We start from the raw sequence: 72,089 nt of genomic DNA on the forward strand, positions 1-72,089 counted from the left end.
ATTCTTAACTAAATCTCTGTTGTTTAATTTTTTTCTCATTCCTTACTCTCCTTGTAAAATAAGTAGGAATGACACGATTTCTAACGTTGCGCACCACTAGAAGGACTTATACACAAAAAAATTAACAACATATACATAAAAACTATTCAAAAATTACTTAATTATTATTCATACATTGTTATTTGCTCATGGCTTCCACAACCCTTGTTGTGAATTTAGCTACTCATGCTTGAGGATTCACAATTCATAGTTAGGTTAAAAGAAATCACGACCTTACAATTAGAATAGATGAAAACCAAAATCTTGAATTGAAATCAAAGTGAAGTTACATAAAACCAACTTTCGAAAATTAATTGCTAAGAGTTTACAAAACAATTCCAAAAGACCAAAACAAAAGTCTTGAATAGTGTCTAACTCCCAAAAAAGGAAATAACAACTATATTTATAGTGTTCAAATCCTAAACCAACTAGGACATGAAAATAAAGAAACTTGGGTCAAATGCGGCTTTGACTGAAATATTGACCTAGACCATGGGTCGACCTACGATTCGCGGATCCTCTTTGTGGTTCAGGTACTAGAACTCAATCGTTTTGATCATCTCGACGGATGTGCAGGACTGTTCGTCATTGGCTTCCGTGGTTCCACACATGGTCATACTTCCCTGAATTTCACCTACACTACATCACCTATGGACCATCGTTGGACCTACAGTCTGCGTTGGCTTCGTCAGGTGCTGCTACTCTTTTCAATCTATTTTTCTGTCAACCCCCTACCGAACCAATTTCCTACAAATGATTACATAAAAACATTATATCTATTAACAAAATAGCCCAAGCCACATACAAACAAACTTTAAGTGAAATGTATCAAAAAATACCGCATACTTTACGTTCCGTCGTTGTCTTCTTCAGTTGCTGCTTCTATTTTCAATTCATTTTTCTGTCAATCGCTACCGAACCACTTTTTTACAAAAGATTACATAAAAACATTATATATAAAAACAAAATATCCCAGGACACACATAAACTCTAAGGGGTTGTTTAGTTATATGTAGGTTGAAAAAGAGTACCGAACAAGGTACTAGTAATACACAAGGCTAATGCATGCATTATTTTTTAAATACACTATACGAAATGACCCTTAATTAAAATGCATCAAAAATACCGTAGTATATCAAGCACTTCTTTTTAATTGACTCACTAATTTCTTCCAAGATTTTGTGACTTTTGGTAATTTGGATCGCTGCCATCTAATACAATATAATTCATTCAGAAATAATAATCAATTTGATATTTAATTATTGTCACGATCCATGTATAAACCCTAAGTGAGACCACACTTAAAATCACGAATGACCCTAAACAGAATTGCGGTACAACATTCTACTAATTAACTAATCTCACATTTTATGAAATAAGAGAGGAAGATGAAATTTATTTAACTAAAGCATATACTTAATATGAGTTTGAGATGAATATCAAAACATTCATGAGATTGAACAATTTATATCTGAATATAAGTCTCTACAAATTGGAATGAAAAAAAGATTTTGCTGGGATATAGCCCCAAATACCTTAAGATAAATATTATCTCTTATGAAATGTCTAAAAATACTTTATAACGTCCCCGGATGAGGAGGACTCACCAACTGCTGACTGGAATACTACATCCTGTCTAGCCACAGGTTCGAGAGAGAATGTCTGAGTCTACATCATGAAAGGATGCAACGCAGAGAAAAATATGTGATCAACACCACACACTGAATATGTAAGATGGAACCAGACACAATCATAAAGTAATATAGTATTAATGAAACATATCTCAAAACTAATGTATGAATGTCATATCTTAGAAGATCTTAACAATGGTACAAGTGCATAAAACTATTAGTATCTTTATTTGAGAGTTTCTTATAATCGACAAACACCATGAGGGATAATAATGTCCAACTTATGATTTTCGTTTGGTGGGCTGCCGTACACCTTGCTTGGATGTGGAACCTGTCTGTGTGGATCCACTAACTAAGCCTCAAAGAGCTATAAGAGTTGACTGTCTAAGCGACGTGCTCAAATCTTAAGGTGGCATGTAGTTACAAGACTTTGATTTTCTTAACTTGTGTCCTCTGGATCCTAAATAATCCTCCCAAAATAATATACTGATACGATATGCTCATAATTTTAACTATCTGTTTGTCTGATTAAATGTGGAGACATAGCTCAAACTTTCTAAAATATATCTTTCAAAATCATACTTGTAACTTAAAGCATGAGAAAGTCTCCTAAAACTTACATAGCTCATAAATATTCAAAAATAGTTTCTATAATATCATAAGACTCTAAAACCTTATGTTGAAATATAAGCTTAATGAAATCATAACAATATCATGTCAATGACTCATAAGAATGACAATGAAAGAACTTAAAAGTATAAAAAAAAAAGAGTATTATAAACAAGAATCTATAATCATGAATAAAAAATACACGAAATCATACAATTTGGTCATAAATGTGATGAATTTGAAACTGATTTGATAACCCTAACTAAAATTAAGTTCAAGAAGATTGCTAATTTGGACACGAGGATGCAAATATTTCCTCACTAAAGTCTTACATACCTTAGTAGGGAAGATTGATGGAGAATCTTGAAATATGAATCCTAGCCTTGATGTTTTTTGAAGTTCTTGAGTGTAGAATTGTCAGGCTTCAAGCCTACAATGCGAAGAACATTTGATAACCATAGCTGGCCCCGAGAGAATCATTAGGTTAACTCAACTCTTAGAGGACGACTTACTTATTATAGAATAATCTCAAAATATAAAATCAAATAATAAACTCATAATATAATAGAATATTCAACTAGCCAGAATAGGCAACTCAAGTCTAGAAAATTAACATTTGAAAATGAATTGACTCATGAACTACTGTCTATCTATATATGAAGCATATAATACTATGAGGAATGTCGTGATATGACCCTTGATCATTCTAACAAAACTGAAATACTGGAAATAAATAGGGGATCCACTGGAAGCAATGAGGCTCACCAAACAATTCTAGAACTCGACTGGATCAATATAGAGCTGGTTGATGATCCCGGTTACCTATTTTTTACATCATAAAATGATGCAGGATAAATAGTATCAGTACATGATGTATGCGAATGTAAGGGGAATACTAAACATAACCATAACGTTTGAACTGATAAGAAGGAAACATACTCACCTCGACTCTACTAAACTCAACCTCAACTCATGGATACTCAACTCAATGCAATATAAGTCGACAATAAAAATACAATATTAACTCAATTTATATGTAAATATACAAAATAACACTGTTTGAGAGATTCTCTAAACGACAACCATCACTATGAGGTATGTGATGATACTTCTCACCCACGCTGCCGAAACTGTCCTATACCTTGTCGGGGTATAGAACTTGTCAGCTAAGTATATCCACTAATCTATGCTTAAAAAACAACAAGGAATCTTTTTAAAAGTACAACTCTTTATACCCACGTTGGCTACATGATTTATGGGGCTTGTGAGTTGTTTGAAATCTCCTCCATATCTGTGCTCAATACTACTCCCAAAATATAGATTAGATCATATAACATTTTTTGCACTACACCATTTTCGGCCTACAGCAACACCACGTAAGTGTAGCCTAAACTAGCAAAAAGTGTGGCCTTTGATAAAAGGCTACACTTTTGGACATTTAGCAACACTTTTAGGGGCTGCCCAAAAGAAGCGTAACCTTTGACATTAGGCAACACTTCTTAAATGTTGCCATCTTTGGCTACACTTATAAAGCATAGCCAAATAGGTAAAAAGGCACGCTTTGAGGACGTGCATTAGCAACACCTATTTTTTGTTAGACTACACTTAAAAGCGTTGCCTTTTCAGATTTATTGGTCACACTTAAAAAGTGTTGCCTTTTATTGGTCATCTATTGCAACACTTTCAAAGTGTTACTTTTTATCTACCTAGAGCAACACTTACAAAGTGTAACTTCAACATTTATAAGCCTACATGTAGCACAAATATATATAATATATTTACATACATACAAGTGACCTAAAACACAAAATGAACTAATTAATCATTAAATTGAAGCTATATATTTCAAATAAACTTCGAGAAATATTTCATGTACAACCAAAAGATAGTATGTGTTGTGTACATACCCATACTTATACATCAATATTCTAAATGTGTACACAATAAATCAAATATGTATTTAAACTTTTACAATAGTTCAAAAGCTCTTCATCATCCACTTCAAATTTGATCACCTCCATTTCCCTACACAAATAAGATATTGGCAGTTATATAGAAGAGGTAAGAAGTTCAGATTGCAACAATATAGAGAGGCAAGAAATCCAGCAGTTACAGAAAATTAGATTGCATCTTTTGATTTTCAAACAAGCAAGATGAATAGTGGTCAAGAGAAACAAAACCTTAGCTCAATTCAAACCAAAGCCACTAACAATAAATTACCAATGATGAAATAGCAAAAACAATATATAGGTCAATAAGCAAGATCAAAGATCTGTTATACATACCCTGTGCAAATACGTTTCTGAGTTCTTAGGAAAATCAGAATTGATAACAACGTTAACTGCTTGAATATCAATTCCTCTAGTAAACAAATCTGTTCAATCAAGAAAGAACACAAAATTAAGAAATTTAACAATTAATCAATTTGAAATTTCAGTTGTAACGGAAAGCATGACGGACCGTCGTAGCCATGACGGTCCGTCCTGCATGTTTGTCATGAAGATCAGAGAAGTAGCAGAAGAAACTTGCAAGTGTGGGACGACGGAGTCCACAACGGCCCGTCATGACCACGACGGATGACCACGACGGCCTGTCATGACCACGACGGCCCATCATGACCACGACGGCCTGTCATGACCATGACGGCCCGTCATGACCACGACGGCCTCTCATGACTACGACAGCCCGTCGCGAGGTCCACGGCGACCCGTCGCGAGGTACACTATGGCTTGTCGTGACCACGACGTCTTGTCGCAAGGTCCGTCGCCCCATCCGCATTTTGACAGATTTACAGCAAATAGAGTTACTATCTATACTTATGGCCAAAACGACTGATGAAATTTGTAAATTTGTAAGTCTATGTTTGTACTTACTTGATGAAATCAGTTCTTCAGCTTCCGTCCTTCAGCTCTTCGAATGAGGTCTGCGGATACAACAAATACACAATGTAATCACACAAGTGAAGGATAGAGTTAATATGCACCGGAAACAATGAGGAAAACAACATTACCTTTCTTCAGGTAGTGAACTGGAACGGGACGAGCAGGGAAACGATCTTTACCAAGAAACTTGAACACTAACAACGGATGAGAATTCTGGGCAGAATCACGAACTCGAACAAAGATTGGGAAAACTGATACGCGAAACGAATTAGAAAATGTGATACTCTTATCGCTACTTGACTCTCTCTGCCTTGAATATGTTTCTCTATATATATATTTTAACTATTTTCTTTAGCTGCTCTAAATGTTTTTGCTCAAATAAATCAAACTTTTTTCCATCCCTAACAGTGAAAATAGAGGTTTATATATGGAGGCTAAAATACGAGCTACACTCCCAAAAATCAACTTATGAAGCTAAAATACAAGTCACACTCCCAAAAATCGTATAAAAACACAAGAATATCAAAACAATAAAGCTAAAATTTAGACTTTCAGAATGAAATTTCTTACATGATAAAGCCTACTCCAACAAAATCTGTTTGAAATTGTGTTCTTCAGTGAGAAACTTGAGAGAAAAGTGTGACAGAGAGACTAATTAGCTTCAATTCATCATCTTGCCAACAACCCAAAAATATTCATTCCTTTTGAACACAAAACAAAAAAGCAAACACTTCAGCTAACAAGAAGACTGCTTTAGAACTAACACTTGACGAAATACGTATAGGAAAAGAGAATCGTACTTGCTCTTCAAAAAATTGTTATTTGGAGAAGACGACTTGAGATATGAGTTCTTTGATGACTGCAACTCTTTAACTCAACTCTTCAGCGTGTATCAGAAAGGAGAATCGGTTCTTCAGCTATCTTCACCTCTCTTCAGCTTGGTTCATAATCTCTTTGGTTAATCAAAAATCTGGATGGAAATGTGAAGGAGGAAAGCTGAACGAAGAAAGTGCAGTGAAAGAGTAAAGTGAAGTGAAAAAGTTAATGTTTGGTCATTTATTAATGTTTATTTTTTTTTGCCAATAAAAATGGGAGGGAGTGTTAAAAATATTGGAGGGAATATAATATTTGAGTGAAAAATTTTAAGGCAACACTTATAAAGTGTTGTTTTTTCAATTATAAAAATAGGACATTTTAGAAGTGTGGTCATATATGTAAATAGGTGTTGCAAATTATATCATATTTTAACAACACTTATAAAGTGTATCTTATATTATTAAAAAGTACACTTTTGAAGTGTTGCCAAAATTATTGTAGCTAAAAGTTAAAAATTTTGGCTACGCTTTAAAAGCGTTTCCAAAACTACTTTAGGCAACACTTTACAAGTGTAGTCCAGAATAAGTGTGGTCGCCTAAAATGGTGTAGTGTTGAAAAACATTTCATCATCTTTGAGTTTGATATTATTACTCAAAAGGTTTCTCTTAAAAGAGATAGTACTCAAACTCCTTATGAACTCTTTTGGTAATCGATGCTTCCTCTCATATTAAATGCAAAAATATTTACCGTTGGAAATACTTAGTTCACATATATTTATTTTAATAAAATAAAACTCATTTCTCCCCATCCTCAACTCAAGTACTCAAGTCTTAAAAAAAGTTTTAAAAGATTGTAAAGACTTCTCAAAAAAACTCGAAAGAACTCTCAAGACTTTATTTTTAACTCTACCTTGAATTTGAATCATAAATTTAAGGGTTATGATTCATGTTATGTATGATTTCTCGATGTTTAGATTTAGTTTATAGAGTTGATATGAAGTAGGAAACATGGGTACAATTCTAGGGAACTCACACGGAAAAAAGGTCGGAAGGGTAGGGGACCTGACGACCCTAACACACTGAGTGGCATGGGGCGCCATCCCCTGAATAATGACCGTGGGTTGGGTCGCACTAAGTGACGTAGTACGCCAGACTCTAACCTACAAAACATGAGTTAGGGTGCACTGAGTTGCGCGGCTCCCTACCATGTACCTAAACTTTTGACGAATTTTGTTACTTCATTTTCATGTTTAACTCCTCTAGAATCAAACGAATCCCCTCGAAATCTTATGTATTCATATAATCAATATAATTACAATGAAATCAACTCTAATTTACGAAGAATAATGTCCAAACATAGTATCCTCATTGCAAGAACTCAACAAAACCTTATACTTAAATAATTGATCACAAACTTCAAGAAACTTATCAAGAACTCAAATTTATCAATCTTTATGGATGGATTTGAATATGTAAATTGTGATTTGGCATGTGAGTGAACGAATCAAAAACTATAAAATTTTACATACCTCGATTTAGTGAAAAAAATCCTCGGTTCACAAGAATCTTGTTTGTTCTTCCTTTTTCTCCTCTTTTCCTCTTCTTGAACTCTCTTCTAAAACCTTAAATGTAATTTAGGATTTGTAAAACTGACCTAAATTAGATCTGACCCAAAATATTTCTAATTTCATTTTAATATGATGGGGTAAGAAAAAGACCAAAATACCCCTCACTAATTTAGGTAACTTTGCTTGACTGGACAGACTAACCTCAAACAGGCATATTTCCTTCATATGAGCTTGAAATTTAGCAAACTTGGTGGCGTTAGAAAGAGAGTTTCAAGTCCTTTCATTTGTTATCTTATGGGTCACATAAATCATCATGTACCGAAAGTTATAATCGTTTGAAGTTGACCTAAAACTCCTAACTTAAGCATAACTTGCAAAATTTCAGATTCGGCTATTTCCAATTTAGTTCTTCCTAAATTAAGCTCTTTGTAAGGCGGAATGTTACAAGAATTTTAGGAGTGACTAATAGGATTTAATTATGAAAAAATTGATTTCCTATACATTTTAGGTCATTTAAATAATTTCCCAAATGTTTTTACGACAAAAGTACCCTTAGAAGATAAATGATAAGAGTTCGAAGAACAAAATTCAATTCGAATAGACAGTGAAGTCCGTTTCTCCCCGTACTGCAGAGCCATTACAAATCATTTTATAGGTTAGAACATCTTTAGTAAATCAGTCATAAATTTATACTCAAAACTCGGATGGACACAAACTTGATGACTTTCGAATGAAGATTCTTAGATATTTAATTTGATAGGTTATGGGTCACCTAAATCTTCATATTCAAAGAGATATGATATTTTGAAGTTGAGTCTTATAGGAACTCACGTGAAAACATCACCGATAGAAATGCTTTGAATTTGTCTTGGTTGTTAAGGTACCTTAAGAACCTAAAATACACCCGAGACACTTGGTAAGGGACTTTACATACATTAAAAATATCATTGAGTTTGGACCTATATGTATACAAAGGGTGATTCGATTCTTCACTTAAAAGTTGTGAGGCATTACAATATATCCATCTTGGGATCAATTGTCCAACACATATAAGAAAACATAAGGCACGAATATGAATATATGTACTAAAACAGGCAAACAAAAAGTATAGAGGATGACTTAGAAATAAGACAAGAATTATTACCTCCAGCATTGTTGTTCTAAAGAATGAATAACGTCGGGTATATTGACTTCGTATCCTCTTCAGCCCCCCGCATAACCTCTTCAAGAAATTAATTTCTCCATAGAACCTTCACTCACGCTATGTCTTTGGCTATCAACTTACAAACCTATCGATCTAGTATCTGAATCGAAGCTTCCTCGAAGGATAAGATATCCTTCACTCCAATATTTTCTAATGAAAAATATGAGATGGATCTCCAACACAGTCTTTCAACACGGATAAATGAAATATAGGATGCACAACTGCCAACTACACAAGAAACTTTAGCTCAGAAGCTACTTTCCCAACATATCAGGCACTAAGCTTCTCATTTTAACCAAAACGTTTCACCCCTTTTATGGGAGACGCCTTAAAAATACCCAATCATCTACTGCGAATTCTAAGCCACTTCTTCTTACATCAGAGTAAGATTTATGGCACATTGAGGCCATTTTTAGTCATTCTTTAATCAATGTGACTTTCGCTTTTGCTTCATAGACTTAAGTATGGTCCTACCAAAGTAGCCTCAACTACTTGAAACTAATCAATAGGTGATTTACACCTCCTCCCATACAACACTTTAAATAGAGTCATCTCAATGCTGGAACGATAACTATTATTTTAAGAAAACTCAATAAGAGGTAAGGTATTGATGCTTCAATATATGTATCTTTTATATTTTGTGATCAGTGACACTAATCTAGAGTTTGAGTGTCAACAAGTTGAAGCTAGTAAAGAAACCCAACTAAGGGTTGGGGTCGTGTCTCAAGGGAGTGGTAGTGAAAGTAGTAGCTACTTAGAATTTTGTTCTAAATAGTGATAACTCAAGAAATTTTCGAGTATTAAAATAAAATAAAATAAAATTTGTGATTCAAAGTGTCAAATATCAAGAAAGGGTTTCATTACAAGTTGTAAAATAGCAAAAAAATAATAATAAAGGAGAAAAAAAAGTATGTGAGAGAGTTCTTGGGTGTGACCGCAATATATGTTGACACAAGCTGATGGGTACATGTTTTTGATAAGAAATTTTGCAATACAATGGTGACTAGGATAAGCCTTAGGTGAAAGTAAGTCCCCCTTTGGGGAGCTTACCCCATATCAAATGGGTTCCTCTCGGACCCACTCGTCCAAACTAACCAACCTACGCCTTACCCACACCCTGACCTTTCGATAGAGTGTTTTTGAATATGGGACTAGGTCTCACCCTCTCGAGCTGAACCTCATGTTGACTCGCTCCTTAGGCCATCAGTCTAGTGGTCTTGGTTTCGCGACCTCCCTCTCGGGCAAGCCGAAAACACATGGGTGATTTTATATTTGTAAATACAAACTCATTAAATTAAACCATAACTAGTAGGTGAAATCACCATTAAAATCAATTTAATACTATCAGCAAGTTAGACCTAACTATCAACACTTATTTGCTAAATCACACCCCAAAAATAGGGTTTTTGTGCCACACCTCAAGCAATAATCATATACTTCAAATAATAAAGGAATTAAATGAGTACAACAGATTAAACCTTATGGCAAAGGAAGGTAAATGGAGCAGACCCACTTTCAAGATTGGAAGAAGAATTTCCTTCTTCAAATTCCTCAAAACCCTCTCCAAACTTGAGAGAAAAACTTAAAACTAGAGTTCTAAAAAGTGAAAAATGATAATAATGTTTGGAATTAAAATAATTAAGAGTTTGGTATTTGTAGGCTTCAAATTATAGTTCTGGTGGATCCATTAAGCGTTTTTAGTCGTGAATCGCCGAGTGATTCGACGATATGCCCTTTCTCTAATTTGTCACCATTTGTGTCTTGCCTTTATATCCATTCATGTTGTAACATTGGACGGAATAACTATGCTTCGCGTAACTATTCGATGAAATGTCGATTGCTTTTTCTCTCCTTTTGATCCAGTTCTTTTAGGGTTCACTTACTGTAATAGAAGGCGAAATTCTACTATACGACGCATCGCCAAGGGTGCTTGGCGATGCGCACTTACACATTCAACTCTTTTCTTCCATTTTGATTTCATTTTGTGCTTAAGTGTGCATGCTTCTACAAAATCCTCAAATACATGAAACTTAAGAGTTTTTATCAGATATATCGAGATAAAATACACAATTGAGGACAATATTTGTATTAAAATAAGGTCTTAGATGGGTGCAACTTGAGGACTTATCAAAGACCACACCAGTTACATTTGAAGTCGACCCCGTAAGCCCTTAACATATCTTATAGATCTTGAATAGTATTTGTGAGTAACAATTATTCTTTGTAATATGTATTTATATTGTATTATAAATGAATTAAAAGTGAACAAGTGAAAAAAATAATATTAATACTATAAACGTTAAATATTTTTTTACTATAGTATATTTATGTAAGTTTTTCTATTTTTTATCATAAAAATCTTCATAAATTAGTTGGTCCAAACTTTGTAAACGTATTATCTGGAAAAAAAAAGTTTTAATATAGATTCAAAAATAAAATTTGTACAATTTGTATTTATAAATTATTCTCTCTTACATGTATTAAAATTGTATTATAAACATAATATAGGTGTATTAAAGTGTATTATAAACGTATTTTCTATAAATAAAATTTATCTCTCTAACATGTATTAAAATTGTATTACAAGTGTCCTATGAAAAAGTAAATGTTATTTCTATCAATGATAAATATTTTCTTAATAGAGGATATATATGTAAGTTCCCTTTATAATATGTGGATAATATTTATATTTGAATACAATATTATTTTAAAAGTGAGCTAACAAACAAACTATAAGTTAACTTTTAAAATTCAAAATATAACGTAAAATTAGTTTTTGAATTTTCAAGTAAAATCACTTACTTCCTATGTCTCAATTTATGTGACACATTACGTTCTTCGAGAGTCAAACAATTAAGTTTGATCGAGAATTTACGCATGACATCTTCAATTTTTTAAATAAAATTTATATATTTATAAACTACATAAAAAGTACTATTACAATAATCAGTAAGCGAAAAACTTTTGAAATGTATGAAAAATATAGGGGAAAAGGTATGGAAACATTTATACCATTAACATACATTGTTAAATAGTTAGGAGGGGTAACAAGTCTTTCACAAAGTTTGGTATCATACGTAACAACAATTTCAATCTAAGTTGAGGTATCTTTAAATCTTTTTTCCAAAAATTTATAATCAAAGATAGACTTATTTAAATTTTAAATTTTAAAATAATTATATAAATTCAATCGGAAGAAATAATATTTTTTTTCATTAAAAAAAAGTAATACAGAGAGAAATGAAGAAAGTTTTGGGTGGGACCTATAGTAAGTATTAGTAGGCCCAATAGATAATGAAATCAAAGGTTAATTATGTTAGAGAATTTAAAAAAGTCATAAAAGTTGCAACAAACTGAATATTAAAAACTATGAAATAAAAATAAAGGACCAAAAAGTCCTCAAGCTATTGTAGAAATTCTGTGAAGCACACAAGTTGACGCATGTGTGTTCACACTAAGGCTGGCAGGGGGACCGGGTTGGCCCGCCCCGGCCCGCGTTCCGTCCCGACCAGTCCCGGACCCTGTCCATCCCCCAGGGTTTAATGGGTGGGGAATGAGGGGATCGGTCAGGGGCCGGTTCACCCCTGCGTCCCCGTCGACCCGGCCCGGTTGAACCGACCGGTTCGCGGGATCCCCCCATTTTTTTTATTTTTTTTAAATTTAAAAAACTATCCGTTTATATCCATTGGGGAAACGGCTAATGCCCCCCCAACGGATTTATGCCCCTTTTTGTGTTCCCAACCACCCCTTACCACCCCCTACTTTTAAAACTTTATTTTAAACCCTCAAGTTATTATAATTACACTTTAACCCATTTTTAATACTATAGATACACCTATCCTCTACTATTTCTTACAAAATCATCTATTCTCATTTCTATTATCTATTTTCTATATTCTATGAACTCTCAAGTGTCAATCTTAATTTCTATTCAATTTTAATTCTCATATTATTAGAATCCATATATTTCAATTTTCAATTAAAAAATTTCATATTATATCAATAAATATAATTATATTATCTCATATTTGTTATCAAGTATTGGCTTGGAGTTACAAATTACAAGTTACAACAAATCACAAGCTTCAACAATCAGTTTAATGTCTGCTATTAACGCAGACGTTTGGTACATTCATTTCATAATATTTATATTTTATTATTCGTCTTTACTTTTGTGTTATTATTATTTTTATATTACACTTTATATATATATATACTAGGAAGATATGGCCCGTGCTTGCACGGGCCCAATGGAAAGATTTTTGCGAGCTAAATAGGCACACACACACCGTTTTGGGCTAACACACAACATAAAAAAGCAATTGTTTGTGGCCTCATTGTTTACATTGGATGTTATATCCATACTAAAAAAGCAATTGTTTGTGGCCTCATTGTTTACATTGGATGTTATATCCATACTATTTACCTAACATCCTTGCAAGCTTTGGATTCTTTCCTATCTCTGATCGGGAAAGAGGTTACCGAGCAAGTGAAACTGTACTCGTCTCTTCTCCTTCTTGTCCTCTTGTACTTCCGTTCTTATTCTCGTATCCGAAACCGGAACAAGCTCTTCTTTAACAGCCTCGCTTTGTTAGCTTCTTGTTAGTATTATAACCGGAACAAACTCTTCTTTAACAGCCTCGCTTTGTTAGCTTCTTGTTAGCATTAGTGCTGCATTTTTCCTGCTTTTCAGTAGTAAGCACCTATCAAGAAGCAGAAGAGGGAAAAAGAATTTAGGTACAAAGTGAAATATTTTTAGTCATATATATATATATATATATATATATATACATACACACACACACACACAATTCTGTCAATAGAAAATGACCTACCAAATAATATACGTTTCAGAGTCGAATTCATAATCTAACCTATTTGCTTTCGATGAGCCAGATAACCATCTGGAATTCTTGAAAACTGACGATGAAGCTAGCTTTTACACGCTGACCAGGATAGAAAGGAAAATGTCCATCTTCAAGGCCATTCCTACCAACTGGTTTAAGATGTAAAGGGTCAGCCTTCATAACTTTACATACAGAACCATCATCAAACATCACTGTGACATTATCAAAAACATCATCAATTCTACCCAACCAAGGGCCAAGGACAACATAATCACCAACTGTAAAACCCCGAACACGTTTCAACTCTCTAGATGAGACATTTTTAAAAATAGAGCCATCGTGCTCTAATAAATCTACAGACATATTGATATCAACCACGAGTCCTACTTGACCTGTTGGATCAGAAGCTGCAGCAACATAATCACCATGCAGAAATCATCTATCGACAACTATGACATTATTACTACTCTCTGTAGACTCAGACTCATCCATCCAAAGGACTCTAACATGATCTGCGATAAGCGGATCACTCTTACAATTACTACGGTCTTTGTTCCCATCATCAGCTTCCTTAGCCTTCTCTTTGTTATCCCTATCGTCTTCCGTGTTGATATCACCACCATCAGCAGCAGCAGCAGCACTACCGACACCGTCATCATCATCATCATGGTCTTCTTCTCCATTATCCTCATCCTCATCTTTATCATTCGTTAAGCTGCTATCGGAATTCTGAGTCACCAGCCTTTATGTTTTAAAGTGGTAAGAAGCACACATGTTGAAATAAGCCATTTCTACTATAGTAGCAATAAAGACTAATAAAAGTCACTTGTAATTAAACCAATTTACTCAATCAAATAGTATAAGTTATAAACTTTGTCATAAGTTATTTCACCAACTATAACAACACATGAATGTTGTCATATTTAAGGCTGATAAATGGAGTTATTCTTTTTTAACACTTGTCCTTTTATTTGTTAAAAATAAAACTTAACTTATACAGACAAATATTTCTAATTTGGATTATAACATAGTATATTTGAAAGAAAAAAATTAATATTGCTTATGATGCAAATAAAGGTTGCTTTCAATGTCCCGTGCGATATGCAGAATATCAGCTAATTTGGTGCCTCCAATCAATACATTCATTCACTGACAAATACTCACTCACCCCACATTCTTGCTCTGCACCTTACTGGACTTAATCCTTACCCTTTACCTGACCCCGCTAAAAAATGTTCTACTACTCCATAGAAAACTTCCAGCCAAGAAACAAAGTAGGTGTGGTAGATAACCCAAATCTCACACGGTAATAAGGATTAAGGTCACTCTTCTTGTTTAGAAAGTATAATATTGGGTACTTGTCATATAAAGTTGAGATGTTTATATCCATTATGTGACATTAATAATGCTCTTTCTTTACAAGGATTAGTGTCAGTTTTTATTTATTTTTTATTTGCAATCCTAGCGGAAGTTCAGAAGATAATATTTAGCTAGCTTAATAGCAGCTGATTACAAAAGGAAACAAATTCAAATCTCCTAGATTGGCCTGTTTTCTGATTCCACATTACTCTAGCATCTCTGTAAGAGAAACATCAATGTAGCATCAACTACATTCATCCATTTTTAAAAATATGAATGCAAGGAGAACGTGTATAGTACAAAATAAATACAGAATAGAACGTATAAGAAGCCAGTGAGATGACCCACAAATATGTTAAAATGATCTGCAAATGAGAAGAAACAGTTTTAGTTCTTGAAAAGATAATGTAAAAAATTAAGAGGGTCTAAAATTGAGGTGAGAAAAGATACACACTTGATGTGTCCTCTGTTTAAGCACCGGCATACGCCCAGTTAACCTTTATAATCTGTCCAAATCTGTGGATTTCATTATCTTTTAGGCGGACGAACACTAAATATTAGATAAAATTGTAGGAGACAGAGGTTTAGACTCACATTTGGGGATGGGAGAGGGAATTCCTAACTTATGTAACTTTGATTTATTTAGAGGATGTTAATTCTATATGGTATAACCCTTTAGTTGGCAGTCTATTATATTCTATTTTAGCTTCTTCTCCTAGATATTGTTCTAACAGATTTAGTTACATTTAACTAAAGATCTCTTATTCCTTTTTAATGAAATAGTCTACATGATGAATAAATGAATAGTTTTCAAATCTGTTTAGGCTTTTGCTCACTCTCAGATTCTGCCTCAACTTCCCTAGAAAAATAAAGAGAAGAAAGCATGTCCACATCCTACATCTGTTACAAACACTTCAACATACAAAAATTTCAAAAGCAATATTTCAAAACACATGGCTTGAGGAGTTCATGGTTCAAAGTTTAATAGTATATCAATTGTTTCTTTATACTTTACTTGGAACAATTGATTTACAAATCTTATTAATCACAAATTTACGATTCACTAATAAAGTCAACTGATTTACAAATCAAAGATAGTATTGTCAGTCTCACTAACTTGAATTTTTAGGGGTGTTTCTAAGAGAAGATACGTCTAACCTTTTATTCAGTCTAAGTTTCCTTTAACACATTCATTTTAGAGTAGGAACAAGTTAAACACCTTGTTGAAAACCATTGAAACAAACTCTCTATAGACCAATGTTGTCGAGGCCTCATCATGTGAAGCAAGTATAAAGTTTGTATTAGCATTCTAAATTATTACTAAACAACTAAAATTTAAATGAGGAAACTACTTAACTAATTTTTCTTTTAATAATGAAGAGCAAGAAATTGATATACTACTTCAACATTTCTGCCGCAGCATATTATTATCCATCATTTGTAGACAACATTTCACCCTGGAAATCTATGGAGACACCATATCACACCAACGCAGCAGGGCGACAAATATTGAAAATCACACAACATGGACGTGTTGATATAATTTTAATATCATGTTAATAAAATGAATTTCAACATAACTAACATAAAAAAACTAACTCAAAAATAGAATATATATATATATATATATATACATATATATATATATATATATATATATATATTAGATAACACACTCATGCCGTACCTACGACTGAAATCAAATTACTAAACTTCAGTAATAATTTAAAAAGTAGTATGAGGATCTGAAATAGAAATATTTAATCATACATCATATGACTGCTCAACTCAGCTGTGAAATGAAAGAATACATTTGCACTTCTAAATCCTCAATTTGCAAACCTTGAAATAAAAATCTCAAACTCCTAACAAATATAGAAACTAAAAGGCCATAAGAAGAGCATCAATAAACATAGTCACGGTAGCACAATATCAATACAAAAACATTTTACACTTTCAAAGAGTGAGGAACCATACATATAATAAATTCAAAGTGATAAAACGGAGAGATGACAAACCTCACATAGCAAATAGAGTCAGGGGCACGAACAATATAAACACGCCATTGTTAATCCTTCAGAACAGGACTCTTACAACACATCTCATTGCATTGTCCAAACCTGCACATACCCTCTCATTTTTTGTTCTACCTTAATTAAATAGAGAAACATTAGGATTTCAAGTTCAATAAAAGATGTTTACAAACCATGAATACTTTAACAAATAAATGTCTCAGCGATATATTTTTCCTTCAATATTCTAAAGGGATGAAACTTTATGGATGTGTTGAAAATATGGAACAAAAATTAATTGTTTGTTCACCAACTAATAATATTCCTAAAAACAACTCACAATAATATGAATTCAGTATTTTTGTGCCAAAAAGAGGAGCAACTATTATGCTTTTAATTATTCAAGAGCATGGATAACAACACTGATGCAAGGAACAAAAAAATTTGGGCTAGATTATTTATGCAAGGAACAAATAATGATGTTGCATTCTATAAAGGGGTCTTCATTTTTCTATTTTAGCATATTAATCTCATTCCTATTGCAGAAGCCAACAAAAGCCATGACTTGCTTGGTTCATTTTTGAGTATTTCTAGCCTTTTTATTTCCCACATGATGAACATGTTGTAACTTTCTCCTACTAAGCTAAGCTGATAATATATAAATTTAACAGTATAAAATATAGAATTACCATTCAATTTCTAGAATAGGGACAACTGCTAAGCTTCTTTGAACTATTAGTCCACAAACTAAGCATAGCATAAAAAATGATAGCAATTAACACTTAACAATTAATATCCAAATAGCAAATAAAAAAATAGAAAAAAAAAGTAAAGAGGAAAATAAAGGATGCATTTTTTACAAAACCTGAAAATTAATATGGACAACTACACAAAAAATTATGTTAATTAAATCAAAAGGAAGAGCTAGTAAATAAACTTGTTTAATTATCACTATAAAGTTGGATGATGAGTCAACCTTCTTCACAAAGTAACTACATCAATAATACTATAGCCATAGTTATATGCAGCTGTAATGAATAATAAGTTACAACTACAACAACACCAGAATTTTGGCTCACTGATAGACTTGACAAGTTCAAAAAATGCATTTTTCATGTATCAGCTCTAATCATATACAATTACCTTCTCTTTGATCATACCATTGACACTCCACTTGATTAATAAAAAGAGTAATAAGAGCTATTTCGAGAAGGTCTTCAGTTTTTCAATAAAGAAATTACTAACTCCAACAGCTCTAAGTTATTGACAACATTTTTCACCAGAACAGGCCAATGAATCTTTAAAAAAAAAATAAAATGAGCCAATAGGAAAATACAAATGTAAGACAAGCAGAAGTTCAACAACTCATTGAAAACCCATTTTGTTGAGAATTTATTTTTAAGACACAATAATAGTAAGTAAATTGCCAATTAATAGAGCTTTTGGGAGCACTTATACAGGTGAGATCTAATATTTTTCAGGTATGTATATGAAGTCAAGTATCATAACCAATAGCATATGCAAATCAGTGTACAATATTCACAACATACAGATCACATATAGTCAGGTCGAAACTTCGTTAAATGTCATTTATACATCATTAGAATCATAGTTAGTGCACCTATACAAATTCATACATCATAATACATGAATATCTTTAAGACATCGACAACATAGCAATTGTTTGAATGCATGTCATTCGAATCAACTATGACACATAAGCAAAAGAATAATTCCAAGTTTGATTAGATTAAAGCAACAACCCTTTATTTCAGACCAAATTCATGCTAGAACAGAAAAGTTTCTCCATAATAACCAACACAAACAGTTACTATAAATGAATAAACTTACTTGAGTGGTCAACAAATCTGTAGCAAATGGTGTTGAAACACGTGTGTTGTAGGATACTCAATAATTGCCTCTAATAAGAGCCTTTTCTATCTCTCTGACTCTCATATTAGCAGCACGGACTATTTGGCGATAGGAGTGGCCAGCTTCCCTGGCTAGATGCAGATTGACATCCTCCCCATTACCAAACGAAGCACCCATAATAATCGGTTCGCTAACTCTCTCAGGTCCTTCAGTACACACAACCCAGAGAATGAAGATGCACTTTAGCAAGAAAGCTCATAGACGTATCTAATGTAGAACAAAGAGCAAAATCGGAATAAAGGGCGTAAGAAACCATCAACGAACATACCCGTAGTTCAAATCTGGTATAAGTAGTTCCAGATCCTTGAATTTGCTAAGAAGACACATCGATAGTTCAAATTTTGGCATAAGTAGTTGCAGATCTTTAGATTTTCACACTGTAAATTAAAATAATTTCAAAAAGTTAATGCAATCATGTAAAAAGAACTCGAAGCGAAACCCACAACAGTATACAATTAAAATGAAGAAACCGAAAAAGTTAATTCCAATGGAAAACCAACATATACAAACAGAGGAAGTCCAAAAGAAGTACGATGGAAAAAACAACTGGAATTAAGGAACCCAAAAAGTTAATTTCGACAAAGAACCATCTACGAACAGATAATATTCAAAAGAATTATGATAAAGACAGACTAAATTAATTGTTGCATGTAATAAACAAAGCAAAAATCAGTAATTAAATAGGAAAAACACAACCACATAACAAAAATTGAACATCAACACTAAAACCAATTGAAAAAGAAGAAAAAATCATGAATTTTGAAGAAGGTAATTTTTATCTCAATGATTGCCCTAATTCAAGTTCTAACCAACATAAAAATCAAAATTTCATGAACCCAAAAATTAGAGTTTGCAGATACGTAAGTAGGAAGTCTCATCTACATGCACAAACACAATTCAATGAAAAAGTTGAGAACAAACACAAAAAAAAACAATCGAGGGAAAAAAGTACCTTAATGCTCTAAATAACGACGTCATCTCTGCACACAAACTGTTTGATAAAACTCCTCACCGAACCATTTGCCTCTGGAACTCCTTAATTCGAGGTTATGCTAGAGCCCACAAATTTAGAAATGCATTTTCGCTGTTTAATGATGTGCTTCATTCTGAAATAATGCCTGATAACTTCACTTATGCATGCCTTGTAAAAGCCAGCTCTGAGAATTTTGATTTGCACAGCTTAAGAGTGTTACATGGAGGGGTTGTTCTATCTGGATTGCAGTTGGACTTCATCTGTAGAGATCTCCGTGAAAGCTTATAGGGATAAAGCTCAAGAATGGAAGCCACGTATAAAAACTTGGATGATCACACAGACACGTGGAAACAAAATAGAATTGTATGGAGATGAAACAGACATGTTGATTAAGCTCTTTCTAATATAAGAGAAATATATAATTAAGTATGAGTTCTAGCAAAAAAAATAGCGGTAAAGGAAAAGAGAAAGACAAGATAACGAAGAAAGTGGACTTTTTAAATCATTTAATTTTGGTAAAAAAAAATAGTAAAGAAAAAAAGAATAGTAAAAGTGGTGGTACTTCATCTAAATCAACGAGTAGAGTTAGATTTAACATAAATGATTCTACTTATGTTGATGATACTCCTTATAATATTGATTCAAATGTTCAACTTTATCACGAAAGTTTAGAACGACGTTATGGTAATATTAATCCTAATGTTGATGAAAATTTAGGTGAAGAAGTAGAAGCTGATTTGGGAGAAGAGGAGTTAGATGAAACACCTACTAGTCCGGTGACAGAAGTTCCAAATGAGACTATCAATTTATCGGAGCAAAATTTTGGACATCCACCCCTTATACCTCCCACAAGGGAGAAGGTGAAGTATCAAGGACCTAAAACTTCTATTGTGTGGCAATTTATGACTTTTGATAAAGAAAATAGTGTTGCTATTTGTAATAAGTGTAAGGAACCTTTTAAACATAAACAAGGTGGGGGTCAAGGTGGAACGGGGGGATTAAATAGACATTTGTTATCTTGTGTGCCAATTCAATATAAAGAAGCTAAAGCATTAGCCAATAGAAAAAAGGGAATTTCAATTAATGAATTAGATATTATCGGTAATGCATCGATAGGGGATTCTAACATGGTTCAAGAAACATTAGATCCTTTAAACCCCGCTGGTCCAATAACACAACGTAAATATAATAAGGAATTAGATCGGGAAAATTTAGCTAAAATGATTTATGTTTGTGATTTGCCTTATAGTTTTCCTTCAAATCCCGATTTTGTTGAATATATTCAACAAACTTATAATTCGGATTATAGAGGCTTTTCAAGAAATACCGTTAAAACTGATGTTTTTGAATATCAAGGTAAACATTGTCAATTTTTTCGTTGTCTATTTAGCATATTAGATAGTAGAGTGTCTATAACTTCGGACATGGGTCGTAGTGTTAATGGAAATGATTATTTAACTGTTACTGCACATCGGATTGATCATAATTGGAATTTGCAAAAAAGAATTATAAGTTATAAACTATGTATAGAGAAAAAAACTGGTGTATATTTAGCTTCAAATATTTTAAGTGTTTTAGATTATTACATGATTATAGATAAAATAATGTCTGTCGCATTAGATAATGCATCTAATAATACAAATGTTGCGAACATGTTAAAAGTTAGATTATGTCCAATTGACAATAAAATTTTTCATGTTAGATGTGTTGCACATATATTAAATTTAGTTGTACAAGATGGTATTTCATTATTTGATTGTGGTAGCGTGAAAGTTGAATATGTTGTTACCTGGATTTTTCATACAAACAATGCTGCTAGAATTAGGGAATTTAATGAGCGTTGTTCACTATGTGAATTGTCACCTAGAAAAATTCCAAAACATATTAAAACAAGGTGGAATTCTCTTTACGAATGCTTTCGGTTGCTTATAAATATAGAAGACCCATACAAATGGTTTTTAATGCTCATAATGCTGACCCATTAGATAGAATTTGTGATGAAGATTGGAAAGAAACTAAAGAACTATTACAATTTTACGACTTTTTTATGATGCTACTACCATGTTTTCGGGAATTTATTATCCTACTATTTAATCCGTATTAATAAATATTTGTGATCTTTCAATTCAATTTTGTAAATATAAAAAAATAGATAAAATTAGAGTTGCAATTGAAGGTATGATTGAAAAATTTTAAAAATATTTTTTTCCTATTCCTCAAGTTTTTTTAATGGCTACTTTACTTCATCCTGCTTATAAATTACAAGGTGTGCAAGGCCTTGTCGACACTTTTTATGAAACTTCTCAAATTTGAAATTTAAAACTTTAAAGTTGAAACTTGAAATTTGAAACATGAATCTTAAAATTTGAAAATTGAAACTTTAAATTTGAAAATTTATTTTGATATTTGAAAATCAAAAATTAAATTTAAAATTTATTAGCTAAAGACGTATCATTTCAATAAAAATATATAAATATTTATATAAAAAAGAATCCTCCGTCCCATGCCATTCCGTCCCGTCCCGTCCCCCCAAATCCCATCCCATCCCGTATATAGAGTGGGACGGGATGAGACCTATTTTCATCCCCCTAATCCTGGTCCCCCACATCCCGGTCCCGTGTCAAATCCCCTCTCCCCGCCCCCCGTCCCGTCCCGTTCCCCTTCGTCTCGTCCCCCAGTCCCCTTCCCCGTTCCCTTGCCAACCCTAGTTCACACTGTAAGCTAATTTAGTTTTCGACATTTTTGTCTTTTAATTTAAATATTAAATATATAATTCAATTATGTTTCCAAGACATTAAAAATAATCAGTGAGATTAGTTATTGATAATTTCATAGTTAAACATGAAAAAAATAAAAAAATTGACCAAAATAACATAATTCTCACAACTCTTCGCATTTGAAATCTTTAAGATCTAAAATAAAAAATTAAATTAAATTATAATATATATGTAGTAGTAGTAAATGAAAAATATATCTCTTTTTCGATTTCAATTTTCCTCCTTTTTACTTATTTTTTTTTTCATTTCTTATTTCTTAATGATAATGAAAAAACTTTAAAAGTATAAAAGAGAAGTAAGGTGTAAATTATCTATATTAATTTATAATTTTTAATCGTGAAAAAATAATTAATATGTAAATTTAAATATTAAAAAATTATTTTAAAAAATATATATGAAATTGACCAAATTGGATAAAGAATTACTCTTATTTATTTAAAGGAGTTGTTATTACACACCGATTTTCTAAAAATAAATTAATGAAAAAAATATATTTTATTCAATTATATTCAATGAGTGAACTATGAAGAAAACTAAAATAACCATCATGTTTCCTCTATTATGAGATTATCTTCATATTTTCAATTGCATATGAATCATATATATGCAAAAAAAAAATCATTAAAATTAATTTTTATTTATTATTTTAGTACAGAGACATACGATTTTTTTTTAATGAAAAACGTTGATGGTGCTTCATTGAAATTTTTTAATAACATAAAAAGTATATAGATAATATTTTATGATTTCAAATAAACTTTTACAAAAAAAATTAAAAGAAAAACAACTTTATAGTTCTCCGATTCCAATGACAACACAAATTTAACATGAACTAGATTTAAGTTTCATTACGTATATATTTTTATTTATAAGTATTATTTGTTATTCTATTAAAAATGTTTGCTATTAAATGATATGATAAAATATTAAGTATACATAGTTGTAGTCACAATATTATTTTTTTCTTTCAAATTAATATTTTTTTTGAACTAATTAATAATTTTTAAAATTAAATAATTTTATTGCATTTACTATATAAATAAATTTAAAGTACCTACTTAAATAATTATTTAAATTACATTTTAAATACTTTTTTTATATATAATGTAAAATAATTGAATAAATAACAATCAAAACTCAAAATACTTTATAATTGATAGACAACAACACATTAAAGAAATACTAAAAATCATATGATTTATAAATGTCGATCCTATTAAACAACAACCCAAGATAACTACACATCAATGTTGAAAAATTACATATTTGTTAATTATTATGTTTTGAAAAATCAAATTTCATATTTAAAATTTATGTTTGGTTATTATGCTTTAAAAAATTGAACTACATATTTACAACAACATGTTTAAAAATTACACGACATATTTAAAAAATTTAAATTGCATATTTGATTACTATGTTTTCAGAAAATTAAATTATACATTTTTATAATGTGTCGATGTCTATCGATTCGGAAGTATTTTGAGATTTGATTATCGTTATTGAAATATTAAAAATGAAAATAATTTTTAAAAGATATACATCCTAGTTAAGTTATACTTTACTTATAAACATTAAACATATTCTAAATTAATATAAATACATTTATTTTAAAGTATTATAATTGATAATTAGGTATTGAGTGATCTTTTATTCATTTGTTTTGAAATATCCACTTAATTAATACTATTGGAATAACTGAATTATTCATTCATTGTTAAAATTCTTGAAATAATTTCACCATTTTTGATGTATATGTTAATTCTTGTGCAGAATGATTATAATATAAAAAAAATAATGTGTTTTTCATGACATAATTTTAAATGTCTTATGATCAATTATTTTTAAAAATATCAAAATTTAATATAATTTTTCTCCCAAAAAATATCCATTATATAGTCTTATATATTTAGTTGATTATATTTAAAGAAGAATTTAATTAATTTTTTAATATATGCTTCATTACTATATTTTACAAATTTTTTATTACAAAATAATTAAGTATAATTTTAAGTAGATAAGATAGTCATATGTAGTTACTATTAATGAGAAATTTAATTATCTTTTTCAATAAAGAGATTTATTCTAAATGAAAAAATAATTTTCAAAGATATACGTTGGCACCTCAGGATCATAATTGAATTTAGGAGAGGAGTATATATAAAACATAATTTGCTATATAATGAAAAAATATAAATGTATAAAAATAAAACTATAAAAATATTTTTTTAATTACTACGTACATCTTTTCAATTAACTAAACAGTACTTACTTTTAAAAATAAATTGAATGAACTAGACAAAAAAACATTTTTCATTTTTCTTTGGCAGACAAATAATTAATGTTTAGTAGTTTAAGAATTTTTAAAAATAGAAAAAAGTTAATTTTATTTGAAGAAAAAAGGATTGATGAAATAAAAATTTACTCTTTTTACATTCTAACTAAATTCTGACCAAATTTTTTTGGCCATTTAGCAAAATATATATATATATATATATATATATATATATATATATATAAACTACAAAAAGAAGAAGAAAATACAGCTTGGATTAATGTGTGGCGGCATAAGAATCTCATCAATCATTAATTAGACGGTGACTGTCTCAATTTGTTCTTGTCAATTTTATGAAACAATTAATTCAGGCAGTAGATCCATTAAGATTGAAAGGTGTGCATGTGCTTTTCTTCTTACTTTTCCGTTCTTGTTATTGACATTTTAGATTTTGCGTTCTTGAAAAAATTATTTTTATTATTATGTTTTATTAAGTATTTTTTAAAATTAAATTTTTAATTAATAAATATCAATTAATTTATTAATATAACTTAATTATTTAATTTTCATATTGCTTAAATTTATATTTTTCAAGAGTAGCAATTTTCGAGGATAAAATAGAAAGCATTATTATCAATGTATTAATTTTTTTTTTTGAAAAAACATATATATTTACTTTTAATAACAACGACATGTTGATCAGAAAGAAGGAAATATATGCACCTTTTCTATTTTAGCCGATCTAAAAAACAATGTAATCTTATAATTATGATAAAAAATAATTTAATTTTAAAATTTATTTTTTTCTTACTATATTAATTTACATCAATACCAACTATACAAGGACTAATTTAAATCATAAATTTCAAAAAACACATTTTTTCCTTAAAACAATTCTTCAACATCTCAATCATAAGCTGCCGACCATTTAATGGACTTGATGACCTTTTCTTCACGTAACACTTTTTCTGTTGAGACATCTAATCTTCGAGACTCTAGAGAATCAAGTCTTTCCGAAAATTAAGGTAGATTAGTTGTGATGACAGAATTAAATCAAGAACGTTAAGCCTTGATTATTTAATTAGTTATGTATGTATTGAGTTTGTATAAACCTGCGTAACTTTTTTCCCCTTACAACATACATGTCAACTTCATATATTGTGTCATCAGATTCAATTAACTACCTACAAATTTAGTTTAATTTAGAATTTTTTACGAATTTTGATTAGATTATAAATGAAAAGTTAGTAAGATTGGAATACATTACATATATATATATATACCACTTTTGGGTAGACCATTATCCCCTTTATGTTATATTTTTGTCCATCACATGCAATGAATGTTTGCACTTGGTGTACAAAATTTATTTGGATTATGATTATAATTATGATGTGTGATTACGGGTTAGCTCATGTACCATGCTGGTACATGATAATTCATAGTTGGCTTGAATACCACGCCTAGTACATATGGTTGGCTCGGGTACTACTCATGCTACATGGTTAGCTCAAATGGCACTCCTAGTAGGGATCGGGTACAATGTTGTTACGTGCTAATGATTGACTTGGGTACCACGCTTGGTACACTAATAGTTTGTGTGTGGGTTTCATCAGAGACTCGAGTTTATTTCTTTTTGTGATGTGATTGTTATATGCTTGCTCCATGAGTTGACTTGGTTTATCTATTTTTTTCATATCTATCAAGTGGTGGTCTTTGGGTGTCTTGGTTGGTATATTTAAATATTGGGGTGGTCAATGTGTAGACTAGGATTGTATGCTAAAAATTGTAATGAGGTCTAAGGGACCCTTGGCCGTTCGGGTTATTTGCAAGTGTGATAATCGGGTTTGGGTTATGGTTATATTTGTGGACATGTTTCCATTTGTTGTTAAGTTAGGATGTTGGCATAATAACCTGAGGTAGAGATGTCGAATATTTAACATAGTCAATAATGATTTGTATTTCAGAACTCTCTATGTGACAAAATGTTAGGCAATGATTTGATATGAGGGTGGAATGTCCTAGGTGGTGGAGTTGGCAGCGAAATGAGGTGGATGTTTTGAGATCGAGCGTATGAGTTACAAGTACGTACTACATGTATTACTTATAGTAAGAATGGTGACTGAGTGGACCAGGTTTATGATTTTATCTCCAAGTTTCATATTTATTTAATTATTTGCATGATGTTATTTGGTGAATTTGGTACTAACGATTTTGGAATCAACTGGTACTTATAGTACGTGTGGGTTTGTGCACTAAATGAAGAAAAGAGGAATGGAGTAAAAAAGTGTTTATATCACTATTAGCTTTATTTGGGTGATAGCTTGTGTTGTGTTTTTACCCCATGTTAAAATAAAAATTGGGTCTTGAATGAGTAAATGATGTTTTGGAAAGGGAAATTAAGAAAAAAAAGTTAATGATGAAAGTGGTATACGCTAAAATGAGAGGTAAAATAATTAGGGAGGCATCTTAATTATTTGAACAAATGATATCATACCTTTTAACCAAGCCTAAGTTAAAGTCCTTGGGGATTTTGAGCCTTGTCAATATATATTAGTGGGGATTCACATATCGAGAAGGCTTATGATTTAATGTATGTATATTTAAGTTTTCTTGTGAGAGTGAGTGATTGATCTATTATCCATTTAATTAATCTTTATAAATTGTGGGTAAGATTCTCTTGCGTGAGTGGCTTTACACCTTTTATGTGAATAGTGATGACTTGATTTCAGTTAAGTTGTATGAATGTTATATATTCCTATACATCTTTAGGGCAACCTCAAAGATTGACTCCATTTACTTTTTTTTTGTGCGCGCGCACGTGTGCGTGTGCGTGTGTGTGTGCGCGCGCGTGTGCGTGTGCGCGTGTTCGTGTACGTGTGCGTGCATGTGCGTGTGCGTGTGCGTGAGCGTGCGTGTGCGTGTGCGCGTGCGCGCGTGCGTGCGTATGTGTGTATGTGTGTGTGTGCGCGCGCGCGCTATCTAAACTATCATGACAATTTGGGCATAGCCCTACACCAAATGTAAAGAAGCCACATATGGGCTTATACAAGTTGTACACAATGAAAGTGGAATGAACATAAAAGTCTTAGAAAAAAAGAGAACTTATAGGTAAGATATCGGCATCGGCCTCGGAAGGTGAGGACCTACCCACTTAGATGATAGAGAATATCCAAGCCTTCTTCAAGTCGTTCCGAATGAGCCTTGAATGATCGGAACCTAAAATATTTAGAAAAAGGGAAGAAAATGGGGTTAGTACTCCACATGTACTAAGTATGAGACTAGATGTACATATAATATTAAAACATGCTAAAAAGGGACTTTTAGTCAAAACATGTCATTTTACAAGTTTAAAAGTCTCATGCATAACCAAGCAAGTCATACCAATCAACCAAACAGGCTTACTAACTCAAACAAGTAATATGTATCCCAACATACTTGACCTATGATTTACTACAACCCTACCATCAAGGAATGACATCACCAATATGACTAAGAGTTAATCATATCATATTAAGAAAGACAACTACTCATGAGTCCTTATCAAGTCAACAAGTGCAATGATCAAGCAAAGCCCCATAACCTTACTCAATGAAGTAACTTCAACAAGAAACCATAACAAATGCCCAACTTCACATAACATAACCTTTAAGGACACTTAACATCATACTTTAATATTACAACCCAATTACATTTTCAAGAGGATAATCATCATCATATAACATCACTTATATTGTAGCCTCAACATGTTATAACCATATACATCATTGTCATATACATACATAATATCAACTTCCTAAAGCTTCCATCAAGGTCAACTAGTGCAAGGCATAGGTAGAGTCCCATACCCCTACCTAGGCTAAGTTAAACCTCTCAAGTCACCTTAGTTAGTTTATATTTAGGGAACACTTGTCTTAACCGACATAGACCACAAGAGATAATTGTGGAATCCAGTGTTGTAAAACCTTAAACCGATGGAAGGTGGTCTATCGGTCAAAGTAAAACCAACATAAATGTATCTTTTCTAGGTGGATCCACTAGCTAGTCTTCCTATGGGGGAAACATAGTTCAAGAACTAAGAGATATTATATTCCCTCTTATACCACTTGGTAGTTGGGCCCTCCTCTCATGGGAATCCGTTCGATGAGTATTCCTCATTGGGAAGTCAACATCTCATATAGAACTATAGGGCGAATCTTCCTCTTTGGAAAGTCATCACCTCCCACTGTCTATTTCAATCGGTGCTAAGTTAAGTCCCTTTATTAAAATATCTTTAAGACTTTAATTATAAATCATAGATTAGTTTAGTTCATAAGGTCTTTTTTTGTATAATCATCATCATCAATAGCTCAATAAGAATTGCATGAGTATAGTCCTTTCGTCACAATTCATATAAGTGAGGTTAACACATTAGCATATCAAGGCACATTGATAGTTATCACCATCCTTATATCACATACACCTTAATCAACCTCACAATATAGTCAAGACATTTCAATTCAGCATCATACAACCCTATCAATCCTAATACAAGTCATACTCCAATATAACATCATAACTTAATCACAATTAATCACAATTGGAAGTAAAGTTAGAGATTCCAAGGCTTACCAAGTCTCCTTCATGATTCATCATTTTATTCTTTACCATAAAACCTCAATTCGAGCCAATTTAGATGTTTGACATCATAATTCAATAATCAACATGATAACAATACTAGAAGAGTCACTTACACCATAATCCAATACCAAATCAATGTTTAAAACAAGATTTCTTAGGCCAATTTCCATAACCTAGACCACTTCTCAAGATTAGCATGAAAGACAACAACTCTTTCCAATTAGTTAAGGATTGGTGTAACAACATCATCTAATAGTGATATAACCCACAAACAAGACAATTGAATCAATCACAGTCCAATTTACATCACGATCAAACCTAGGAATAAGGGTTAAGGATCATAATCTTCAAATTGAACCAAACCATCACAATTGATCATAATCAAGTTAAAATACATGTTAATATATCCATTATATCCTAAATAAACCATAAAAAAACTCAATTCACTACATCAATTTCGTGATTGGATGAAACCCACATGAAAACTCAACTTTGTAAATCAATTTTGAAGGAACCCTTTGAGGAAAGAGTCTCAAAGGTGAATTAGATCTCATACCTTAATATTTGATGAATATCTGATGGTGAATTCGTCCTTTTAAAGCCCCCAAACCCCTTTACTTGCTAGTCTTCAATGGTGATTTCAAGTAGAGAAATAAAGAAAAGAGAAGGAACAGAGTTTGTATTAAGAGTTGTATTAGATTAATTGGGGTTGGGGTCTTTATATAGGAGTTAAATTAGTTAATTAGTCTTCCCTTAATCCCTAACTAACCACTAAGCCACTTACTTAATTAAATGAACCTAATTAAAACGTGCAGGAAAATCAAGGCCCTCACATACGGAACCCCGTTGACGGGCTGCCTGTGAGTCGACGGACTTACCCCCCCTGTACTGCACTTCGTAGGTAAGTTCAGAGACATGTGCAGGCGAGGGATCCCTCAAATTTTCTAAGTGTGGTACGACGGTGGCATAGACGTCCCGTCATTCCACACACGGACAGTAGCTTGTCCCGTCGATGCACACTGCCCAGGTAGTGTTGCCTCAACCTGCAGGGGTCCTCCTCAAGGGCCCTTGGTTAGTCCTTGGGGAATCGTACTCGGATGTTTCGACCATGAAACAACTTAAACACCTATTAGCTACCCTTTCACCACTTTTCATAAATTTTCGACTCCTTAAAAGCTAGTCAGATAGGCTAAGACACACTAGTACCCCTTTGAACCAATTGCCAGACGTCATGGATGTTTTAGTTCTTAAAATTCCTAATGATCTATATTAATTAAAATAGATTTAAAAACAGTACTTAGACATCATGACACTTATGTTAGGATTTACAACACATCTTGAATTTTTGAAGTATTACATTATCCTCCCTTAGGAACATCAGTCCCCAAATGACACTAAATTTCTTTTGAAGGAGGGAAAAGACTTAAGACTAGCAACCCAACCAATCAACAATATCAAATCAACTTAAATCATGTCATTTCAACAAGGCAATTCTAAAACTACAATCACCATACATAAGGCTCAAACATTTCATCATGAGGTATTTCCTTCTCACAACACACACGACCTTAACATACTTTACATGAGTCAATTAGCACAAAGTTTAACTTATCAACGTGCTACATATAATTTTATGAAGACTCACCATATCAAAATTCACAACATAACTAAAAACAAGCAAAAGCAAAATTTCAAGTCCAAAGGCATTATCCACTGTAACTTAACTGTGAAGTAGTAAAAACTGCATATTTTGCAAAACTTCACCCAAAAATCAAGAAACTTCAATTCCTAGTCATATTTACACTATTTAAAGAATGAATAACCTTAATTATCAAAAAGATGAGGGTAACGAGACTTCATGTCAACCTCGACCTCCCATGTTGCACCCTCTACTAAGTGATTCTTCCACAACACCTTTACGGAAACCACCTCTTTATTCCTTAAATTCTTGACTTGCTTATCAAGAATTTGAACCGAAACTTCCTCATAGGAGAGGTTATCCTTGACACAAAGACCCTCAATAACCGAAACTTCCTCATAAGAGAGGTTATCCTTGACACCAAGACCCTCAATAGGAAGAATGGACTCGGGATCACTGATACACTTCTTCAACATAGAAACATGGAAAACCGGATGAACCGAAGCCAATTCACTAGGGAGTTTCAATTCATAGGCAACCTTGCCAATCCTTTGCAAAATTTCATAGGGACCCATATAATGAGGACTCAACTTCCCCTTCTTACCAAATCTAACAACCCCTTTTATTGGAGAAATTTTCAAATACACCTTATCACCTTCTTCAAACTCCAAACTCCTCCTCCTATGATCATCATAAGACGTGCCGACTATAGGCCGTTTGCAACTGGTTCCTTATGATATGAACCTTTATCAAAGTCTTGTAAATCAAATCAGGGCCAAGAAGTGAAAGCTCACCCACTTCAAACCACCCAATAGGAGACCTACACCTCCTACCATACAAGGCTTCATAGGTAACTATGGAGATGGATGAATGAAAACTTATTGTAAGCGAACTCCACCAAAGGCAAATGTTTTTCCAATTCCCTTTAAAATCAATAATGCAATCCCTAAGCATATCCTTAAGGGTTTTAATAGTGCGTTCCGCTTAACCATCCATCTGGGGATGAAAAGCGGTACTCAACTTCATCTTAGTTCCCAACCCTTTTTGAAATGACCTCCAAAATGTAGATGTGAATTGTGCACCCCGATGCAATATGATGAATAATGGAATACCATGGCGACACACAATCTCATTTATGAAGATCCTAGCATAATCTTCTGCCGAATAAGTAGACTTGATGGGAATAAAGAGAGCGGACTTAGTCAACCTATCCACAACTACCCATATAGAATTATATGACCTTTGAGTCCGAGGTAAACCCACTACAAAGTCCATATTGATGTCTTGTCACTTACAAGTAGGAAGTTGGATCTCTTGTAGTAAGTGACCCAGCTTTTGATGTTCGGCCTTTACTTGTTGGCAATTTGGACACTTAATGACAAACTACGCTATATCCCTTTTCAAACCTTCCCACCAATATATCTCTCATAGATCATGGTACATTTTTTCGAACCAGGATGAATGGAGTAGTGGGACCCATGGGTTTCTTCAAGGATCTGGTCCCTCAACCCATGTACATCGGGAAAATAAAATCTCCCTTGGTACCTTAACACAACATCCCCCTAAGGAGAATGACTCATTTAACTTACCGAGAACCGATTCTTTCAACTCCATTAATAGTTGATCAAGGTGTTGTTTGGACCTCACCTCAACCACTAAAGATAACTCGGATTTATGATGGACTATGGCACCCCCATTTGGAGAACATTTGAACCTTACCCCAACCTAGACAACCTATGAACTTCCTTCGCTAGGTCTTTCTTGGCTTCATCAACGTGGGATACACTACCCATAGTCATACCACTTAGGGCATCCGCCACCATATTAGCCTTGCCGGGGTGATAGAGGACATTCATATCGTAATCTTTCAACAACTCTAATCACCTCCTTTGTTGGAGGTTCAACTCTTTTTTGTAAACACATATTGGAGGCTCTTATGGTCGGTAAAGATATCAATATGAACCCCATACAAGTAATGTCTCCATATTTCAAAGCAAACACCATAGTCGCTAACTCAAGGTCATGAGTGGGATAGTTTATCCATGTACCTTAATTTTCCTAGAAGCATAGGCTATCACCTTCCCATGTTGCATAAGCACACACCCTAAACCCACACACGATGCATCGCAATACACAACAAACTCCTTTGTACCCTCCGGTAAGGTCAATACCGGAGCCAAAGTAAGCCAATCTTTCAACAATTGGAAACTTTTCTCACATGTGTTTGACCTCTCGAATTTCTTATACTTTTGGGCCAAAGTAGTCAAGAGAGATGCAATGGACGGAAAACCATCCACAAACCTCCGATAATAACCCGCTAAACCCAAAAAACTCTTAATGTCGGTTGGAGTCAATGGTCTAGGCCAGTTTTCACCGCCTCCGTTTCCCTTAGGTCTACCTAAACTCCCTCACTAGAGATGATGTGCCGAAGAAGTACCACCGACCTCAACCAAAACTTACACTTGCTATATTTGGCAAATAATTGATGTTCCTTAAGAGTTTGCAATACTACCTTCAAATGACCCATATGATCACTCTCATTCTTCGAATAAACCAAGATATCGTAAATGAAGTCAATGACAAGTAAATCTAGGTAATTTCAAAACATCCTATTCATTAGGTCCATGAACACCGTTGGAGATTTAGTGAGACCGAAATACATTACCAAGAACTTATCGTGCCCATACCTAGTCCGGAAGGCCGTCTTTGGTACATCCTCACCTCTCACCCTAAGGTGGTGATAACCCGATCTCAAGTCAATTTTTAAAAAGTAGCTCCTTGGAGTTGATCAAACAAGTCATCAATCCAAGGGAGAGGGTACTTATTCTTAATGGTGACCTTGTTGAGTTGGAGGTAGTCAATACACATTCTCAAGGAGCCATCCTTCTTCTTTACAAACAACACTAGAGCACCCCACGGTGAAATGCTAGGTCTTATAAAACCCTTGTCTAGAAAATCGTTGAGTTGAGCCTTCAACTCCTTCAATTCAGCCAAATCCATCTGATAAGTAGGAATTGAAATGGGATGCATTTCTGGTAGAAAATCGATACCAAAATTAGTTTCCCGTTTGGGAGGAATACTGAGAAGGTCATTAGGAAAGACCTCCAAAAACTCACTCATTATGAGTACCAACTCAATGGGAGGAATTTCGGAGTCTAAATCTTAGACTCTTACTATATGATATAGGCGTCCCTTTGAGATCATTTTGCATGCTTTTAGACAAGAGATGATACAACCTCTAGGAATAGAATTTCCCCCCCTTCCACTCAACAACGGGTTTATTTGGGAAGTTAAACCTCACTAATCTTGTCCCAATCAATAGAAGCAAAAAATGCATGCAACTAATCCATACCCAATATAATGTCAAAGTCAAACATGTCAAGTTCTACTAGGTCAACATAAGAAACTCTATTGGGCAACATTATAGGAAAATTTTTGTACACTCTTTTTGCAACAACTGACTCGCCCACTGGAGTAGACACTAAAAAAGGTTCATGAGAAATGTTGGGAAAAATTTCAAACTTTTTAGCTACAAAAAGTGTAACAAATGATAAAGTAGTAATGGGATCAAGTAAGGCATAAGCATCAACAGAGAAAACTTTCAACATACCGGTCACCACGTCGGTAGAAGTCTCATGCTCACCCCTAGAGGGAAGTGCATAGAAACGGTTCTTCTTTGGAGCATCACTAGAACCACTTGCTTGAGCTTGACCACCCCTCTCTTGACCCTTCAAGTTTGGACAATCTCTCATCTTGTGACCACTCTTGCCATAACTAAAGCAATTTCCCGCTCCTACCAAACACTCACCAAGATGACCCTTTCAACACTTGGGACATGTAGGCATCTAATTGGGTGAGTTTCAATTCCTTCCCTTTTTATCTCTCAATTTATTTCCCATGTCATCACGAGCCTTCGGGAAGTTGGATGAAACTTGATTAGAAATCCACTTATTAAATCTAGGCTTTTCTTGGATTTAAAACCTATTCTTTGAAAAACCTACCTCAAATAATTTGTTCCTTTTAGCATCCTACTCTTTCTCTTAGCCCTTGCCTCCTCAACCCTTCTAGCATGAACCATAAGACGAGAAATGTTCATGTTATCATGTAGCATTGCCAAACGACTCTCATCTTCTAAATCTTTCGACACCCCCATTACAAAATGGTTCATTTGGTCTCTAGGATCGGAAACCAAAGAAAGATCATGCTTGGAAAATTTAATGAATTCCAAGGAGTATTCGTGGACACTCCTTCCTCCTTGGTGAAGGTTGATGAATTCCACCACTTTTTCCTCCATCATCTCCCTAGGAAAGAACCGATCTAGAAAAGTTTTCTTAAAGATTTCCCAAGACAACTGACCACCCCTCAATGGCCTATTATCCCTCCATTGCACATACCATGCTTGTTCCATGTCCTTGAGTTAATTAATTGATTATGATTGAGTTTCTATAAATTCTAGATATCTCAAAACTGAACATGCAAACTAAGAATGAAACATTTAATTAATGGCATTAATAACTGAGGCATGTATAACTTAATAAATAAAATATCTGACCTAGCATGTGTAATTTAAGAACTAAAGAAATAAATAACTTAGGTTTTGAAATTCATGGGATATTAAGTAATAACATGGAAATCTAATTTGTAACATATAGCTAATTATTTTTATGAAGTTCTGTTGAAGTTCTACAAACCCTAGATCTAATCATGATACGGGAATTATTAATTTGACTAAAAACATGGAACCCAATGGGTGGAAGGAACCGACTAGTGAAATCCCACATACTTGGTGATGAAATTCATGGAGAAATATTCAGATTCCGGGATGGAACTGCTAGAACCTTGTTGTGTTCTTGAACTAGGGTTCTTGACCTTTTTCTCCTTTCTTGCTTCTAATTTTCTAAGTTTTGATTTAATGATTTCAGTTATGTAAGTTTTAGTTATGTTTCTAGGCTTAAACTAACTAAAATCTGATGATTTAGGGTCAAAATAACATAGTTAGAATTTAAACGAAGTGAGAAAAGACTAAAGACCCCGATGTTAATTAGTGTCGGACCAAACGACGACCTGGACTGACAGATCGTCATTTAATCAATGGCCCGTCGTTTGTGTCTGTAGGTTGGGTCAGTTCGACATGCCTTTACTAAAACGGGCATAAATTTATACTTGACGGTCTAATTTTATCAAGGTCGATGACTATGGAAAGCTAATTCCATTATCAATATTTTGGTATGCCATGGGACACCTAATTCATTTTGTGCTAAGAGTTATGATCAACTGAAGTTGACCCAACTGCAATTTCCACCTAACTGTCTGCTAATTTCCACCTACGGTCCGTAGGTCCATCTACGGACCGTGCTGGTCAATCGTGGTTCTTTTCAGAGAGTGGGTAAATGGAGTGTTTATCAGTGAACACAGACTACGGATCACAGTCTAACCCACGGACCATAGGTCCGTAAGTCGTTCGACAGTTAGTCTAATTTTTGGGCTGCGTCTTGGGGGAGTTTCAATCAGAAATGACGGATTTGTTGTACGGGCCGTAGGTCAGGCTATGGTCCGTCAATGGTAACCTTCGATTGCACCTGCAGATATCTGAATAATTGATTTCTGATCTATTTTAGATATGGGGTGTTACATGGTGTTTCTTTGACTATTTAGAATATTTTTATTGATTCCACTTTCTAGGTCTGTTGCTGATGGTTCTGTGCAATGAGTTGTTTTATCAATTTTTGAGTTTAGTAGGTATCATCATCACCCTGATTTTTTTTTATCATGACAACACCTTACATAGTCTTAATTCATGAATTATCCTATAAGGTTTTGAATTCACCCAATAAGGGCTAGAAGATACTAGGCTTGTTTTTTGAGCCACCACGATTCCTTAAGGAGGGCCACTAGAAAATTATTATTTTAAGTCTTCCTTCACATTCTTTTGTTGTTCATAGGTTAGTTAGCCCCATATAATAGTGCTTTGATACTTGGATTTTTTTTCTGAAAATCTCCCTCTTTATAAAACTGAAATTACTAAATATTCAAGGTAGGGGTGATGTGAAACCCCTCCATCTCATGAGCTATATTCTTAAAATAATAATAAAAATATTCCTTGAGAATCAAAAAGCCTTTATCAGTTTATGCATGTATATGTGTACTACATACGTCAGGATGAGCATGTGAAACGAATATAACAATCTATTGAGATATAAACATTTAATGTCATGCCTCACAAGTAGTGTGACGATTTTTTTTTTGATTTTATATGTTTGTAAACTCAAAAGTGTAGTATTTTAATTCAATAAATTGTAAAATAAAGTAAATTTCACGCAACATGCGTGTATCACGTAAACTCTACAGCTTGTCTCATTTTTTCACACTACAAAAACAAAGCAACATTGCCACAACAAATGAAGCAAGACGATGTTTTTCTATATTTTCTCATTGAGAAATTAGTGTTATATGTATAACAATAAATAAAATTATTGTAGAAACACTATTGGTGAGAGGAATTGTCTTATGGAGAACTCAGTAGCCTTAAAAGGGAGATTGGGAATTCTTTTAAGAATTCAAAGAGAACTAGAATAATGGATCCCGTGGAAGAAAACACTGATACTTCTTATTCAGGTTGTGCAATTTACTACAAAAAACTAAGCTAGCAAGGGTGTCATTAGGTATGTGATTTATCAATGTACCAAGATAGGATATTTCGATCTATGTTTTTCATTTGGTAAGATTGTATATGAATCGACAAAATTTTGATAGCATTCTCAATTGTGTGTTTTCCTTATTTTATAATAAAAAGTATAATTAAAGAAATTCAAATTGTATGATCAAACAAAACTTCAACTTCAAATTAATGTAATTTAAGTTACTGATTTCAAATCATATCCAAATGTGGCTTACATCAAGTTTTCAATATTTTTTTATACGATTAACAACTTGATCTTCAGATTAGTTTGAGACTTGTATATAAGTGAGTTATTAACCTATAAGTAAGATCCTCAACCTTTCCTAAAATTAAGTGATCACTTCCCAAGTTTAATTTGTGTGTTAAATTTTGAATAGGAATATAACTACTTTTACAACTTTTGGCGTAAATTATTCGTTCACATTCATGTAGGAATCAAGTTATACATTAGTTGTTATACTTAGAGAAGCTCAAGAAGATGGGAGTGGATTTCAAGAAGATGGTCTGTTTTAGTTATACACAATTTGAATGAGATGAAATAATTAGATGAAAATAAACATGCTAGCCATGAAGTAAAAGGCCTAGCTGAATTAGGATTAAATATCACCAAGATGTACATAAACTATTCACCTATGCAACAAATCATTGTAATTTTATCTTAAACCTCTGAAAACAAAAGCAAATTTGCAAGTATTATAAGATAAAAAGGGGAAGCCATTTATAGAAGGTACACAAGCTTCATCCTAAATTTCTCGATCGATTTAAAAATTTGTTATATTCATCCCCATCTTCCTCATCAACCTCGAACATTGACATTTAAGATTCCTCTTTATCAATTAATGTTCGAGGGTGTTGAGGAAGAAGGGAATGGTGATTGAACAAATTTTTAATAGATGAATAAATTTGAGAGGAAAATTGAATAATACCTTCTATATATGAATTTTTATTTTTACCATGTAATGCTGATTTTTTCTTTTTATTTTCAGAGGTAAATTATGAAAGAACAGTTTCTTATATAGGTCGATACTTTATGTAAATTTTACTTTGATGTTGCTTAATCCTAAATCAATAAGTTTGTTTACCTTCATGGATAGTATATATGTTTATTTCAATATAATTAATTTTTTTGTTTATAATTGTGTATAACTACAACAGATAAAGAAATTTAAACGTAGTCCACTACAATAGGAGAAAGTATTATTCAAGGTGAACTAGTACCACTTGATTACACCCATAATATACATGTGATATATATTATTGATATACTACACTGGCACTGTCAAGTTTATTAAACAAAATTGAATTCTTCAAAGATTAAAAACCATTTGATTATTGCGAACCATAACCAAAAAGAAGCAATGTAAGGGTAGGTATGTAAGGATAAAACAACAATTAAGGTTGTAAAGGGAAACCAATCACTTGCTCAAATATTTGAATTCTAAGTCAAGAGGTCAAAGGTTATCATGTCATTTTATTTTATAATATTTATTTATTAGTAAGAAATGATTGCATGTTTGCACTTTCTTACTACTTTGAATGTATTTATGTGTTTCATTAAAAATAGTATAGTAACTATTTAACCGATATTTATATACAACTGCATTTTTATATAGAATTGAGTGTATTTAATGAGTATTTGGGATTGTATTTACCTCAATAATGTAATGCCCCAAAAATGCAAACTATGATCTGAGACGTTCTTTAAATACATATAGACTTCAAATGTGATAATTTCTAATATTAGGTAAGTATTTAAAACAATTTTTTCTTTTGGGGATACCTTTACATATGAATTAAGGCCATAAGGAATTCTTAGAGCTCACCATGATGAAGCAAGATGTCCTTAATGAAGTACCTCATAGGGTTCTAAGTATTGAGAAACTAAGATAAGCTAGTTGAGTACCTCAAATTTTTCAAAAATATGAATGGAATTAGACATGCTTAAGATAGTTCCTCATAGGGTCCCACTTCTAATGAATTAAGACTATGCTTTAAGTAGCATCTCAAAAATCTTACGTGTAATAAACTAAAAATATGATTTAAGTAGCATTTCCAAGGGTTCAAGCATGATGAACTAAGATATACATAGGATATTATATCCTAGGGTTCTAAATAAGAAGGAACTAAGATAGACATAGAGAAGTGTCTCCTAGAGTTCCCATTATTTTATAAGTGGGCTAGTCCTTATTTAAGGAATATGAGTATGATGAACTTAGGGAGTACTTAATATAAGTATTACTAGGAGATGGTACTCATGCCTGGCAAAAGTATGACTAAAGGTTTCCTTATGAGTTTTGTATTACATGAGTTATGCTTGATGGTAATTCCCTTGTCGACATTAAGTAAGCCAACTGTGATACCAAAGGAGGGTGAACAATAGTATGGGATGCTTTTTATGCATTAAACAAGTGTGCCTTGGGATTATTTAGAAGTATTGTGCCCTTATGGTAGAATAGCTTTAAGACTTAGACCATGTATGTATGCTATTATTAAGATGACCAAAAGGGGATACATGGATTGGGTAGTATTATGGGATGCTAATCTTGCTTTACACTTTTATGCTTTTTAGGTTACTTTAGAATGGTGCTATTAGGGTATAGATGACTAAGGGTCAATTAAGCTTATATGATGCTTATGTGAAGAATTGGCTAATTATGATTATGATGCTTATGATGAAGAATTGGCTAATTATGTTTGAGATTATTCTATTAATATGATGATAATCCTTATGATTATGTTTTTGTCTTTTATGCTTATGTATTATGTTGACAAACCACTTGAGATGATCTTATGATGTTGTGCTAGTTTCCATACTTTTTACATTTTGTACTAACACATATTGCCTATATTCTGACCGAATGTAGGGTTGGAGGTTTGTGTTGCTTTGAAGGCTAGGTTTCAAGGATTTAGAAGAGTTGAAGATCTTGGTAAGTCCTCCTAACTTCGAGGACAACATCCACTTTATCTTTATGTCATTTACTTTTATGCTTAAGAATTTCTATGGGGTGAGTCCCAAAGATTTATTTTCAAGTCAAGTTAGATAGTGTGCAACAAGGAGTTAGAGAAGACCTCCATTTGCAATTTTAAAAACGACTTTGATTATATATCTTAAAAGTTTTAAAATTTTTCGTATTTTTCTATTATCTTGTGTTTTGATTATGTTAAGGGCTTGTATATGACCCCTTCAGGGTCAAGTACGTTGTTTCGAATCTAGGGGGTGCTCTCAGGGCATGACAAACTTTGTATCAAATCATAGGGTCTTGGGATGATTTTAGGATGTCTCGAACCACATCTAGTAGAGTCTTGTTCATAAGTGTGAAGCGCGCCACATTTTATGGATAGGATGTTATTGGGTGCTTAGGAAACTCACTTCTTCATTCTCTTAGCCGCGCTATGGAAGTTTAGCTAGTATAGGTCATTCTTCTAATGTTTGCCTATGCTTTTTCAAGTTAAGGAAAATACAAGGTCTAATACTAGGAGAAATGGGGAAGGTGAAGAGGAGCAAGAGGTTCCTCTTAAAGTTCCACCGTAAGCTTCTCCTCAAGTTCCTAATGATGAGGGGGCTATGAAAAATATGTAGATTAGGATGGATCTCCAAACATTCACTTATGGTTTAACGACTCAAGTAATTAGGAATACGAGTGTTTAAGGCACTTCTAATGTCGGTACAATCACTTCTAGAATAAGGGATTTCAAAAGAATGATACCCTCTATATCTTTGGCTTCCATGTGGATGAAGACCCACAAGGGTTCATTGATGAAGTGTTTAAGGTGCTTGATGTTATGGTAGTGTCTAAACAAAAAAAGGCAAAACTATCCACCTATCAACTAAAAGATGTGGCTCTAGTTTTGTATGGGCAACTGAAGGAGGAGAGACCCATAAGAGCGGGCTCGGTAGATTGGGGATTGTAACACCCTGTATCAAAAAATGACTAGAAATCATATTTTCATAAGTTCAATCGAAGGACTGTAGTTTGATATACGGCTCATACTATGCATCCCTCATTTACCATTAAAACTCTCCCAAAACTCAGTTCAGAAAAATTAGCTAAGTCTTGACCCACGGATACAACTATGGTCCGTAAGTCAGATAACGGTCTGTAGTCTGTGTCCGTGGATCAAGAACCCATTTACCTAGCCTCAAACTTGAACCACGATTGACAAGTAAAATCCGTAAATGGATCTACGGACCGTAGGTGACAGTTAGCAGTTAGTTAGGGGAGAAATGATGTTGGGTCAACTTCAAATGGTCATAACTTTTATCACAGACTGAATTAGGTGTACAATGACTTATTAAATGATATATAATTGAATTATCTTTCCGTAGCTAGCGAGTTTGCTAAAATCTAGCCTCCGAGTAAAAAGTTATGTCTGTTTTAGTAAAGGCATGTCGAGAAGACCCAAACGACGAACCGTCGATTGAACGATCGCCCGTCAGTCCAGGTCGTCGTGTGGTCAGACAACAAAATTTTTAGGGGTCTTGTTGTCTTTTCCTAGTTCGTTTAACCCCTAAGAAACACCATTTAATCACTAAATTATCAAATTCAAGTGAGTTCAAGTCTAGAAATATAACAAGAACTTACCTAAGTCAAACTCATAAATCAAAACTTAGAAAATTAGAAGCAAGAAAGGAGAAAAAGGTCAAGAATCCTAGTTTAAGAACGTAACAAGGTTCCATTTGTTCAGCCTTGAAATATAATTATTTCTCCGTGGATTTAATCACTACGTATGTGGGATTTTACTAGTGGGTTCCTTTCACCCATTAGGTCCCTTGTTTTCATTTAGTTCTTGATTCTCTTATCATGATTATGGTTTCTCAACTTACAGCAGATCATTACAAATTAGTTAAATATATGTTCCAAATCAGATTGTAAAGTTACTATTCCTTTTATCGCATGAATTCCAGAACCCTAGCTCTGTATTTCTTTAGTTCTTGAATTACACATGCTAGGTCAGAAATTTCAGTTACTTCATATATACATGCCTCAATTATTAATGCATCATTATCAGATTATATGTTGCATTCTCAGTTTGCATGTTCAGTTTTGAGCTATCTAGTATTTACAGAAATTCACTCATAATATATTAATCATTTAATTCATTGTGAGTAGCATAATACCGAGTTGGACTAGGGTTCATCGTACCCAATTGTCCCAGAATTACTAGCCAAATAGGTGTAAGTCCCCTCTATGGACATCATTTTAGTGATCACGCTAGCATGCCTTTATACCTAGCATGCCTTTATACCTATGGCAGGGTATATTGGGTCCTCATGATGAGACATATGCATCAGACTTCACATTTAGCTCATGTGGTTTTATTTTCGGTTGTTAGTAGCTCCCGTAGTTCAGTCATACTCTATTGCATTGACCATATTTAATGTTCAGTTAGTATTCAGTCTCAACATGTTATAAACTTGGTCATTTCATCTAGTTAGCTTAGAATTCAGTATATTATGTTCAGAATATTATACTTGCTTGTGTACTTGTTCAGTTATGCTTTATTTCATCTTTATTGTATCCTACATGATCAGTACCTTTAAAGTATTGACACATATGTGTGCTACATCTTCTCGTGATGTAGGTTCAGGTTCTCAGCATGCAGACCATGCTTAGATCGATTCCCGATCTTTAGTTCAGCAGAATCAGTGGTGAGTCCTCATTCACCGAGGACAAGAGTCATGAGTTCATTTCAGTCTTTTAGTCATTTAGTTTCAGTTTTTGCTAGACTTGAATGGGTCTTGTCCCAACATTTTTAGTCAGTTAGAGGCTTATTTCAGACATAGGTAGTTTTAACTTAGTATTGAGTTAATAACTTTTTTGTATTAAACTCATCAGTTTTAGCATGTGGGTATTCTCCATCTTTTCATTTTAAGTATCTTTTAGCTTCCGCATCAGTTTATTATCTTTAGTATGCTCGTGATCATGCTAGCAGTGTTATTTTGGTATCACATGTGGTCCTAGGTCCCATGTCTGTGTCTCGGGGGTAGCTCGAAGCGTGACTATCACATCGGAGAGCACCCACTAATGCGATCGGTATCGTCGTCCTCCCAGAGGACTCAGACAAACACTTAGCATTCGTCATTATATGTCATCAGATAAGATTATGGAATATTTAAATCTTTTACATACTATGTGATGTGTACTTAGACTTCATAATTAACAATCATAATAGGATGCATACAATATTCTGAAACATGTCTCACATATAAAAATCATCTAAAGAGTACAAATTTGGATTTAGCGAATAAATAGTCAATAAGCCATCTTGGCCTTAATGCAAAAGAATCCAAAGAACATAAATGGAAATATCAGTATTCTTAAAAATCTACTAATTTCTTCGTAAGATAGAATAATGAAAAGATATCATCACCAAACAGGACCTACCAACACTTGGAGAAAGAGTTCCAAGCTTCTTTAATCGACCTTCTTAAATCTTCAGTGGCCGGACCCTTCATTTGTAGTAATATAAAGTAATGGGATTAGTATGCCACATGTACTAAGTATGGGTATATGCACATAACATTTAAGGACATCCATGAAAAAGATCATTTCTTAAAAAACATGATAATTCATTTGAAAATCTTCAATGTAAATACCATAAAACATATACAAGTTAAGGATTTCATCAACATAAGACATGACCATAATCAAAGACAAATTATCATAGTGTCATGTTAATATTTCATATTCAATAGATCATACAAACATACCATACAAAACACTTACCAATGATGCCATCCCCAACATAAAGTGCAATGGTCATGTGAAGCTCCATAACCCCACATTACCAAGTCGATAAGATAGGAGACCATAAGCAAAGATTATCTTCATAGAACTTGTAACATAAGTAGTCATCACCTCATAAGGCAATAAAGACTAATAAGATGTTCATTAACGTAACCAATTTCATTTAAGAGCAACAAAATGTATCATAAGCATCATACCTTTCATGTTATCATTTTGCATAACAACAATCTCCTAGGACTTCCCTTAGAGTCAACTTGTGCAATGTCTAGGTAGAGTCTCATACCCCTACCTATACTAAGTAGACTCTTCAAGTAACCTTAGTCAACTTCCATTTACTTGTCTTTCATTTTACTTGAGGGAACATTCACCTTAACCGACATTAAACCATGTCAGCTAACATAGAATCCAGTGTCACCACACAGAAAGAAGGCGGTCTACTGGCTAAAGTAGAACCAAATATGACATAGCTTTCTATGTGGATCCATTAGCTAGTATCCTATGGTGTAAACATAGTTCAAGAACTAGGAGATGTATTAGAGACCATAGTTCCACATTATGGTTTTTGATTTTACCCAAATAAGGACTAAACGATACTCAAGCTTGTTCTTTCAGCCACTATGATTTCCTATGAAGGGCCACTAGAGAATTATTATTTTAAGTGGCCCTTCAAATTCTTTTGTTGAATATAGTCTAGTTAGCCTCTACATTTGCTAGTTGTAGATGTAATGGTCTTTTGGCTTTATACTTGGAGGTTTTTCCCGAGTATCTCCCTCTTTGTAATGTTGTAAGGTCCACGCAAGATCCCCCATCTCGCGAGATATATCCTTTAAATAAGAAAAAATGAGCTTTGACAATCTAAATGTCACTATCACTTATACATGTTTAATGTACTACAAAAGTGTGGATGAACATGTAAAAAGGATATAATAATTTATTGAGATAAAAAATGTAATGTCTTGCATCACAAGTAGTGTGACGATTTTATAAATTTTATGTATTAGTGAACGCAAAAGTGTAAAATTTGAATGCACTAAATTGTAATATAAAGTAAGTTTCATGCAACATGGGTGCATCACATAAAATTTGCAGCTTTTGCCTCATTTTCTTTTCACAGTACAAAAACTAAGCTATATTGTCATATCTTATCTGTGGGGATATAAGAACCCCTACTAAAAGACTATTTTGTCTTGTATTTTTCAATCCTCTTTACAATTTTTTTGGACAGTTTAGTTGTGTACATTTGTGATGACCTCGACAACTTGTGTGCATCCCGTGAAATTTATGACAAAACTGCAAGAAATTGTGAAATTAAATAAATCTCAGATAACTTACGTGTGCAAAGTGAAATTTACAACTTGTCACATTTTCTTGTAAAATTTAATGTGTTGTATTTTACCTTAATTTAAATATTTTCTACTTTAAACTACTTCAACTCTTCCCGAGGAAATGTTTAGTATCGATATATGTATGGCTACATGTGCAAGTCAAGTGTCAAAACACAAGAGAGAGAAATATAAACAACAAAGCCGGCTCAAAAATTTTCTTTTAAATTTCATTATTTCCTCTTGCAAAACCAAAACAAAAAAATACTAATTGACCCCAATAAATCTCAAGCTTTTACAATTAGAGAGGCTTTATGCTAAATAATAAGTCTTTCAATATCTTATCATTTTTACGGTGTAAAGCATTTAGATTGCGATTTAATTGAAACTCTATCAGAAAAACTAATAAAAACGATATTCAGATATATCACCGAACAATATTTTTGAATGGATACTTAGTAAATCACTTGTTTGGTTACCTCAACTTTTACAATTTTTGTAATAATTTAGTTCTTTAGTTTGTAATAACACCCATTACCCATTTTCCTACCCCCATCCAAATGAGCCAAAATTAAAAAAAAAAAATTGTTTCAACTCAGGAGTTTCATTTGCTAAATTCGATTTGTTAGCATGTTTCATCAAATAAAAATAAGAAAATTTTGAGGAAGGCTTATTTGCCTAAAAGAAATGAAGTTGGAATGTCATGGGAAGCGAAGGTAGAAAGAAAACGTGCAGTAATTACTTATATGTGAAGGAGAGTGACCACAGTTTTGGTGCATCACCAACTGAAGCAAGACGATGTTTTGCTAATTTTTCTCAGTGTGCATTTAGTGTTATATTATATATAATAATAGAAAAATGTTCAAGAAACACTATTGGTGAGAGGAATTATTTTTATGGAGAACTGTGTAGCCTTGAAGAGGAGATTGGGCCTTCTTAAAGAAATCAAAGAGAACTACAAAAATGGATACTAAGGTATTTACAGGTACGTGATTTATGAATGTTCCAACTTAGGGTACTCCGGTCTATGTTTTTTCATTATGTGAATTTTTTTAAAAAAAAATTGATAGCATTTTCAATTGTGTGATTTTCATAATTCTATAACAAAAAAAGTATAATAAAGAGATTCAAATTGCATACTTAAAGAAAACTTCTACTTAAAATCAATTTTATTGAAATTTTTTATTTTAAATCATGTCCAAATGTGGATTACATTAAGTTTTCAATATTTTTTATACTAATATCGACATTCTCCTCAGAGTAGTTTGAGACTTATATACAAGTGAGTTATTAACCTATAAGTAAGATCCTTAATATGTCCTTAACATAAGTGATAACTTTCCACGTTTAATTTGTGTGATAAATTCTGAATAGGCATATACTTAAAAGAAGAAAAACAAACATCACTTTACTAATGAATATAAACATATTATAAAATTTATATGGTCATATAACTTTTAGAACTTTTTGCATAAAGTATTACATCACATTCATGTAGGAATAAAGTTGCACATTAGGTATTATACTTATATCAAGTATGTTGCATAGGAGCTTGAAGAATATGCAAGTGGAATTCAAGAAGATGGTCTAAAGAAGAACAAATGTTTCCTTTGCTTAACTTCAATGGCAAAAACCCGTATAATGAAATTGGTGTTATAAAATCACATACAACTTCCATGATAAGGTTGAATAAATCTATTCCATTTTGTTTTCTTGAATGACTATTTTTGCTAATACAAAGTACTTTTCCTTTCCTTATCTATTGTAGTCATACACTATTTGTATGAGATGAATTAATTTGATAAAAATCCACATAGTAGCCATGAAGTCAAACACCTTGTTGAATCAGGATTAAATATCATCAAGATGTACGTAAAATATTTACCTATGCAACAAATCATTCAAATTTCATCTTTAACCTCCGAAAACAAAAAAAAAAAAAAAATTTGCAAGTATTGTAAGATAAAAAAGAGGAAGGCGTGTACAGAAGGTACAGAATGCTTCCTCCTCAATTTATCCATCGATTAAAAACTTCTTTATAATAATCCCCATATTCTTCATAAACCTTGAACATTGACGTTTAAGATTCCTCTTTATCAACCAATATTGGAGATTGTTGAGGAAGAAGGGGATTGTAATTGAAGAATTTTTTAATGGATAAAGAAATTTAAGAGGGAGCTTGTATAATACCTTCTATATATGAACTTTCTTTATACCATAAAATACTGATTTTTTTGTTTTTTGAGAGGTTAATTATGAAAGATTAGATTTATTTTATAGGTCAATAGTTTATGTACATTTTACTTTGATGTTGCTCAGTCCTAAATCAACAAGTTTATGAACTTTCATGGCTAGTGTGTTGATTTCGATCTAAAAAAATTCTCTTTCTAATTGTGTATAATCAATCATAAAAGAAAAAGAAATTGAAACATATTCTACTATATTGGGAGAAAGTGTTTTTCAAGGTGAACTAATATCACTTGATTACACACATAATATACATGTGATATATATGGTTGATATGCTACACTGGCGTTGTCAACTTTCAGAAATTGAATAGAAGTCTTAAAAGAGAAAATATATTTAATTACTGCCAACCATAACAAAAAAGATGCAATGTAGAAGAAGGTATATAAGGATTAAAAAAAAAACAATAAAGGTTGTACTGGGGCACTATCACTTGCTAAAATATTTGAATTCTAAATTGAGAGGTCAGATGTTCTGATGTCATTTTATTTATTACTGAAAATTTTTGTATGTTTGCATTTTATTACTATTTTGAATGTATTTATGTGTTTCTATTAAAAATAGTAATTAAACTATTCAACCAATATTTATATACAAGTGTATTTCTATATAGAATTGAGTGTATTTCATGAGTATTTATGATTATATTTACATCAATAATGTAATGCCCCAAAACATCAAACTATGACCTGAGATGTTCTTTAAATGCATATAGACTTCAAATCTGATTATTTCTAATATTAGATATGTATCAAAAATAAGTTTTTCTTTTGGAATGTCTCTGGATATGAATTAAGGTCATAAGGGATTCCTAGAGTATTAAGATTTTTTGTGGTAATGCCGAGAAAAATAAAGATTATGAAGCTTTTGTTCCAACGTCTTCGACCATTCATCAATCTAAGTTATGTGCTAAAAGTACTGCCCATTTTGCTGAAAAATACCGATTTCTACGTGATCCGCAGCACGAAATGAACAATAGTCGTGCGGCCGCGTGGGTAAGTCAATGTAAATATAAATTTCTGCTAAAATAACAAGGCCGACTCACAAATTTCCTTTTAAATTTCATTATTTCATCTTGCAAAATCAAAACAAAAAAAATACTAAGTGATCCCAATAAATCTCAAGTTTTAACAATTAGAGAGGCTTTATGTTAAATGATACATTTTTCAATATCTTATCATTTTTATGGTCTAAAGCATTTAGATAGAGATTTAATTAAAACTTTACCAGAAAAACTAACAAAAACGTTATTCAGATGTATAACCATACAATATTTTAAAGGAATACCTAGTAAATCACTTGGTTGGTTACTTAAACTTTTACCCCTTTTTAAAGATTCAGTTCTTTAGTTTGTAATAACATCCCATTACCCATTCTCCAACCCCCCCCCCCCCCTTTTTTTTTATTTGGATAAGCAGACAATCTTTTGAGAATACTTCTCCTTTTACAAAAAAGACTTCCTTATCCAAATGAGCCATAATAAAAAAAATTTATTTCAACTTGTGAACACCTAATGGAAAATTAAAAAATAAATAAATAAAAGGTTAAAATAACGTGCAAAAAAAAATAGAAAAAATAGTAAAAAAAAATAAAAGGAAAATCTTCCTATAAAATAGTCATAATCTCTTTAGAGTTTCTTGCAAAACTAATTATAAATTTCATAAAATTGTCTTTATTCTAAATGTAATTAAAAAAATCTTAAAATTATCCAAACTCTAAAAATTTGTTTCCTATATAAATTTTAATTCCTAACTATTAGATTCTTATATATTTAATCGCATAAAAAATTATTAAAAAATAAATACACGCAAAAAAATTAAAAATAAAAAAAGAGAAAAGATAATATGGATGTTTCAAGTTTCAAACAGATGGACATGTATTGAAAAAAAAAAAATATTAAATAGATTTTAAATAAATAAGACAGTTTTAAATATGTTTAAAATAACTCAGAGATAACAATAAATAGCATTTTTTTATTAAGCTAATAATATGATATTCAAAAATTGAGTTAAGTTATACTAAAGTGAATAAAGCGACTATGCTAGAACCACGGAACTTGAGGGGTGCCTAACACCTTCCCCTCGGTCAACAAAATTTCTTACCCAAATTTCTAGTTTGTAGACTAATAAAAATAGGCCAAATTTCCTTTTAATTAGGGATTTAAATAAATTGAATTGGAACACCAAAATCAATTTCAAGTGGCGACTCTGAATAGTAAAATTATCACTTCTCAAAATGTCACTTTAATAGGAAAACTCTTTTTCTTTCAAAACAAATCAATTTTGAGGGAAAATAAGGGTTATGACAGATGACGATACTGCTGGGGAAAACCAGCTTATTAATTTTGATTCATGTATGACTTTTATTTATTTATTTATATTTTTGGATATTATCTTTGTAGACTTAATGTGCTAATTGTCTACTTATTTATTGTCTGATATTATTTGAACTGCATATAAATGTCTTTTTCCGCGCATCTCTTTGAGTTTTCAATAATTATATTATGGTAATTGCGACGGCGCATCCCAATTCTATCAAAATAGTCAGTGGATCTTCGGTCGATGGTGAAGGATTTTTAGTCACACATATTTATATTTAGGATAGGGGGTACCCATGCACAAATCCGAAAAGTGTTGCTACCGGTACGTTGTTGCTCCCTAACTCGAGTTATCTGCTCGTTTTACAGCCAATCTAGATATTTTTCTCCACAAGTTTAACCTTGTTGAAACTAAAATCAGATATGATTATCCCTATTAGGTTTCACCCATTTGAATAATTTGTATTTAATTTAATGAGGCTCGATATATAATTGAATCCATTTAGGATAGATACCCTAATTTTATTTGACCACCTAAACTATTTTATGTGATATCTGAAAATGTATTTATTTGGAAAGCTCTTTGTATATAAACCAAATCTATGATAACTAATGAAATGAAAGAAAAATTTCTTCCTTATAAAAAAAATCACAACAACAGAAAAAAAAATTCTCTTCTATCCTTAATTAAATATTTTTTTTAAATAAAAATGATATAATTTATTTATCCATTAAAAAGAGAATTTATCCTTAAAAATAAAACAAAACAAAAACATTTTTACTCGAGAAGATACATTGTCAATCTTATTGTGAGGTTCGATCCAACAGAGAAAAAAAAATATCAAAAATCTTAAACACATAAACTAGGGCAAAAAAATAAAAAATAAATTATCTAAATTTTTTTCTAACTTGGTTGGTATCAACATGTTTATGATTATGGATAAGAAAAATAATAAGATGTTAAACTATTTGGCAAGAAAGATCAGTTTTGTTGTGACCTATAGACTTTTACTGGTATCTCTCAATATATTTATGTAATACTTGAGAAATTTTCTTGTTTGAAGTTATGGATAAAAATAAATTCGACCTCGTTGTTTCAAATGCATTGTGTAGTGAGCTTTAGATATAAAATTCAATGACATAACTTTGTTGATCTAGAACTTGGCCTGAATGTTGGTTGAGACGAAATATTGAGCAACATTTAACTTGAAAAAGGATTATAGGTTTTCTTTGATTAGATTGTCTTTCAAGCCTACCAAATGACATGTTATCCATAAAACTTTCATTTTGAGTCTAAAACTTTTTTATTTGAATAACCACATCTTAATATATATCCTTTGGAGTGCATGAATGCACTATTTATTGGTCTCACCTCCTTGAGCGATATCAATTATTTACACAGTGCCAAAGATCTAAGTTTGATAACAAAGTGAAGAGATCAAATATGTGAAACTTAAAAAAAAAAATGAAAAGCTAGAAAGAAAAAATGGAAAATAAAAATCTCCAACGAAAAGAGGAGAAAATGAGAGGAAAATAAATAAATAAACAAGAAGCTTTCAAGAAAACAACGGTCAAATGAGAAAGGGAAAAAAAAAACATTGAAAGTTGTGCAAATTTTAAGGAGAAAACAAACATTTTATTCCTAATGAATATTCTAAATTTTCCTAAGCCTACATTACAAGCTAATGACAAGTCCTATTTGACCTCATTTTTTTGTGTTCTCACATTAGTAGATCCTTACATAAGGGCCAAACATATGGAATGTCAAGCTCATCCATTGAATATCTTTCCGAGTGTTAATGACTTTTAAAACGTCCTAAGATCAAAATATTTCTATTGTGTGTGAAATATGACTTTATTTATTGTAAGGGCACTTGAAACATGAGTATATGAATAATTTGAAGTCCTTAATTGAAGCAAGATGAATTGATCTTGTAAATAATTGAATAGGTTTTTGAGGTACCATTTGAAATTATAGGGATTACTCAAAGTTGATCTGATATTTGTTTGAAAGTAGTTAAATGTGATTCATATGCATAATACTAATTGTTGGTACCAACTAAAGTCAAGACATCATCACATATGAACGATTTTTTTTTCAAGAAAAGGAAAAATAATTCTTGATTTATTGAACTAAATTCAACCTGATTCCTGAGAGAATACGTAGGCAACCCTTCATTGGGGTTCGGTCAAATCACTCAATAAAACGATAATCATGTTCTTCAATACTCCAAAGATTGATACATGATACTGTGACGTATGATGCATCGCAACGAAGAAATGAAGAAAAATGAGCTAGTCTAATGAGTGAAAAACCTCACGAGCACTACAAAACGATAGTAAATTGAGAGAATGAGATGAAAATGTCTTATTGGTGAAAAACCACGAAGGGCACCATTGACATTCCATCTTGGCATGAGCACAATCAAGATATAAGTTTGGCTATATAGTGAAAGGTACAAACAAAAGTTGTGTAAGTAGTTCGCGAGAGACAAACGCTACAACGGTAAGTTCTTGAATCTCTGTCTCTCCTGCAATGTCGCATATCAAACAATAATAATGATAAAAAATGATTATTAGGGAAACTCTTATAAATATCCTGGGAGGCCATTAGCATGTTTTTAGAGCACATCTTGTCTTTATTTAGTCGCGAGAACAAGCATTCGCGGATAGTAGTAACCGGAAAAAGGAGGCAGTATTTCATAAGTCCTAACATAAATTCCCACATAGAAGGAATATTTCTAGCTGGACTGTTTCCAAAAGCCAAAAGATGCACCTGAGATAATGCTCCAAGAATATAGCATTCTAGAAGCTATCAGCCTAACAGTCGAGCTTTAGCAGCAGGTTAACTTACATCAAATGTCATTTCACTATGTCAATCTCTTTTTAGTAGTTACATTATGTAGAACTTGAAGCTTGCTCTTCCTGGTACATCATCCCACAGTTTGAAGCTCTTCCAGGAGCAGTTTGGTTCAAACTGCAGCCAAAAAGGTCCAAACAAGACATTTCATTACATATCTAGACTGAAATTTTCAACTACTAATCTTTTAGAAGCATATTGGCGGACTACTAGTCCCTAATCAATGTCAGCTTGACTAATATCTACCTTCAGGTTCATCATCCCGTTTCATGAAATGAAAGCCCATTATATATCGGTATTCACCCGTCCCAAGGCAACGAGAACAGTATCCAAGCCCACTTCCACCACAACTCTTGCACCTAGAAGTGAGCATTAGATAATGGGATCCCCAGCAGCTCAAGTATTTACAAAGTAATAATATCTACAATGTGGAGAAATTGAATAACTTAATACCTCACCATTTTGGCCATTCTCCTCTTGGAAGCATTTCTAGGTCCAAAAAGTTAGTCCTCCCTGCATCAAGTGAATTTTATAGGAAGTCAATTTAAGAAAAATTAACCAGATCATGGAGCATATACATAAATATTAATATGCGTATTTGTGAAACTATTTGGAGGGAAAATAGTTCATTTCAGAGAGTAGGTAACTAAGGAGTTCTAGTAGACTAATTACCAAAATCCAAACTAATTAGGGAACTAAAAGTACTTCAAGCCCTATTTTGCCTAAAATGCCGCTCAACTATTTTAATTGGTACAAATTACCCTCCATCCACCGTTCGCCTTCAATATCCCTGACATTAACCTTTTGGCTAAATAATACTTTCAATGTAAACCTTTGGATCATATTTGTCCTCATTTTTAACAACTCCTCTAAAGTAAAATTATTAAATATTTATTTATTGTGTTGCCTAATCTGATTGGTCTAAACTTAATTCCTTCTCAAATCAACTATAAAAACTACATATGATTCATATGTTGACCCGATAAAATTGAAAATAATATTCAAAAGAATATTAATTTCATGATATCTTCCTATTGGCATATTTTAAATCAACCCTCAATTTATTATAATCCAATTCATAACTGGAGATCTAACTAAAATTGATATTCGCCCAGACTGATTGTCAATCTAAAAAAAGATTATTATTTTTAATCAATATTAATTTTTCTATCAATTATCTAATTGTCTTGTTCAATCCATCTTTTTATACTGTTTTTAATCACTTTTTCTTAATTAGGATATCAAGGATTCAAACTTGAAATGAACTTACGTGTTCATATTCTTTTAATTTGAATTATTTTTATGGTGGGTGGGGATACCAAAAAAAGTTATTCTCATTCTTTTATTTTGAATTTTAAGTATGTACAAAAGAAAATTTTCAGTATTACCTACATAGTTGCTTAATAAAACTAATTATTAACAAGTGAATGTTGTTATTTTGAAAAAAAATTATACCATCTTTAACTGTGAGATCTAAATAGCATCAGATGTATGTCCCAGTGCAAACATAAGTTCTTAGTTTGTAAGATACTCTGTCTTTTGCGTGTGTGTGTGTGTGTGTGAGAGAGAGAGAGAGAGGAACCTCTGCCATGGCAATGGTAGCACTCAACTCTGCCATTTCCTTTACATACAACACAAGGAGGATCTGGCTGCTTTCTTCTTTCTTTGCGAACATTCGACTGCAACAAAGTTTACATTGAAATAAGGATAAAAAAGGTAGCTTACATTCAATAACGGTACAACAGAAAAGTTCCAAATGCATGTGGAATAAGCATAGATGTCTGTCTCATACTGCAGGATCAGAACTTGATTGTCCTAATCCATGATACATTTGACTGTTCAACCGAAGCCCAATTATCGAAGTATTAAACATTACTTACTTTAAAGTAAGTGTTATTAAGTTGTCAATTTGCTGACCAATTAGCCCAAACAGAGAACAAAACTCTTTTTCCCGACGAACCAAATCACTAACTCAATGATACATATACTACAAAACAAATCTTAAAATGCTCGATCAATCTTCTGATACTAGAAGGCGATTCAAACCAACTTAAGACTAGACGATATGCAATTCTTAATCCGGTATACTGGATTACCATCTCAAATTTTGCAATTTTTACTGTAACGCTGCGGAAAAGGGATGTGGTATCTAATTTACTATGGAGACAAAGTTCACTATATCTCTCTATTTTCTATTTTACTTTCATACCAAATTAACTCATTGCATGAATACATGAAGCAATGTTGTAACCACCTAGAAGTTGGACCAATCTCCGGTTCCACTATCCATGAAAATGATTATTAAAAGTCAAAGCAGCTGATTATTAAAAGTCAGAGCAGCTATTACGAAAGAATATGTTCAGAAATATACCATACTTAGGAGTCATTTGTCCATGAGAACTTTTTCCTTTTTTCCAATAACAAACATTTCACAACCAGCATTTGGTTATATATTGGACTGATTATTTTGAAAAAAAAATTGGCAGATGAGTTTCACCTCAAATGCATGTACACAACTTTGATTCCAAATACAGTTTTTCAACTTACCTTCAAACTACTTTTATTCAAATATCACATTTTATGTCCAAATGCCTACTTAAACTTTAGAACTAAGGGTCGTTTGGCGTGAGGAATATGGATAAATAGTCATGGGACAAGAAAATAGTCCTGGGATAATATTTTTTGTTCTTGTTTGGTTGTCATGTTTGGGAATAACTTATCCCACTATTTATACCATAGTGATGGGATAAGTTATCCCATGTACATAGTGGGATAAGTTATTCCACGATATCTAATCACAGGATAATTAATCATGGGATAACCTGTTCCCAACCAAACAACCCCTAAATGTCTAACAACTCCAAACAGCAAGACGAAACAATGTTCCAAGACATTTTCACATATTAACTTTTATTAAGATTTTTTATGTAGAAACGGCTTCAAAATAAGTATTACAATAATAAGAGGTGTCACCCAATCAAATTTCTGATGCAAAGAAAATATACAAACAGGTTTATCACGTTCTCAACATTTGTTCTTCTTCATTATCCATCCAACAGTCACCCCCAAACCACAAATGGTTCAATCCTCAATAGCATAACTAATTTTCTCTACAAAGTCCAAACTTCAAACATTATCATTTCCGTATCTTAGCAACCAGGGATGTTGGCTTACAGGTCAATTAAGTGGGCGCAAATCTCAGGGACTAGGGGTCAAATCCCTAGATATAAGAGAAAACTCGGCGACTTCTTTGTATCTCCCTAATCCTTGGTGAGTAGAGTTACCTGATACCTATGCTGGTGGGAAGTAGTACATACATAGTGTTATAGTGAGTATGCTAGTCCAGGTACCACCATAAAACAAATGGCGTTGAGGTTTATTCATTCCTAAAATGTGATAGTTAGACCTTGAAATAAGTTTGTGGATGTTGCCTAATGAGTAATGGCATAAATTATAAAAAAAAAATCTTTTCTTGCCCACTGGCAAGACCCTGAATACAAATAACTTAGCAAAGCAAAAAATAAAAGCTTTCGTGATAAACACTAATGCAATGTATTCTCTTTGACTTAAATAAACAAGTGACTCTCTTCTAAGGGTTATCGTTCCAATCAAATTTTCCAATACTCTCTATGACATTTCAGCAAAGAGATGCAGTCTCTGATTCAGTATCACCATATAAATTCTCCACTAAATGCATAGACAGATTTACTGGTTAAATTTGAATCCGTTTGTATTCTTCTCCTATGATATTGTAAGGATCTGAGTTTCAATTAATTGAGTTCATCACAGTAATTTGTCGCATGAAACAACGATGAGAGTAAAAATTGTTTTAACACAGATGCACAAAGTTATGTTGTGTTGTCTATATTGTGAAGAACCATATTTTTTTTGTGAGTAGGTTCTGATAAACTATATATAATATTAAGTGAAAAATAAATCTTGAAACTAAGAGCAGTGACGAAAATCTGTTTAAGAGTATCCGAACCAAGTTTCAATATTTTTACACTGCATTAAGTTCTATTAGACTATCTTCAATACAAAAGCAACAACTATTGGCTATTATGAATGCTCAATATTCGCTCTTGCTTCATTTGGAACCATTAAGATTATAATGCTCAATGTAGCTTCAAAATAAACTTTATCACCATATAAGATCTAGAGGGTGAACCCAAACCCCTTGGCAACAAATTACACCGTATATATAAGGTATTTTTTTTTTAATGTGTATATATATAGATTTTGAATCCCTGACCCAAAAAATGGAGGAGTTGTTTAAGGGTTCAAACTTCACTAATTTCGCACCCGCCATTCAATTTCTGAAAGAAAAGCAAGTATTCAACTAAGATGGCAAAATCAAACCCAACCCGTTCAACCTGCCAAACCAGTTTAAGTTTGGGCAGGTCAGCTCAACTCGTTTCGACCCACCAATGCATTAAAAATTGAGTCCATAGGTAACCCAAATTGACTCATGAAAATTTTTATCAAAATGTTTTTAAAAAATTCGAATTTGTATATAGTCTTTAGTACTAAAAAGTTATAAAAACAAATTAAAAAAATAAATTTAGTAAAAATTGGATTGGGTTGGTCTCGACTCTTGACCCAATGTAACTCATTACCTAACCAAGCAAATTTGGATTGGATTGGTTATTGTTATTCAATCCATTATAACCGTTGCCCTGTATTCAACGGTTGAATAAACAATTGTCCAACCCAAAGAGAATAAATTGAACGATAGAAATAAGGAAACAAAAACAGAAAGGGTTTAACTTGCCTCAGTTCTGACGACCCAAGATGGCTTTGAAAAGGAAAGGAGAGGAGACAGCTTAGGTTTTGAAGGAAGGGCATTACTTGAATTTGGGGCTTCCCCTCCAATGGAGTTAACGAAACAACTCAATGTTATCGCTCCCATACTATTCTGTAATGTTCCACACTCTCTCTTCTTTCTTGTATAAATACTAGATAGTTGAAGCCTCAAACCGGTTTAATATAATTAATTATCTTTATAATTTTAATTTTTTTTTACCTAAAACCACATATTATTTTATTATAATTTCTTAAAAGAATTAATATTTAAAAAAATTATAAAAATTCCTATCAAATACGTGTCTTTCCTCTGTCAGATATATTACTGTCTCCTCTCAAATACATACATATCCTCTCTCGAATACATCTTCATCCCCTCTTGAATACATCTCTGTCGTCTCATAGTCATAGATACATCTCTCTCCTGTTGGGTACATTTGTATTCCCTCTCAAATATAGCTATCTCTCTACTCTTGGGTACATTTATATTCCCTCTCAAATATAGTTCTCTCCTCTCTTATTCATAAATATAGCTCTCTTCTCTCTGATTCATCCGTGAGCTATGTGTCAACAAGTTCCCTGATTAACAATGTATCATGACCGATATATCCGCATGTCTATTGATAAATCTACAAATTTTGTAATTTGAAAAAAGAGTAGAGATATAATGTAATTAACTCTTAAAATTATGAAAATTTATGTCATTTTAAGTTTAATTTATGTGACATATTTTTATGTGTAGTCGATTTCAAAAGAATGATGTATTAATATATTTAACAATATTTTGACTTTAAAATATACATTTTATTTTTAGTTGAAAAATTTATAGTCATATGAACATTTATAATTTATTTTAGATCACGAATTTTAAAAATATTTTTTTAAAAAAATCATTTTAAATCAGATAAACATCATATAAATCTGCGATCTTTAGAGCGGTGATTTATCATATATGGAAAGCTAAGAATTGGAAGCACTTCAAGAATTTGTTGCTTCAAGCTGTGTAGGTGAGCAACCAAATAAAAAAAGAGGTGCAGGAAAGAATAGCCAAAAAAGAATAAAAAGAGCTTATAGTTATAGGAATTTAATACACAATTAGAAGGATAGAAATGAGGCAATATAGTTACCTACTGAGGCATTAGTAGTTCAATAACCTTCCAGGAAGGGGGTTAGATTGTTATTTCTTGTTTGTTGAGGTAATATATTTACAATTTATTATAAAAAAAAATATTACATAAATTATAATGGAGTGAGTACAAACTTTAGTTAAGTTTTTTTTTAACTATTTTTCTATTTAACAAAATTTAAAATAAAACAATTATGTTTTATAGTTTTTTTATCAATATCTAGTCTATAATAATTAAAATTTTAATATAAATAAGGTAATAAAGTAACTTAATTCTGAAATTCAAGTATTTATATAAATTGAGAAAATATTTATTTATAAATGGTAAAACATTTGTAATATAATATTTAAGCGGAATGGTCTAATGGACACTTATACTAGTATCAGTTTATATTCTAGACCGTTTACTTAACCATTTGTAAACTGAACCTTTAGACTCATTTAAAATGAGACTTTTAATCCCCTTAAACCATGTGTGTAGCTCACTCTCCTTTACATAAATGACATGTCATATCGACGTCATATATATTAGTGTCATGTCATAATTATTTTTTAAAATGATTAATTAAAATTATTTGATAAAAGGTAAAATAATAAAATTTTACTTAGTTCTTTAAAGTAAAACGCTATACATTTTATTCTCTCAATTTTCACTGTTCCTGACTAACATCCACCGAGAAGCCGTCACCAGTTTTGACGGAGAAATCAAACATCCTCCCTCTCACCGCGGTTAATCAGTGGACTCAAGATGTTAAGAACAGAATAGTAGGTGAAGAAGAAGGATATTTTTTACTTAATTGTTTTATAATTTTAATCCGTTGACATAAATTGCTTCTTCAAATCCTCCATCTCCGATGTAGTTCCTCCTCACCAGGATCCCCGATGGTAGCTGGAAAGAAGACCAAGAAGACTCATGAGAGCATCAAGAACAACCTCACTCTTGTTATGAAGAGCGGAAAAGAGGCATTTGATTTGATGTTACTTTGGATCGTATTCGAAAGTTGTCCAATTCAAGAATGTATTTTTATGAATTTCCTAAAATGGGTATTATGAAATTGATAAAAATAGTTTTCAGGAAATTTATGAGGGTATGAAGGAAATTGATGCAAGAATGTATTTTCTGAAAAATTTGAGTCGTATTTTGGAGGAAGCTTGACTAAGTGGGTTCTTGATAAAGATGTGTCACGATCGGAATCTAGACCCCAGAGGAGACCGGCGTCGTTGACCTCTCAGAGGTCGCAAACAAGCCTACTTACGTCATTCTTACTTTACATAGGTTAATTTTAGCGAAAAGTTTGAAATTTTTGATTCTTTAATCATAATTGCTAAACATTCTTAATATTTCGTAATCGTTCATCATCAACCACCTAACATTTAAGAGATAAGCAACTGAAAGAAATAATTCATTAAGTATTAATTGTATATCAGCCAAAATAGCACCTATACAAAGTCTGAACCAAAACAGGAAAGAAACGCTAGGGGAACATGCTCCACTAGCTCAACTCTAAAACTACGCTAGAATGTAAAAAACAGTAGCATCCTCGAAAGCATGAGGACCTACCAAACTCCAGATGAATGCTGACGTCGGACAGCTGCAACAACGAACCTGTAGCTCTACCGTCCACCTGTGCCTGCACCTAAAAGTAGATGTTTGTATGGAATTAGTACACACTTGTATTAAGTATGGGTATATGCAAGCACACACCAGGGACATGCATGAGGAAGAAGAGCTCTTTCTTAACCACATGATGTTTGGAAGTCAAGTCAGTGGACTTGCTAAATTGAGATTGGGGAAGTTATGCCATGAGAGTGACATGCATCATTATAATCATCGTAGGGCACACAACACATAACATCTTCATATAGCACACAACATATAACACATAGTTTCTTTCATATTATTCATTCATATACCATGAGACCTTATTATCGTAGACTTAACCTTAAGACTTTCCAAAATGAGGGCTCAACATATGGGACCTCAACTAGGGAGCCTTCTTTAGCAAACACAGAGTCTGCTTCATTCCTTCATACGTATTTCATTTCAATTCATTCATAGGCCAGTGCGAGCACCAGCTATACCTAGGATGTAGTTTAAGACTTTCATCGGGTTTGCTGTGCAATGATCAGGAATAACCTAATGTCATTACCTTAATCTAGCTCACCTCTTGATTATACTATCAAAACACCTTCAGTATCATTTATTTCTTTGTATGATTCATTTGAGGCTGTCCTCATTCATTCATTGGGAACTTTAACTTTAACCAACATACATCATGTGAGAATCATGAAATCCAATGTCTCCCCCACACCGAAATAGGTGGAATCACCGACGAAAGCGATTCAATAACATGCTAGCGTATATGAGAATTTAACCCCGCCAGATCCCTATAGTGGCAATGTAGGTTCAAAGACTAGGAGATGTATGGAGACCCATACCCGGCAAGCCGGACAGTCTCATCTCATGAGAGTTACGTGAACCTCCGCCCTTCCTAAAAGAAGGCATCACCGCTCATCGCTAACCTATCGGTGCTCGGTATAAAGTTCCATTACATTCAACTCATACATCATGGAAGTTGGCTTCTAGTATGAGGACATCATAGCTCAATAGATGATTTCTCATCTGATCATTAGTATTAAGTGTTTTAAACTCAATATTTTCATTAGAGTATTCATAGAGACTGGTCTCTTCATTATCTTACACTCTCATTGGTGAGTACGTATTGATAACATTTACTTAGGCTCATTTGAGATTGCTCTCATCATATACATTAGCCTCACATCATGATTGTCACCTCATTCTTCATTATTAGCACCTTTATTTTTCATAGTTACTCACCTCTTATTATGTGAATGTTCATTCTTCATTTCATTACGTATATCTTAAGTTCACTTATACTTGAACGTATGTTAAACTTATGTGTCTATACATACAAGCCATGAGGCTTCATTTATAGTTCTTTAAGTGATTCTTATTTTCCTAAGATTATGTATTACAAGACTTATGTATCTTGTAAATATACCAAGATCTTGATTTTTGATCTAAGTAGATGACATTATTCTTGAATATTTTACTCACGTATGACTTATGTATCATTATGGAGGTTTGGGCACGGGAACCCAAATCTTGAATCACTTGGATATCATTTATATTTTTCATTGATTTTATTTCTAATATTTATGACATTAGAACTCTAAATTAAATCTCAACATTTTCATGAATTAATTAATTTTCTATTTTAATAAAATTCTAATTCAAATCCTTTTTTTTAATTAAAATCGCTTCATTAGGGAGGTTGTGGGTTCGAACCCCCAAAGACCCCTTATTTTTCCTCTCTTTTTCGCTGAAGAGGAGGCTGTGTGGTGGTGGGTTCGAACCCCCACAGCCCCTCTATCATTAATTTAATTAAATGGGGCGTGCAACAGTGAGGTTGTGGGATCAAATCCCCACAGCCTCACTTCTTTTCTTAATTAAATTCGCCCCTCCTTCAGCCTTGAGGTCGTGGGATCGATTCCCACGCCTCGCGTCTCCTTTTTCCCCATTTTTCCTTCCTTCGGGCGTAGCTGGAGGTCGTGGTTTCGAATCCCACGCTTCCCACTTATTTTCTTCATTAATTTTCTCCTCCTCCTCCTCCCCCCAGGTCGCATGTTCGATCGCCCCAGCCCCCACTTCTTTTCCTTCTCTTTTTTTTGTTTTTTTTCGCGCAATACAGAGGCGAGGGTTCGATTCCCCCAGCCCCCCCCCCCCTTTTTTTTTTCTTTTCTTGGCGAATTTTGCCGGCCCCCAAGCCCCAGGTTCGAGCCCCATCTGGCACATTTCTTTTATTAAGGCTTACTTTGGTGAGGTCTCGGGTTCGATCCCTGCAGACCTCACCTATTTTTATTTATTTATTTTTTTGTTCAAAATTTCCAGAATTCATCTACAACTTATTTCCAGGTTCTGGGACATTACTCCACAATTTTTTACATCATTTTTACGGGTTAATTTAGCATTTGTTTCTTATACATTCGTTAAAGTTCTTAAGACAAGATTAGAGGGATGGTTTGATCATTTGTTTTAACTAGAATTTATAGTCTTTCAACCATGTGAATATACGATTTTAAGAGCTTCTAATTGCACACAAAACACTAATAACCTCTATGCTATTAGCATGCTAAAGAAAAACTCAAAATCATGATCACAATCTTGCACAAATACATACGTATTTACATACATATTCCCAAAAGACACAAAATATAAACACATAGTCATGAACACATATTCAAAACGAGATCATCACCACAAACAAGTATCCCTAAATTCTACCAACAAGAATACCCAACCTAAGATCATAGGGAGCTAGTGACAGGGGCATGCAACGGGGAACAACCTTAGTTTTGAGATGAATAGTTTGAATCGTAAGGGGCCTCTTGGGAAAGGAGCCAAGAGAGAAGAAAACTTATACCTTTATTGATGTTCAAACGAAGAATTTGCTGCCCAAAAATCTCTCCAAAAAAATTAGTCCAAGTTGCCTTAACGTCCACACCACTCAACGAACAACTTCTCTTCGCCTTAATATTTTTGGTTGCTTTGTTTTTTTCTCTTAAAATTTAAGATGAGTTCTTCAAGCGTAAAGAACTGTTGATATTTGGCAAAATAATGTGAGAAAGATGGAGAACGTGAGAGAGAGAGTTAAGAAGCGTGAGAGAGAGAGAACTATTAGGATTAGGAGACTAAATTCAAGACTTAGTCAAATAGAATTTAAATTAAATTAATACAAATCTTGTTTATTTTAATTAATACGCGAAAGGACCATTATACCCTTAAAATTCCAGATTTTTTTTGTTAATAATTAAATCACCTTAAGTACCTATTATTAAATTTTATCTTATTTTTTTTTGGATCGTTACATTATCCCCCCTTAGGAACATTCGTCCTCAAATGACACTACCATTTCACATCGTAATTCCAATTTGATCATAACCTAATCGTTATGCACACTTAAGCAATAGCAACAAAATACGAATAGATAAGGAACTATAGCCTTACGAGTAGGAAGTCTAATCTCATACTAGTGCATACATATCACACACAGTCAAATACATGAAGGACTAATTAAGGCTACTCACCCGTGACTTCACCAGAAGTGCCTTCCTCTGCACCCTTAGACTTGAGTGCGAAGAATCGTTGCCTCCTTGGAGCCTCTTCACTTGGACCATTAGACTAAACTCTCTCCTTCCCTTGTTCTTGACTTCTCTCAATCGGACAATCCTTCACCATGTGACCTGATTTGCCACAACTGTAACAAGCATTAGTGCCCATCATACACTCTCCTCCATGTAATTTGCCACAGTTTCTACAAGGTGGTCTTTTTTGAGGTGTATCTACTTCATTGTTTCTCTTAACTCTGGACTCAGAATTCCTATCATGGCGACCCTTAGATGAACTTGACTCACCTTGGTGGGAGAGTCCTTTCTTAAACCTGGGCTTATCCCTGATTTCAGTACTTCTCTTCCTTGAAAAATTCTCCTCAGCTTGCCTTGGCTTGTTCCCTACCCTAGTGTGTATCCTCTTTCTGCTTTCCTCCACTTGCTGGACATGGACCATTAGTCTGGAAAGGTTCATGTTTTCATGCAGCATAGCTGCCCTACACTCCTCTTCGAGATCCTCAGCAATTCCTGTCAAGAATCTACTCATCTCGTCTCTGCTGTTAGACACAAGAGAATTGGCATACCTTGATAGTTTCACAAACTTCAGTGAATACTCTCTGACCGTCATAGATCCTTGTTTAAGGTTGATGAATTCCTCAACCTTGGCCTCCATCATCTCTCTGGGGAAGAATCTTTCCAGAAATGTTGTCTTGAACAGCTCCCATGTGACTGGCACTCCACCTAGAACACGGCCATCTTGCCACATCTTGCACCAAGTTTGTGCAACATCCTTCAGTTGGTAAAATGTTAGTGGCCCCATGACCACCAGGATCTTATGCACCTCGTCTATAAACTCCTGAGGATCCTCTGAAGTCTTAGTCCCAGTGAACATAGGAGGATTCATCCTCGTGAAATCTCGCAGTCTGTTAGCCATGCTGCGAACCGGTGGGTTCTCCCTCTGAACATTCTGTCGGTTGACTTGGGCATTCATAGCCTGAGCCTGCATCATGATGGCCTATGCCATCTGGGCTAGAGATGTCCTCACCTCCGCATCAGTCAATCTAGCTGGGTTAACTAGCATGGCCACTCCTTCAGCTGGAGCCTGGGGTGGATTTTGATTACCCCTAGCTGCTGCTGCTCCCGTCCTCAGACCCTTAGTTCTCCAAGTGTTCATTCTCTGAAAACAACAAGGATTGATGTTAGACATGTTCATAACACCAAGAATTCAAACATTAGGAAAAGCACGATAAGATCATAAGAAGGGATATTTTTCCTACGCATCATGTAGTCTCTAATCCAGGATAGTGGTGCACTTCACTACCATGACATAGAAACTACTCAATGTGGTTGATGTGAACTCATTATTCTAGGAATTTAACCTCGCTCTGATACCAACTTTGTCACGACCAGAATCTAGACCCCAGACGAGACCGACGTCGTTGACTCTCAGAGGTCACAAACAAGCCTACTTACGTCATTCTTACTTTATATATGTTAATTTTAGCGGAAAATTTGAAATTTTAATTCTTTAATCATACTTGCTAAACATTCTTAATATTTCGTAATCGTTCATCATCAACCACCTAACATTTAAGAGATAAGAACCTGAAAGAAATAATTCATTAAGTATTAATTGTATATCAGTGGACTTGCTAAATTGAGATTGGGGAAGTTATGACATGAGAGTGACATGCATCATTATAATCATCGTAGGGCACACAACACATAACATCTTCATATAGCACATAACATATAACACATAGTTTCTTTCATATTATTCATTCATATACCATGAGACCTTATTATCATAGACTTAACCTTAAGACTTTCCAAAATGAGGGCTCAACATATGGGACCTCAACTAGGGAGCCTTCTTTAGCAAACACAGAGTCTGCTTCATTCCTTCATACGTATTTCATTTCAATTCATTCATAGGCCAGTGCGAGAACCAGCTATACCTAGGATGTAGTTTAAGACTTTCATCGGGTTTGCTGTGCAATGATCAGGAATAACCGAATGTCATTACCTGAATCTAGCTCACCTCTTGATTATCCTATCCTAACAGCTTCGGTATCATTCATTTCTTTGTATGATTCATTTGAGGCTGACCTTATTCATTCATTGGGAACTTTATCTCTAATCGACATACATTATGTGAAAATCATGAAATCCAGTGTCTCCCCCACACCAAAAAGAGGTGGAATCACCGGCCAAAGCGATTCAATAACATGCTAGCGTATACGGAAATTTAACCCTGCCAGATCCCTATAGTGGCAATATAGATTCAAATACTAGGAGATGTATGGAGACCCATACCCGGCAAGCCGGACAGTCTCATCTAATGAGAGTTACGTGAACCTCCGCCCTTCCCGAAAGAAGGCATTACCACTCATAGCTAGCCTATCGGTGCTCGGTATAAAGTTCCATTACATTCAACTCATACATCATGGAAGTTGGCTTCTAGTATGAGGACATCATAGCTCAATAGATGATTTCTCATCTGATCATTAGTATTAAGTGTTTTAAACTCAATATTTTCATTAGAGTGTTCATAGAGACTAGTCTCTTCATTATCTTACACTCTCATTGGTGAGTACGTATTGATAACATTTACTTAGGCTCATTTGAGATTGCTCTCATCATATACATTAGCCTCACATCATGATTGTCACCACATTCTTCATTATTAGCACCTTTATTTTTCATAGTTACTCACCTCTTATTATGTGAATGTTCATTTCTTCATTTCATTACGTATATCTTAGGTTCACTTATACTTGAACGTATGATAAACTTATTTGTCTATACATACAAGCCATGAGGCTTCATTTATAGTTAGTTAAGTGATTCTTATTTTCCTAAGATTATGTATTACAAGACTTATGTATCTTGTATATATACCAAGATCTTGATTTTTGATCTAAGTAGATGACATTATTCTTGAATATTTTACTCACGTATGACTTATGTATCAATACGGAGGTTTGGGCACGGGAACCCAAATCTTGAATCACTTGGATATCATTTATATTTTTCATTGATTTTATTTCTAGTATTCATGGCATTAGAACTCTAAATTAAATCTCAACATTTTCATGAATTAATTAATTTTCGATTTTAATTAGAATTCTAATTCAAATCTTTTTTTAAAATTAAAATCGCTTCATTAGGGAGGTTGTGGGTTCAAACCCCACAACCCCCTTATTTTTCCTGTCTTTTTCGCTGAAGAGGAGGTTGTGAGGTGGTGGGTTCGAACCCCCACAACCCCTCTATCATTAATTTAATTAAATGGGGCGTGCAACAGTGAGGTTGTGGGATCGAATCCCCACAGCCTCAATTCTTTTCTTAATTAAATTCGCCCCTCCTTCAGCCTTGAGGTCGTGGGATCGATTCCCACGCCTCGCGTCTCCTTTTTCCCCATTTTTCCTTCCTTCGCGCGTAGCTGGAGGTCGTGGGTTCGAATCCCACGCCTCCCACTTATTTTCTTAATTAATTTTCTCCTCCTCCTCCCCCCAGGTCGCATGTTCGATCCCCCCCAGCCCCCACTTCTTTTCCTTCTCTTTTTTTTTGCGCAATAAGGCGAGGGTTCGATTCCCCCAGCCCCCCCCCCCCTTTTTTTTTTCTTTTCTTGGCAAATTTTGCCGGCCCCCCAGCCCCAGGTTCGAACCCCATCTGGCACATTTCTTTTATTAGGGCTTACTTTGGTGAGGTCTCGGGTTCGATCCCTGCAGACCTCACCTATTTTTATTTATTTATCTATTTGTTCAAAATTTCCAGAATTCATCTACAACTTATTTCCAGGTTCTGGGACATTGCTCCACAATTTTGTACATCATTTTTACTGGTTAATTTAGCATTTGTATCTTATACATTCGTTAAAGTTCTTAAGACAAGTTTAGAGGGATGGTTTGATCATTTGTTTTAACTAGAATTTATAGTCTTTCAACCATGTGAATATACGATTGTAAGAGCCTCTAATTGCACACAAAACACTAATAACCTCTATGCTATTAGCATGCTAAAGAAAAACTCAAAATCATGATCACAATCTTGCACAAATACATACGTATTTACATACATATTCCCAAAAGACACAAAATATAAACACATAGTCATGAACACATATTCAAAACGAGATCATCACCACAAACAAGTATCCCTAAATTCTACCAACAAGAATACCCAACCTAAGATCATAGGGAGCTAGTGACAGGGGCATGCAACGGGGAACAACCTTAGTTTCAAGATAAATAGTTTGAATCGTAAGGGACCTCTTGGGAAAGGAGCCAAGATAGAAGAAAACTTATACCTTTATTGATGTTCAAACGAAGAATTTGCTGCCCAAAAATCTCTCCAAAAGAATTAGTCCAAGTTACCTCAACGTCCACACCACTCAACGAACAACTTTTCTTCGCCTTAATATTTTTGGTTGCTTTGTTTTTTTTCTTAAAATTTAAGATGAGTTCTTCAAGCGTAAAGAATTGTTGATATTTGACAAAATAACGTGAGAAAGATGGAGAACGTGAGAGAGAGAGTTAAGAAGCGTGAGAGATAGAGAACTATTAGGATTAGGAGACTAAATTCAAGACTTAGTCAAATAGAATTTAAATTAAATCAATTACAAATCTTGTTTATTTTAATTAATACGCGAAAGGACCATTATACCCTTAAAATTCCAGATTTTTTTTATTAATAATTAAATCACCTTAAGTACCTATTATTAAATTTTATCTTATTTTTTTTGGATCGTTACAAGATGGATTTAAAATGAGTAAATTAATTGTTGGTCTCCGGCGAACACTAATCTCCGCTAAATCAATTGTTGATCTCCGGCAAGCGCTGGGCTCCATTGTTAGTAAATCGTGGAGAAGGAAAAAAAGAATCTGGTTAGGTGTGAAAATGGCAAAAAGATTGGGGAAGTGAGGAAGCTGAAGAAGACTTTTTAATTAGTTGTTTTTTTATTTTTTTATTTTTTATTTTAATTTTTTTAACCTAAAAAAGTTATTCACTCCCCTTAAAGAAAGCGAAGTCACACACTTTCGCTAATTCAGCCATCTTAAAGACGCATAAGCTTGGTCAATGGTCAGAGAGATTTATTAAATTGTGTTTTAATGAGTTTTAGAGTTTGGATGACAAAGAGGTAAGTAGAAAGGTTCAAAATACAAACTGATACAAGTATAAGGGTCCACCATACAATTCCGCCTAATATTTAATATGGAGAAAAGACATAAATTGACACCTGAAGTTGTCCCGAATTTTCAATAAGACATTTAACTTTATGAGTGTCCTATTACCCCACAAAAGTAGAAAATATCTTTGTAAATAGACACTTTAACCCGTTTTCTCTCTATGTTTTTTCACGCAAATAATGCGCATGAATGATATATTTTTCTTCTAAAGAACGAATTAACAAGTGACCCATGTCAAATTTTTTTAATCTATTATTTAATTCTTTCCTCTTTAAAATAATCATCTTCCCCAACTTTTCCCAGTTCTTTCAAAGGATCCATTTTTGATGACCGGTGCTTTTACTCGATATGGTCTCCTTGTTGCCTCTTGATATACTAAAAGAAAAAAAATTATTGTCTCTATAATAAGGGTCCTGCTAAGACTGGGCAAAGGACCGAAACGGGATCACCAGACCGAAACGAATCGGTACCGGACCGGAATGGGATACTCAATTCCGTCCCGTCCCACTATTTACCGGGATGAAATCGGAACGGACCGAAATGAAACAGAATGATACATCTAGTTCTTTCAAAAAATAATTTTTTTGAATTACGAAAATATGAATATTTTTTAATTTTTCTAAAATTTAAATTAATAGTTTTTAATTTATAATGTAATTTTTTACTTAAGTTTTTTTTTAAAGATATTTCTTATAAAAAATTTACTTATTAAGTTTGCAAGTTAAGTCGAATTAAGTTTTCAAGATTTAAATCTTTTGAAGTTTATAAGTTATTACTTATTATTTATTAATATGTTATAATTTATAAGTAATATTTATAACTTGTAATTTAAATAAATTAAATTTGTAATTTATAAAAAATAAATAAAATAAGGATAAAACAATTACACAATTTAAAAAATATCAATTTAATTTTTTTAAAATTTGTGCTATAAATTACAATTTCAATTTACAACTACTAGTAAAGTGCATAGTTTACGCAACCACCTTCTAGGAAGGGGTTTGTTTCAACTAAGTCTCGAATATAATACTAATAGGGGGTAGTTGGGTTACTTGGGTAATATTTATTATTTAATATAAAATATAAGTTATAATTTATAAATATATAATATAAATTAATTAATAAATATTAATTAATCAAACCCGGATCGAAATGGATCGGAACCGGAATAAATCGGAATAAACTGATACCGGTATCAAATCTCAGTTTCGTTCCGTGTTCCAGATCGAGATGTCTCATTCCGTCCCGTAGGCAACTAAACCGGAACGAACCAGTACCGGTACATTCCGTTCCGTTGCCCAGCCTGAGGTATTGCCGGAGTGAATCTCACCCAAGCTCATTAATACATGCTTTGAAGCCGGCAAAAAGGGTAAGACAAATTGGAGCTTCATTGAATCAAATTTGAAGATGAAAGGCGTGAGGATCTTGGTCCTTTTGTAGAGACTTTCCTCTTCTTTTTTTTCAAATTGTTTTCTTTTTCTGGAATTGGTAATTCCTTTTTGTTTGTCTGGGTCTTTTTAACCCAATTCTGTAATTTTCTCTTTTATTATTAATAATAAATTGACCATTGGTCCAATATGAATTTTTTAAAAAGAAGGTAAGATTCTAACACTTTTTAGTTTTTATCCTAAAATAATTTCTAACATGTGTTTCCTACAAAAAATCACAAATCCATGAAGAAAAACAATATAATCTTTATCAAATCAATATATATATATAAATGAGGATCTTCAATCAGCCTATGTGGCATGCTTCAATGATGAGAAAAATATATATTTTTATTTTAAAAAGAAGGGCTTTTTAGATTATTTCTTTTTATACAATAATATTATGTGTGTGTATATATATACTGCTATTAATAAATTAGTTAATGAGCATTACACCTCCTAACTCCTAACCTTTCATATTCATAACCTTCAAAATATTTAATATAAAAATTATAACTCCTAAATATTACACCTATAAAAACCCACTTTGAGATATTCCATGATGGTCATTTTATTTTTATTTTCCTTATTCTTCATTTTTTATACCTTTGATTTGTTAAATTTTTTTTGTCTTCTTTGATCTGATTTTTGCAGGAGAGGGATGTATAATGAAAAATGTTATATATTTTGCGTATTTTGATTTTGTGAGGTAAAATGATTTAATATGTCTAATTATCATTATCACTTTGTTCTGTTGTAATTACATATATATTTGATATTATTAAGTTGAATTGTTGATGATACAAATCATGATTCTTTTATAGAAAAAATAATTTGTTCATTTTTTTTTTGCTTCCCTTTGTAGTTTTTTGAGATTTTTTTTTTCTTAATCTTGTAGTTTCTACCGATACTGATTGTCTTTATTCACTTTGTAAATTTGAAGAATCGTATATTTTAAATATTTTTGCTTGATTAGTTAATGAATTTTATGTATGTTTGTTGGTATTATTGTATGGATTGTTTATAGCTCTCCGGTTAAACCATTGATGTAACAAGAG

General features: G+C 32.9%; 3 protein-coding genes and 3 long non-coding RNA genes across 12 annotated transcripts; 1 reads left to right on the forward strand and 5 right to left on the reverse strand.

The window, feature by feature from the left end:
• Positions 1-4,097: 4,097 nt before the first annotated feature.
• On the reverse strand, positions 4,098-6,198 carry LOC104647959 (uncharacterized). Its single transcript, XR_741961.4, has 6 exons — positions 5,962-6,198; positions 5,732-5,862; positions 5,290-5,412; positions 5,153-5,202; positions 4,565-4,653; positions 4,098-4,304 (listed from the first exon to the last, which is right to left on the reverse strand). It is a non-coding gene; the product is annotated as an uncharacterized lncRNA (long non-coding RNA).
• A 6,890-nt stretch (positions 6,199-13,088) lies between these two features.
• Positions 13,089-20,869, reverse strand: LOC104647961 (uncharacterized). 7 transcript variants are annotated; one of them, XR_011221746.1, is made up of 6 exons: positions 19,851-20,869; positions 19,167-19,275; positions 16,973-19,044; positions 15,409-15,470; positions 13,623-15,319; positions 13,089-13,451 (listed from the first exon to the last, which is right to left on the reverse strand). It is a non-coding gene; the product is annotated as an uncharacterized lncRNA (long non-coding RNA). The 7 variants fall into 7 exon arrangements; XR_011221744.1 differs by having other exon boundaries at positions 13,623-17,100; positions 18,818-19,044; XR_011221745.1 differs by having other exon boundaries at positions 13,623-17,104; positions 18,818-19,044.
• Positions 20,870-34,523: 13,654 nt separating this feature from the next.
• On the reverse strand, positions 34,524-35,335 carry LOC138349373 (uncharacterized). Its single transcript, XM_069299699.1, has 2 exons — positions 35,184-35,335; positions 34,524-34,956 (listed from the first exon to the last, which is right to left on the reverse strand). Exons 1-2 carry the CDS (start codon positions 35,333-35,335, stop codon positions 34,524-34,526), a joined length of 585 nt encoding a protein of 194 aa, XP_069155800.1.
• A 2,246-nt stretch (positions 35,336-37,581) lies between these two features.
• On the forward strand, positions 37,582-43,738 carry LOC104647962 (uncharacterized). Its single transcript, XR_741966.4, has 3 exons — positions 37,582-37,844; positions 40,726-40,788; positions 43,445-43,738. It is a non-coding gene; the product is annotated as an uncharacterized lncRNA (long non-coding RNA).
• Positions 43,739-53,114: 9,376 nt separating this feature from the next.
• On the reverse strand, positions 53,115-58,324 carry LOC101247227 (uncharacterized). Its single transcript, XM_004240870.5, has 5 exons — positions 58,128-58,324; positions 54,939-55,035; positions 53,815-53,869; positions 53,603-53,715; positions 53,115-53,473 (listed from the first exon to the last, which is right to left on the reverse strand). Exons 1-5 carry the CDS (start codon positions 58,263-58,265, stop codon positions 53,469-53,471), a joined length of 408 nt encoding a protein of 135 aa, XP_004240918.1. The 5' UTR covers positions 58,266-58,324; the 3' UTR covers positions 53,115-53,468.
• Positions 58,325-64,488: 6,164 nt separating this feature from the next.
• On the reverse strand, positions 64,489-65,622 carry LOC138349374 (uncharacterized). The gene is made up of 2 exons (XM_069299700.1): positions 65,461-65,622; positions 64,489-65,415 (listed from the first exon to the last, which is right to left on the reverse strand). Exons 1-2 carry the CDS (start codon positions 65,620-65,622, stop codon positions 64,489-64,491), a joined length of 1,089 nt encoding a protein of 362 aa, XP_069155801.1.
• Positions 65,623-72,089: the final 6,467 nt, after the last annotated feature.

Source organism: Solanum lycopersicum, chromosome 6 (genome assembly GCF_036512215.1).
Source record: "Solanum lycopersicum chromosome 6, SLM_r2.1".
In the NCBI taxonomy this organism is placed as follows: domain Eukaryota; kingdom Viridiplantae; phylum Streptophyta; class Magnoliopsida; order Solanales; family Solanaceae; genus Solanum; species Solanum lycopersicum.

Coding starts and splice junctions, on each gene's coding strand:
- LOC138349374 (XM_069299700.1), bottom strand. CDS start 65,622: ATGTCTAACATCAATCCTTGTTGTTTTCAGAGAATGAACACTTGGAGA. Junction 65,416..65,460: donor CTAGATTGACTGATGCGGAG/GTGAGGACATCT, acceptor ATCATGATGCAG/GCTCAGGCTATGAATGCCCA.
- LOC101247227 (XM_004240870.5), bottom strand. CDS start 58,265: ATGGGAGCGATAACATTGAGTTGTTTCGTTAACTCCATTGGAGGGGAA. Junction 55,036..58,127: donor CTTGGGTCGTCAGAACTGAG/GCAAGTTAAACC, acceptor ACTTTGTTGCAG/TCGAATGTTCGCAAAGAAAG. Junction 53,716..53,814: donor AGAGGAGAATGGCCAAAATG/GTGAGGTATTAA, acceptor GCTCACTTCTAG/GTGCAAGAGTTGTGGTGGAA.
- LOC138349373 (XM_069299699.1), bottom strand. CDS start 35,335: ATGGGGGTGTCGAAAGATTTAGAAGATGAGAGTCGTTTGGCAATGCTA. Junction 34,957..35,183: donor AAAGGAACAAATTATTTGAG/GTAGGTTTTTCA, acceptor AAATTGCTTTAG/TTATGGCAAGAGTGGTCACA.